We start from the raw sequence: 72,089 nt of genomic DNA, 5'->3' as shown, positions 1-72,089 counted from the left end.
ATTTCCAGACTTCTACATCACTTGCTCTTAACTACATTTGCTCAATTGCCACACATCATGGATTTCAATATGCACTGTCCATGTCTTGGTAATAAAGTAGCCTCTGATTCCATTTTCACCCTATTTTAGACATTCTAAAAAGAGAAAAGAATATAAACAAAAATTATATTTGTATGTCTTACCGAATAGTCAAGAGACAATCCATGGATATGCAATCTAGTTTGGCCTTAAAGCTAGAGAATGGTCTCTCACCTTGTTTTATTTGGGTTTGTCAACAGAGCTTGAGGTAGCAGAAGGCTAAAAGCAGTGTTGGTATACTTACTGTTGCTAATCAATTCGGTCTAAGTGGGACAATGAAAAAACAGAAACCCATTGAGAAATCCTATATACCCAGAATTTTCTCTTCTGCTTACTTATGCCTCTTTGTTTCTACCACCTGTCTCTCCATCAAGATAATCCCATTTCACAGAATAACTTCATATAGTTTGCATATATCATTAAATATTGCACAGTATATATTACTATATATTGCAGTCACAGAAAGAAGGAAAAAGTGAGTCACCATTAATACAGCAGATAAAGGAATACCCAATACTGTCAGTTGTCATTTTCAAAGCATGGATAAGCCTCAGATATAATTTGGTAATGATTCTAATTTTATTTTTATATAGGAAGAATAGTTTTTAACTCTAAGTCTTGTATATGCTGCCATTAAATGTGAAATGATTAAAATTTTCTGTTAAGATATACAAAATTATAATGCACTAAAACCTTTTTACACTGATATTCTAAAATCGTGCTCAAAGTTGATACTCAGTTTACCTATTTGCCCTGTTTAAAACAAATGCATTTCAGTATTTTCTTTCTTCAGAATGAGGACTTGGAAGTCACCACATAGCTAGAGAAAAACATCCTTTAATGTGAATGAGACTTTCTACATGAGAAGGCAGATTTTCTATGTGTTGAAGGCAGACTTTTTCTCTGATAGTAAATATTTCTGTAGTACAAAAATAAAATGGATAACTTGTTCAAAGAGCAAAGAGGTTAGGTGATGAAAAAGAACATTAGCTGTAATGGTATCCCAGATTCTGCTGTGGCACAGGAATTTATAATTTTTGTACCTAATCTCACTGACAAGATCCAAGACTTAAAAGTATGAAAATTGGGAAAAGCCAAAAAATTTATCTACAGTTTACACTTTCTGTTCTTAAAACAAGTATGAAATCACATCCAGCTAAATTGATCAGCAAGAGATGCACTTCTTGCATTGACCTGTTGCAGGATATGGTACCCACTGATGGCAGAAGCATTCAGGTGTTGGTACACGCTGTAAGAACATTCTAGTTTTAAGTGGTATTGCCACAAATCTGAAAATTTTTAAAAGTTTTTAGACAATGTTTCTATATCTCACAACAGTGTGCAAAGCAAAGTTATAAGAATTATTTAAACAGTTTTAAATGTCATTGAATTTTTTTTCTAAAACTTCATGGCTGGTAACAAATTCTACAAATTATTTTTCATTTCAAAATTTGTCATATGGAAAGCTCTTTCTGAGACATGATCCTCTAAATTACAAAAAAAGTTAGTAATGCCTGATTTATTGCTGACAGTATAACATCTTGCTTCCCCCATTCTTTCTTATGAAGGAGTTAATGATTTTATTTTATGATTTCTACAGACAATGATAAGAAAGGCTAAGTATACCCCTTGGGGAAAAGAAAGAGAAAGATAAACCTATATAAGCACAAAATGAAAATTACCTTTCACAGTTCTTTATACACTCTATATTGGTTGTGAAATCTAATATGTGACAATGGAGCAAACATATATTATTAACTGAATATTATTTATGGTCTTGCTCTAACTACCCTCTCTCAACCTCCCAGTCATTTCAGAAGATAAAAGTACTACTATGTTTATCACAAAACAGAAATAGAAGGTTTATTGAACAGTAATATTTCCCTAGCTAGGATACCTCAGCACATATTAAAATTGTACTCAAAGCAGGAATATTTTACAAGTCTTACACTTTCGTATCCTACGATTGCCTTAGTTTTCCCACAAAGACTAGATGATCAGTAATGTCTGGAGAAACTTGATTTTGAAAACTCTGAACCAAACTCTACTCCATTCCCTACTGTAATGTTATTTACCAAGTATCACACATGAAGACTTTTAGTTGTCGTGTCCATAAACCTGCCTGGGGAGAAAATCACAGCACCAAAACAACCCAATGAATTGACAAATGAGAGAAGAAGGAAGGAAGGAAGGAAGGAAGGAAGGAAGGAAGGAAGGAAGGAAGGAAGGAAGGAAGGAAGGAGCACAGCTCTGGTATACAATATTAGAATGAAGAAAAAATTATAGAAAAATGTAAACACACTGAGAACAGGAAGAGGTGTAAAATCCAACTATATAATAGCAGTTTGCAATGAATATCTGATACACCTCTAAGCTTTTTGGGTCTTTTGGTTTGCTAGGTTGGTTGGCTGGTTGGTTCATCATTTGGTTGGGGTTTTTTGTTAGGTTGGTTTGCGAGGTTTTTCTTTGTGATGCTACAATCATGTTTTTCCTTCATAATACTAGCTCCAGAGGAAGAATATCCTAATACAACAGTCATAGGTTTTCATATTGGACAGTGAATATGACATTTCTTCTTTATTTACCATCAAATATTTTCCTAATGGATGTGTTTTAAAGACCAGATGTGAGCAGAACAAACAATTCTTGCAACACCATTTTAAAAAATACACTGAAAGCAAATGTAATATACAAAGGAATCTTTAAAAAAAAAAAATTGGATTATTTTCATTTGCAATAATGCTAGATAATTCAGTTTTCTAGTATGATATCTCCACCTCTCATTTTATTCCCTAACGTTGAAAATATTCACAGCCTTTTAGAGTTAGTTACAAAGGTACATTTGGCAAATTCACCACCTTTGATAGCATATTTTTTAATCTGTTTCTGAAACCCAAGAGAATCTTTTAATAAAGAGAGTAAAGTATTGAAATTTTATCCTTCATGCTCAAGTGGACAATGTTTGACCCTGATGGCTGATTGAATGCTAAATTTTACTGCATTACCCTGGACACTAATTAAACCAGTTGGGACACTTTTCCAACAATGCAACAGTTACTATAAAAAATACTCCATATTTAGAAAAAAAAGAAAAAAAAAAAAAAAGGAGCACAGAGATATGGAACAAAAAAAAAAGCAAAAAGAAAAGAAAGACACCTACTTAATATCATCAGAAATGAAGTGGGAGATCATAACAGAATTAGATTAAAAATAAAGAGGATTATAATTTAATTAAATTGGTTTGTGGCAGAGTTAGTTAATCAGATTTTTTCTTTGTTTGTTTCTTTGTTTTTTTTAAATATCCTATTTTGAGATAAGAGAGTTTTTAAGCAGGAACAGAAGTTGTTTACAGAGATAATGCAAAACTGCATCTTTGCAGTCAACAACAGTTACTTTACTTGCAGCAGCATTAATTAACATCCACAGCCCTGAAGTAAATTCCTCTAATAAACACACTTTGATGTAAACTGACAATATCCTCCCAAATAAAGCCAAATTATTGCACCATGAGACTGTGTAAATAAATTATACTGCTTTAATGAGATCCATATTAAGATCTACATCTGATGCTTACCCAGAGTAAAAAATACGTTACAGTCCATGCTAGCATATCTAGTATCACTTCCTTTTGTGTGTATGTGAATTTCATTTGTTTTTCTGATGGAAAAACAACATCTGGCTTGGGAAAAACAAAACCAAAACCAAAAAAAAACCAAAAAAAACCCCAAAAAAACCCAAAAAACCCCCCAAAAAACCCAAACCAAAACAAAAAAACCCCAAAAAACAAAAACAAAAACAAAAAAAAACCAACCAACCAAAACCAAACCCCTATCTTGATAGTTTTCTATTGCTCTTTTCTTTCTTTAACCAGCCCTGAATTTCTTGTGTTATGCTGATAATGATGTGGTGAAACTCCTTGTTTCTAAGATTACATTTGCCCTACTTAATTATTCCAGGAAAAGTGTCCATGGATGGAGTAAGCCATGCTTAAACTATATGGTCATAGTCTTCCTGAAGTTCTGACAGTACCAGAATGGAATATTAATTTGCATCAGACCAACTGGTAGAACACCCAGCTGATCTCATGAGATGGCTACACAAGTGCAAGACCTGACACAGGACTATGTGTGAACTCATGCTTGAAAGGGAGAGGAGAGTAAAAGAGATGGATGGGCATGAGGAAGAAAAGGAGAGGGAGAATGGAACCAAAACAAATGGGTGAGCAAGGCCTTAAAGTAGTAATTCACTAATATATTGACATGCCAATCATGAAAAGGGAGGACAAGTTTCAAGGCTTCCAAATATTAAATTCTGGAAACAGTGTCGGGTTTTCAGGCTATTTGCTCTCTCGATACTAGCAAAAGACTTTGGCAACACAGTGAGCTGATGAATTCAGTACTTGAAAAACTTAAAAAATTTAATTTTAATTTTTTTTTTTTTTTTTCACTAAACACAACCTATTGCTTGTGTTTATCATCATTTATCACCAAGTTGCATTGTTATGTTTTTTCAAGGAAAGATTACAGACATGATGGCCACAGGCTTAAAGAATTCTTTTACAATGAAGTGAAGACCCCACCTACTTGAATTTCAAACAGAACTGTACATTTCTGTTGTGGTTCTATGATCAGTTTTAAGGGCCACGCCACCAATGTTGAGGATCCCATAGCTCTTTTTCTTGTTAAAATTTTTTACAGCATGTTACTTTATAGGGCTAGTATGACAAATATACCTTTGAAAATCTTCAAACAACATATTTCAATCTTTTCAAACAAATCTAAATCACTTTTAAAAAAGAAAAATTGTCCTTAAATAAAGAAAATATATTCCTTTTTTTGTCACACATACTTGTACCTTTAAATAATATGAAAAATATTCCCTTCATTTGCATCCTTATTCAAACTGTAGGCACTAAAAATTCAAATGAGCCCTAATTAAAGTTATTATCTTAAAGCTTCAGTAGAACAGCTCTCATCTATATTAAAGAAGTTTCTAGTTCAAAGGAAAACTCTTGCAGTGAAAGTCATGCCTTGTTTTTTTCTCTTGTCAGAAATCAATCATGGTTTTGTCATCATTAGAAGGAAGAGTTGGCCTTTCTTAAGAGAAAGGACAAACGTACCTGGTCATGAAATATCCCTACTTAATTACAATACCCCTACTGACAGGCTCCTATTTACAATTATAAAAAAAAATCCTCATATTTTAATGTATGTAAATAGGCAACAGAGGAAAAATTATACTTTATAAAGGAAATTTAACAGTACAAAAGTATAGATATGAATTCCCGCACATAACAAGAATTGTTGTGATGAACGTGACAGAGGAGGAAAGGTGATAATGTAGGGGAAATTTATCACTGTATAAAACATCCCACAGAAATGATCTTCCAAACTATGGTTGACAATGGATGTCCTATAATCCATGTATTAAGCTCAAGAGGTCATGCACAGAAATTTGCCTAAAAATGCTGATTTCCTAGAATCCAAATGCCTAGTGTTACTAGGTACTTTAGGAGCTCATAAAATCATAAGCTAATCTAGGCTGATCAGGTAAACTTTGGGTGGTTTCTGCAGCTCTAACCTTCTGTGCACAAGAAAGAGCATGGCTCTGTGCTCCTCATCACCTTTTTTTATCTATATATACACAAAAAAAGTGACTGTGAGGGCCTGTGTTGCTCTTGCTCAGCTTTACAATGTCTCTGTTTGCCCATTTCTCCAGGTTGGGGAATGCCCAGGACATTCAGTACAGCAGCTCTGAATCCAAGCTTGTCAACTTCTGCCTCTTGTTTGTTGTCATCCTTAGACTTGGAAAATATACCAGGGTACCTTCTGCTTCCTCCTACAGGTCACTGATAGAGAAAAGAAACAGGCCAATTCCAAGGAAACACTCCAGAGATCCTCCAGTTTTTACTGACCTACAGGCAAAGCACCAGCCACTAACTTCAGTTCGCTAACCTGATGGTCCAACCACGTTTTCATTCATTCTGTTTTGCTTCTCTCCAGACTGTTACTTCCCAAAACAGACACTGTGGGACGCCATGGCAAAGCCTTTTTAAAGTCAAAGTAAATATCTAAGTATTAATATCTAAGTATTACATATAGGCTTTTTTCCTCTTATCTAACATCAGAAGAATTAAACTTTAGACAAAACTCATTAGCTATTGTTGTACACTGACAGAACATAATAGAGAAAGCAGCTTTTCCAATAGAATATTGTTTCTAAAATATCAGCATGATATGTTGGTTTTTTTACTAGCTAAAGCAGATATCACATTCTTTTCTTCCTTTGTTTTTATTAGCTTAGGCAGATTGAAGACACCACCCATCTAAGCTTTTTCAAGCTTTCTGAAAAGGCATTTTTTCAGACTATGTTTTTAGTTGCAGTATGAAAGCCTGATAAAATTAAATGATTCACTGAAGAGTATTGAAAAAAAATTATCTGTCTAGGTTTCATATCCTTTAGACAAACAGGAGTCCACTGAGAAAACTGGGTTTCAATATAACACCAAATAATTTTACCAATGTGTTACTTAATCATATTTATCTCACAAATTCTATTTCTTGCCTCTTTCATTATCTTAATTAGTCAAATGGAAACAAAACAGAACAAAGTTTAGCAGGAGATGAAGACTTTCATGAAACTAAAGAATCCTTAGCTGTAAAGACTAAGGATCTTCCTTTGCCCATTGAAAAACTGGCTTCTTTTTTTGTCAAGTAGATGATCATGAAACTCCAGCTGTAACATATATCCAGGATTCCAATAAGCAAATTACCTGTTCCAAGCTGTAATTCAAGGTCTGAAACATTTGGCTGTGGGGTAGTTTGGGCTAATGAATTTAGTCTATGATTTTCATTAGATACAGAAAATTAGATTACTATCCAAATACTCTTGGTATCTTGCTCTGGAAAAGAATTCTGCTTCCATTTTTCAGTATCATAAATATAGTAAATGAAAGAAAAGAGCACACAGAACATACTCAGCTAGTAAGTAGAACTGCTTGGAGATAAGCAGGCAATTCCTGCTCATGTTTTAGGTAGCAGTCATCATATCATGATTTTGTGTACATCAAGCAAAGGCATCCACAAGAGAAGATATGAGAAGAGAAAAATGTACCCCAGGCTCACACAGAACCTGGGAATGGACAAAGATGTGCACTGTGTACAAAGCAGGAAGACTTCACAGCAAGCTGGGACGTGTCTCTTCTTTCTATCTACTTTTCCCTCTGAACAGGACAAAAAGGCAGGCTAAATTCAATTGAGAGGAGATAAAAGTCTAAATAAAGGAAATTATGATTTTATCCGTGACTTCTGAGGGAGTATATCATTATCTTTCTTTCTGTCTACAATCTCTAAAATTCTTTTAATTTCGAATTATCTGTTTCTTGGTGTCTGTTTCTTTGGGGGTTTGGTTTTTTTGATTGGTTGATTGTTTTTTGGGATCGTGTTTTTTCTTGGGGGAAGTATTTTGTTCTGTTTTCTTTAACTAAATTTGTGATTTAATCTTATCCAAGTCTCTCTGTTACCTCACCAAGAAAAAGACTTTTTTCATTGTAAATACTTTCTTGAACTGCACACAAAAAAATTAATTGCAGATTCTTTAGATATCAGTGATTAAATTGTCAGGCAACATTTTCACTGTGGCAGTTTTTCTGACATTCTTCAAAAGCTGGAATTAAATCTAGCATTACCAGGCTAAGAGATCTTTTTTATCTTCTCAGCCAGTGTTATCTTTGTAGCCTGCAATACAGATGCTGAATAGTCTTCCACAGCACTTTTGCACCCATTAGTCTTGTAGCCTACAATGTAACTACTGTTTAAGGCATGAAAGCATAAAGTTTCTTTGTTTTGTAAATGAAGCACAAATTTTTAAGGTTACAGTTTTTAATGACTATGGTAAAAAACACTGGGCACAGCCTAATTTCAGAAACATTTCATAAATATGTAACTCTACAAACATAATTCTAGGCTTATTCCTTGACAAAAAAGAAAATATAAACCAGAGAGACCTGTACTCCCCTAATCAATATATCACTGACAACATTTCAAATTAATTATATGTATGTATATATATATATATCCATATATGCAAAATTGTTGCAAAGAATACAGCATTTCAGGTCAATGTCTATTCTAAATAGATGCACTGAACAAGCCAAATCTTGAGGTCCAAAGGAAGAACTGTTTAACCATCACTAATCCACTGCTATAAAAGCTTGCAGTAAATGAAAATTTATATGCAAAATCATTTTACTAATTACAAAAGCAATCTTCAGGGATATGTGGAAGGGTGATATCTGCTTTTTTAAGGGTATCTTGTCAAAGGAGCCATAAACAAGAACTTAGAGAGGCAAACCAGAGTGCAAATTGATAAGGCAAGTTATGATAAGAATAAACCCAGTCAATCACACTAATTGGCGTGGAGGTGAGAAGGTTTTGTTTTTCTTCAGTATGATTGTCTGACAAATGACCTTGCAGAATTGGGATTATTAGGGAGAGAGACAGACAGAGATACAAAACCTGAACAATTAGCCTAATGAAGACAATAAGCAGAAATGCACCTGTTCATTCACATTAATTGATGGGCTACAAAGAAATTGCAGTCAACCTTTTCAACTGGTAAGGAGGCAAAGAGGATACTGCAGGTGGGGAGGGCAGGGGGACTATGCCAACTGATGAATCAATGTGCAAGGGAAGGGAATCTGGGAGGAGTAAAGGGTATTAAAGAGGTCAGCTTCACTTGTCTGTTCCTGATCAGCAGTCTGTTCCATAATGTCATTAATTCCTTCCTCACCTCTCTCACTGCATGATCTCAGTCTCTATCCCATGTGTACGTGTGCCCTGCATGCACCCCCAGGTGACCCTGAGTGTACTGGTTGTCAGGGGGGTATAGGCACCTCTGGTCTATGGTGTCAGCTACTGCAGCAAGTGAGGTCTTAGCAACAGCAAATGAATGAGCTGGGGTTTTTAACTTCCAGCTGCAGGGGCTGGAAAGGGGTGTATGCTCCCAAATCCTGCTACAGGGAGGAATTCTGTGAGTGAGTTGAGCGAGGGTTTCTGCATGGGCTGGTGGAGCAGGACAATAGGGCACAGCCTATGTGCTAGCTGCTTGGGGGCTGACAAGTGTTTGTCTCTTATCCAAACCATATGAGTGTGCACTTCTGTGTGGGCTTGAGGCTGGAGAGCTTCCTCTCAAACTTCCAGCTGGACTCCACGGCAGGTAAGGGACCCTTAGGTCTGGACCAGGGTAGTAGGTCAGCAGCAGGTCCATGTGCTGCAGAGGACTTGAGAATGTGGAGTTTATGAGAGAGAAATTTGCCAGCGAGCATCAAGCTGGACCAGCTGGTGAGTCAGGGACTGTGAAGCAGGGAAGGAACCACGATCTGGACAGGCAGACAGAGTCCATGGTGGTACTGACAGGATCTGCCTGCCTGTGTGTGCTTGTGAACTTGGAGAGTGTCAGGGAAAAGGGGGTTAGAGAGGAGGGTGGGGCTGTGCTTCTAACATCACTAAGAGCAATTAACTTGATTACTCCAAATGACACTATAATGACTGTTCCTAACATCCTGAACACACTCAAAAAAAGTTTGGAATTAGCAAATATCAGAAAAGATATACTTCCTGAAGTATATGATCCAGAGAGATCATAAAATTACCCAAGCTTTCCACACTTGAAAGTATTTTCTGCTTTTTTGAGCTCTCTTTCAGACAGGTTTTGGCAGTAACAAAACACAGTAGATAGGGGGGAAAAAAAAAATATGAGCAGCAGTATTTTCTCAGTGGTACCAAGAAAGCACTAGGCTTTTCAGAGTCTTCCTTCCTAGTTCTATGTGTAATTCAATTAATGTTTCCACTAGCTCTTGGACAACAGGAAGTGCAAGTGCCCGAGAACATTTATTTTACACATTAAACACTGTATTAGCTGCACTGTTGCACCTAAAGAAACCTTGAAATATTTTATCCTCTGGCCTTACAAACTTCTGCCACTTCATCTAATGTCTGTCTCACTGACAGTCTCTTTGAGTCATCACTCTTAGTAGTCTCCCATTTTAATGGCTTTCTCTCATTACGTAGCAGACTGTTTTCCTCTTTTTGTCGAACTATGAGCACAACCAAAGTCAGTTCATTTTTAAAAAACAACCTTTTTCAACAACACAACATGGAATTTAACTGTCTACCATTTTTCAAGTAAATAAAATCAAAAAAATCAAAACACTTTTTCATTCTCTTCTAGAAACATGGTTTTTTTTCTTCAGAGCAAGAGTTCAATCACAGCACAGTGTGTTCCTTTGCCTTTGACATTTAGCAGCATGACTGATTGATAACTTAGCATTACTTAGGTATGAGATTAATCTGCAAGTAGATCCAAGGGTAGGAAAAAAGAGACATTGAAATTCTGTCTTTATACTTGAACTGCTGTAAATTAGAAAAATAAAAATGTAATTCATCAATTTTTATGCACTGACAGGCAGTAATATTTCTTTAAAAATACTAACAGAAGGAATATTAATTCTTTAAGCCAAAACTGTGTACAAATATTTGAGTTGTATACAAAATATCTACAAAATTACTCATAATTTTTGAAAAATGCCCTGCCATCTAACGAAGAAATTAATTAGTGTATGGGAACAACCATTAGTGTCTCATGTAGTGCAGGAACTGCAGAACAAATAACAGTTATATTATCCAAAATGTATGTAGCAAATTTAAATTAATTCCACATTAAAAGAATTCTTAGCTATTGCCAGAAAAAAGCCCCAAAAGTACATTTAACAATATCAGGAAACTCTTTGAGAAGTTTTACTTGCATTTGACAGGCTGAAATGGAGAAGCTTCTGTAGGCTATGTCTGTGTCTCAAAACTGCTTCAGAAAAGCCCACACTATCACAGAGGTTATAGTAGTCATGACATGCTCTGTGCCAATCTACTGGAATAGAAAATGTTTCCTGGGATTGGAGTTAACAGGCAGTATATCAAACTTTGAACTGCATCAAGCTGTCATGAATATAGTTAAGTTTCTATTCAAATTTATTTTCTGTGTTCAAGTTCTCCTCCAGCTCCAGCAGAGGACCATGGTTGGCCACAAAGACTTTTTCTCTTCACCATTCTCATCCAGGGGACTTTGAGGGACTTATGAATTAGTGGATCGTTATTTTGTCCCTGTTTACCTCTTGGGTGATGAGACACATCCAAGAATCAGAGCAACACCGTAAATGCATACTTCTGGAACATCTCTTCTTATAAATAAAATCAGTCTTTAGATTATAAAAGGGCAACAGAATTCCATTTAAATCACAATTTAAGGACGAGTCAGTTCTTTACACAGAAGTGGGACAATGGATGAAGTATTATGTTATTCTGAAAAAAAATGTTTTCTAAATTTTATCATCCTCACAGTATAGCACTGTTAAAACCCAACAAATTAAATAATATTAAATTAAAATTAATTATAATATAATATAATATAATATAATATAATAATAATATAAGGAGAAAAACTGATTAAAGAAATTCAATTTTCTGAATAAGGCTTTAGAAAAAAAATCTAGAAGCCAAACACATCTTAGAATGAAAAGAACACAATAGGTGAATGTAATTATATTCTTCAGATGTATTACTCCATATATTAATATATTTTACACAAAGTAAACATTTTCAGACACAAGTGGTCGTTGTCTTGTCATGTAAAATTCTACCTAATAACATCCCTGTAGATGAAAATGTGCTTGCTAAGTGAGCTATCGTTTAAAAGAAAAAATCCAAAACAGCTGCATAGTTGTATCTTTTGAAAGGATGCTTCATTGTTTTGAAGCAAAGAATACTAAGTCATTGTCGTGCTTTGGCCCAGAAATGTGTTTCTGGAAAGGTCTAGGTCGGGCCAGTCGGTGGCCAGATCTGAAGCTGGCAGCTGTGCTGGCCACTGAGGATCTGGATAGGCCTCTGAGAACACGCAGGGGTTAAAAGCAGGAGATTCCCAGAGAACTTCCTCTTTGGGAATCCGGTGTTAGTGAGTGGAGTCTGGACCTCTCCCCCGCCCAGCTGCATCTGGGTGGGGGAGGGGAAGATCATGCGGCCTGTGGGGAGGAGGCCCAGGGCCCCAAAAGGTGCAGGGGTGGAGGAGAACATGCAGGGGTGGAAGAGACTTGAAAAGATATTGTAATGAATAAAGTGTTGTGTTTTTACCTCCATCCCCGAATGGGAGCCTGCTTTGTTCTGTTCCCGGGTCACATCTCACAGCAACCATTTTGGAAATATACCCTTCATGGGGGCCCTGGCACTGTGCCAGGGTCAAACCATGACAGTCATAAACCTTTAGGGTTTTTTTACCTTTACCTTTATACCTCATCTCATTTTCTTAAGTATAAATCCATTTGGAAAGTCTTGCCAAAAGGTTAGATGAGATCCACTGAATTGAGAACATATTGTATTATGTCTTTTGAGAACTGGAGTACATGTTTAGTTACTCCAAGTAATTTCCTCCTATTCCCAAACATGTAATTGAATATAATTAGAACATAGCTACTTCCTTTTTATAAGCACAAGAAAACTATATGAAAATTCATAATTAACTCTGAAAATCTGAGAGTTGGAAAACACCAGAATTACAGTCTACGTTTAAATGCTTTACGTTTTATGGTGTTTCATACCATGGATTGAATACTGTCACCAAGATACTGCCCCAATTAATTCAGTTCCTGAGATGGATGGTATTCACAGACTGTGGAGCTACTCAGTGTTGGGGTTTTGGGTTTTCTTGTTAGTGTTGAGGATTATTTTATCACTCACTGAGTGGATCAATGCATTTTAACTGCACATTATCCAAATTATATTAATTTTGTCATGGGCTTTTCTGTGGTTTTCCTATCACATCATTTATCACCACAATTCCCATCTGAGACAAAAATTACTTGAGATCATTACTGAGCAATTTAATATATCAGAGATGGACATAGATAAATTTATGTTTAAACCACGGAACATTACTGTGCTTTTGAGCCATCTGATACTTTAAAAGTTCACAAAAATTTCTCATGTTCCGAGCATGAATGCTTATATAGTTTAATTATTCATGCATTCCAGTACCCAAGTTCCATGAACAGGGATTGGAAGACATCAATGACTTGTTGCAGGCACTTTGTTTATGTAATTTTCCCACCACCATACAGCAAATTCACAGTCACAGAACCCAGGCACTGTGAGGCTGTGTGTTGTGGAAACAGGATATAAGATGAAACACACAGGACAGAAGGAGCAGGATGTGGTAGCAAATGACCAGTGCAGAGTTAAGTAAACAGAAACTCAGGTAAAGGAAAGGCAGGGATATCCATATGTGGTGAACTGTGATGTTATTGGTTAAGCAAGAAGAACAGTATGCTACCCTATAAGGCAATGTTTAAGGTCATTGGATGATTGTAATATTAAGAGGTCCTATATAAACGCCATGTTGGGCCAAATAAATCGGCTTCTGATCATCAATCACTTGTCCCCACCTCTTCCGTCCTGACAGCACTGCTCAACTCTCATGGCCAAAACAGTTTCTTAAATTCCATAAGTGACATTTCTGAACAGACTGACCAACACTCTTCCATCAGTGCCCCAATTCACTACAATCTCTGGTTTATGGAATGGGAAAACTAGTTTAATTTATTGCAAATCAAATCAGAGTAGGGTAATGAGAAATAAAACCAAATTGTAAAGAACACCGTCCCAAAACCTCTCCCTTTTTCCAGGGCTCAACTTCACCCCTGATTTTCTCAGCCTCCTCACACTAAGCTACACAAGGGGTTGCAGTCAGTTCATTGCATTTGTCTCTGACACTCCTTCTTCCTCAGAGCAAGGACTCCTCATACTCTCCTCTGCTCCTGTGTGCACTTCCTCCGAGAACATATGCAATGTGAGCCCTTCCCACAGGCTTTCACAAATTGTTCCAGCAAAGGTTCCTCTTCTGGTGGACATGAGAGAAGCTTCTGGCAGCTTCTACAAAAGCCACCCCTGTAGCAACCTGCACTCTATTACCTAGCACAATCACATATTCAGCTACGCTAGGAGATGTGGATTTGTAGGGGAACAAGTAATGTGACAGTTCCCTGCTTTTAATGTCTGTATTTGGTGACTATGAATCTGGACAGCTGGGAGGAAAAAAAGGAAAAGAAGGCTACAATCCAAGGCCTCAGTCTGCTTGCTGGATATTGCTGTGGATCACTCCTTTCAGAGTCTTTTCCAACAATCTGACTGATTGTCATAGAATACCATTTGCAAGTGGAATAACATCATAAGAAGCTTCACTCAAGGCACTCCTAGCCAGAAAAAAATGTCCATACAAGTGTACATCTAAGGCAACATTATCACAGATAATTTGAAGACTCTTTGACCCTCTGAATCAAGTAATTTGTATAACTCTTACAGGTAAAATTACTTGAAATGTCTGCACAAGTTAATTAAACACCTGAGCTTCCATCAACAAAATTGTAGCATTTATAGATCAAACACTGTATTCTGATTCTGTTGAAGATTATATAAATTGGTAAATAGCAAGATAATAGAGATACTCTAAAGAAACAGCATCTGAAATTGCATTTAAGGGAAATAGTCTTTGTTTCACAGAAAAAATATATGACTCCAGAAATTTGCCATGAAAACTGATGATTTCTTTCCATAAATGCATACAAAAATTGCAAAACTATTCTTTACTGTTTTCCTCTTAGCCACAGCATCTACTTTAGTTTTAATGTAAAAATTATAAAGTAACAATTAAATTTATCTTGTGGCCTTAGAAAAGCACAGCCTCTTTCAGGTCTGTGATGAGAGCATCTTGTATAGAAAGTATTGCTTAAAGGCCTAAATCTGTAAGATTGAGAAGCCCAATCTGCCTTTCTAACAATAGCAAATCTTGCTTAATCTTTGTTAAAACAATTTTGAAAATATTGCAAACAGATGGAATCTGAAAGAATAGGATTTAATGACCTAGAAGATTTCTCATACTGATGGACACAAAACAGTGAGGTGGTATGGAATAACCTCGAGGTTCCAGCCATGATTCCTCCTGGCTACTGCAAAAATTAAATCTGTCCTGGCCAGAACCAGGACAATGTCCAATGAATTTTTATTTTTGTTTTCTCTTTATCTTTTGCAGCCAGACTAAATAAAAACTAGATATTTATATTGACTGAGCTGGTATAACCTAGAAATCAATCTTGTATGGAATATGAAGTTCAGTTCAACCTGTTTAGTAGGGATAAAGTAATAAATGGGACTAATGCACTTTGAAAATACAGGAAGAAAAATGCAATACTGGGTTTATTTATTCAAACATAAATTTGCTGAGTGTCTGATGCAATTCCATTTGAAATGCCTGTGAGGAAATCACGTTAGATTTGTGACATCAGTATTTAGATGTGTTCTTAGGCTGTTCTACCATATCTGAACTATTTCATTGGAAGAGAAACATTACAAAGCACTGCAATATGCTAAAATGTAAGGAAAAAGGTTAGGAAAAGTACTAGAAGCTATAACAATGCTTTAGCTACAATCTACAAAGCTATAAATATATGAAAATATGTAAAAGCTAAAAATCTTTAGGTATCCTTTAAAGAATGTTTCAACAGAGCAGGAGAGATATTATGTGTCTCAATAAGTAGCTTATGTTGGTTTTCAGAGAACATGAAAAAACAAATTAAATTAGCTTGAGGTTACACAGGTTTTTTCCTTTCAGTTATTTTTGTTTGAAAGAAGTCAAGACAAAACTTTTTGCTTTACAGAAAAAAATCAAATCAGTGTTTGAAAAGTTCACCATATATTATAAAGAGATAGGGAAATAATACAACATGAAAGAGCAAAAGCTCATTAGTTACTCTAAATAAGTAGGTCATAATTTTTTTCACTATTTACAGGAGACGTTAACTCCCAGACCAAACTGTTTTATTAAAAGAGACTTTGATGTCCTAAGTTAGAAAAATATATTTGTCCACTTACATATCATGCTTGAAATGTTAGCAGTCTGAAAATTAATACTTAGGTAAGAATACACTGTTGCATTCACAAGAAAAAAGCATTGATCACAAACACAGAAAACCAGCAATTTTTACTGACAATTTACCTCAAGAACTCTAACAGCTGGAAACCTGTAAAAGTCATCACACCACAGCAATGCCACGATCATGTGTTCTGTAAACTGACTGGGGAAAACTACAATACCCAAGCCATTACACACACCTAAGAGAGGGGAGGATAATGAAAATGCTATTTCTCAGATCACACTGACAAAAGAATGGGAAAATTTGTATCCAGGCCAACAAATTCATAGAGAAAGCAGCGATGCCAAAGGCTCCAAGGGAACATTCTCAGAACTCCGAATTAAGAGCCCACATCTGAAAAGCATAGTGCTATCCCTGAGATGCTTCTGTTGGCAACATCAACCAGCACCTGGCTAAATCAGCAGCACTACCACCAGTCTGGAGTGAAAGATGCTAGCAGCCAGACTGATAAAAACAGCCAGCTGCAATAAGAGACTGAAAAACAAACCAACAAAACAATCCATCTGACTAATTGAATAAATGTAGAATACTTGGGAAGCCATTCAACACCTGCATAGTTAGGGAGAAAAAAAAATTTAAATGTTTTAGACAGCTTAGTTTCATTGCAAGGAGGAGATATGCAAATAGATCCTGATTTCGTGCCACGTGAAGTGACACTGCAATGCTTCTTTCATTTGTGAGCTGAAATGGCTAGAAGAGTCTATATCCACAGAACAGCCAGGCTCCAGGCTGGTGCCTTGAGCTGAATACCTTACAGCCTCTGATCCTGGTCCTGCCCAGCAGGCAACTGCTCTCTGGAGGACAGGGTCTCAGCTCTGACATAGGGTGGATACGTATACAGCATGCTGAATCTAAGGGTCGGGCTCCTGACTTTTAAGGATGCCCCCAAGCATGCAGGGCCTCCAATTCTGTAACAGCTTCCTGAAGGGGCATCAAAGTTGCGCGTAATATATAGGAGGAGTTTACAGCTCCAAAGAGAAAGTATCGCTCTAGGCAGGGATCTTAGTAGGAGACGTGCCTGCGACAGATGCTACAAATCAAAGTAAACCCAGATTTTTTTTATTTACTCTAGTATGGAGAGAAATGTCTCCCTCAAATTGGGATCCATGTTAACTGACTTGAAGGGTTAGCCTTGTAAAGGACATCTCCTCCTCCCTATTTTTTTTTAATAGTCCTTAAATATATATTATTCTTCAGGACTAATGCCACTATTTTATCCAAGAACTGAGCAGCTGAAAAAAGTATTGCATATCTGTTTTTAACTTCACACATTTAAAAAATCCCCTCTAAAATGCTTGAAGCAGCTCTTTAATGTTGTGCTTCTTATCAAAAGCAAAGGCTCTTTCAAGATATACTGGCTGAATTCAACTGTGAAATTTTGAACTGTCATAATTTCTCATCTTCTGAATCTATTTGAACAAAACTTCCAACCATCCAGTTCTGCACTATGTATTTACAGGGCTGTTAATGACTCTCATTTATTGTTTTTTTTTTGCCTCACGAACTCCAAAACAAATGGAAATTTATAGTTGTCTTTAATAGAATTCTTTCCAGTCCAAACAAATATGCTTGTTTTTACATCAATGTCCTGTGGCAAATGGAGCTGGAATTTATTAGCATCACCCCAAATACCTCAAAATACCTGCAATATCCTTTTAGTATGGTGTGGTTTAACACTTTCCATGAAAATATTTTATTTCATTACCTTGTGTTTTTTTGCAGAGACTTAGTTAAAAGAAAGAGAAATGAAAATCTTAAAATGGAAGGTCATTAACATCTAAGAAGGTATATAGTTATTTTCACAGCAGTCACAAGTTAAGATTCTTCTCTCATTCCTAATAAAATCTCAGTAGTTTTACTTTGGGAATTATGAAAATACATAGAATTTATCTGCAATGCACCTACTCACAAAAACCGATAGAGAACACTTTGGCCACAGCAGAACTTATATTTGTCAAGACAGTTTATTGCACATGCATGGGTAGGTTATTGGATGAGGGCATGGTGATGAGAAGACCTTATAAGACATAACACAAGTTGTTCTCTTCTTTACTTCACCTTTGGTTACACTCCTGGGGCAGTGCTGTGTCAAAGCATGAAGGAATATTAATAGGAACATGCACAATCAACAGGAATGCAAAAATTAGCTTTTATAGCATAGCACACTCTCCCATAGATTTCTCTCTTCATACCAAAGCATCAAAAGGTTATGTTCCTCCATCTTTTCTTGCTTTTCTTGTTTTCTACAGGGAGGAAGTGTGCTTGTCCAGACCATTTCAGATAGAAATGCCAGTATGATCAGTGAGCAGATGAGTTAACCAGGGATCAGTACCTATTTGAAAAGAAATTATAAGTCCACAGCTGGACAAACTATTTCCAAATAGAATCTCTCATATGTTAACTTTGGAGAAGATATCTTAAACTCAATAGACTACTCAAGCTTTTCATTGCTACCTCAGCTCTAGTACCTTTCTTCCAAGGGACAAAAATATACATTTTCTGAAGGCAGTTACTCCCTAAACAGCATAATAAACTGAACATCTGAACATCCAATTTGGCATGTTAATATACTGCTTTTGAGGATGCATTTGTAAGCACAGTAGGACAATTTCTGTATTTTCCCTTCTTTAGGTAGGGAACATTATCTGTTGCAACAGGACAGGACTGTAAACCCTATGTCTAATGTTCTTTAGTATTTTTCTAATACTTTTGAAGAAAATAGGTTTCATTCTCTCAGTTCATATTTAATGGAATTGGGCTACATCAATCTTACTTAAGTGAAATGTGCAGTTCTAAATTAAATGCACTTTTTTGAGCTCAACCAAGTCTCTAGTGAACAACAGTTTTCCCGAGAAAAGTACTGCACATAAATCATCATAATTCATTGGGAAAACAGAAACAATGATATTGAACAAGGTGTTGGTTACAGTGTGGTAATAACACCAAGGCCAATAACACCATGATTGTGGGTGTGATCCCTGTAGACACCATTGGCTTAAGAGTTGGGCTTGAGGATTTCTGGTGGTCCCTTCCAACACAATGTATTTTGTGACTCTAAATGAATTGTGAATCTGAACTTCTTTTAAACTCTAGGATATATGAACATCTCAGTATTCATGTTATGGTCAATATAATATGGGAGACTGCCTTTAAAAGGTTGTCTATTAAATTTTATAGCCCATTAAAAGCAAGAGGTATCTGGTTTGATGTTACATTCAACTTTCATTTTTCTTCCATCAAGCATATAAGCTACAGCATAAAATTTGGCTGACCTAAGAGTTTTGATATTATTTTTATTAGCATTATAGTCTAAGTATTAAATATGTTTGACTTATTTCCAGATCAGTTCAAAGCTCTGAAATTTTGTTCACAAACTCAAAACACTAGATCTCACTATATCCAGTCAACATAAAGGAATTTTTATTTTGTGGTTACTTCTGGATTCAAATAAAAATAGCCAAATTTAATAGTTGCTTATAAGACTTGGTACAGAAAATTAAAAATTATGAAATCCAGCTATTGAAAAGTGTAATTTCAAAAGGCCCTTGAATATGTAGCTAAAGACAACTGATAGCAGAATACAGACATTAAAAAACAATCAAGTGTTCTTTGCCTGACAATGTGTCCCAGTCTTTCCTGTCTTTTCCATTTCCATGTGTGCTCCTAGGTATTGTGATGAGGGCATCAAGCATACTGTGATTTCATGTAGAAATGTAAGCCTTATCCTAAAGACGAAGGGCAGAGTCCTTTCAGGTCTTCTCCTTACAGCCTTCACAGTTTCCTGCTGTGTTTATTTCTGTCCAGCTGGCCACAAACAGTTTCCCACCTGGCTAGATGTGTCAGAAGATGTATATCTGAGTTTATATGGCAAGAGGAAGTCTAAGTCACTATTAAGGCACAAGCTGGTGTTCACTACTGCATTGCTGGAAACACACACCCCTTCAGCTGTCATGGAATTCCTGCAACTTTCTTTCTGCTGGAGGTGACCCTGGTCACTGCTATAGTTTTTTGACTGTTGGCAGAAAGCTCTAATCAAGTCAATAGGCTTCTAATGCAGAATTTTAACCTAAAAAAATCTTCCTGCTGACCCAGCATGTGTTGATCTAGATGATGAAAACTGGTCTGTATAACAATATTACATAGTACTACATACCATATTAGAAAAATAAGCGCCATATTGGAATTTTCAAGTCAATAACTTCCAACTTAAGTGTGCTATGCTAAGACCTTTGCAGCAAGCTCCAACATAAAAGCTCAGACCTCAGAACTTTTGCTAATACTGTTTTTATTAAGGAGTGGAATAAAGCAATGATGTGTGCTGTTCAACACAAAGATCACAGCAGGCACAACAGTGAGGTGAGAGAATTCCCTCTCTTCCCTCATCTTTGGCTGTAAAAAAACCTAGCTGTTACCTTCAGATATGTTTTTACAAGAAATCTGGGTGTAACAGATTAATTTAGAGCAAAAAATGACTCTAATCTGGAAGGAAAGTAACTTATTAGATAGAAGTGGTAAAAGGAAATCAAAGTTGCTGACTGGAGAGGGAATGAACGTTTGTGATGGCTGCAGCTGACTGTGAGTTTAGTTGGTTCAAATAGAAACATTTGTGACCCTTTTCTCATATGAGTGATATTTTGTGCTTTATTGTAAAGGCAATTAAGCCACTCCCTTTTGAAAGAGACTGATCAGGAGCGGTCATCACACACACATTGGTCCTCATTTTTGTTGTATCTTCTGTAACCCAGAATGTCTGCACATAGATCTCTGAATTTTTTACTTTCAAAAATAATTTATAGCTTGAGAAATCTAAATAGTGATACATGGTAATAATGCATATGTGTTTGTGTGTATGTGTGCATGTATATGTTTATAAAAAGATTACTGGCACTGAATATCTGAACATTTTATATATAATAATACATATGTGTTTGTGTGTATGTGTGCATGTATATGTTTATAAAAAGATTTCTTTACTGGCACTGAATATCTGAACATTTAATATGAAAGGGAAATTTAAGGATCAGTGTTTATTGAAGTTGGTCATTGACAGATGTTTATGTCTAGATGAAGAGAAAGTTCTGTTCCATCCTCACTGCATGAAAAGGCTCATTTAGTTTCAGTGAAGTTACAGGGAAAATCCTCAGTGTGACAGCAGGGTTAAAAACATGCCATTGCAGAAGCAGTCTCAAAAAGATTCACTTGGCACAAACACCATCTCTGAAAATGTGTGTAGAACCAGAAAACCAATATAAATCAGATGGCAGAGGCTTCACAGAATGAAGAGCGGAATTTAATTAAAATCCATCTCATCTGCATTCACACTGATAGGCACCTCTGAACTCACAAAAAAACCCCTGATTTCACTATTATATTTGAAAACATTTGAAGTATGGCATGTAGTATTTTCCAGAAGAATTGTACTTGTTATCAGCATGAAATCCTTTCTGTACTTGGGGCAAATATCTCAACTGTAGATGATTTTGTATCAGAAGCAATCATTTTATTTGTGGAGCTGGTTGAGAGCATCTATGATGCTACCTTCAATTATACACAAACTTAGTTTCAATAACATGCATATGGGTTATTAAACATTTTTTAGCAGAACAACAGTTCTCCTATAATTCTTATATTTTTTTGATTGATGGTTATCTTTTATCCAAGTGTAATTATATTTCATCACTGGAGCTGACAAACATTTTGACTAACAAATATTACCAGATGCTAAAAAATGTGTCTGAAAAGGACAAAGTCCAAAACAAGGATTCCCAGTCCTGTAATGATAGCCAAATTTAAAGGAATAGAGAATTTTAATATCTATGACAACATGTATTCCAAAAAAATTTCAATTTAGTGCAATTTTTTCATATTTTCAGAGGCTAACATAGTCACTGTGGTGATTATGATTGCTGCTGGTCTCATCCCCAAGCTGGTCTGAAAATTCAATGAAATCATTAAAAAATAATAGTAATAAAAGCATTGAAAAGACAAAGGATTAGTTAGCATGTATGAGGGTTTATACAGCAAAATTCTATTCAATGAGAGATATTAAAAAAGGAGATTATTAGTTAGAAAGCCAAAAAACATCAACAGACAGCTAAAACTAAAAGCAAGACTGCTTGCCAACAAAAAACAAAACAAAATTAAAAACAAAAAAAAGAAAAAGTGAAATTTGCAACAGTAAAATGATAATTCTGCACAATTAGATTGTCTAATGCACTTTTAATATCTTTTTTATATCTTGAAATACTATAATAATAAAAACGGGCATAAGTAAGAGTTAGTAGCATTAGTTTTGTATTAAGATTATTGATCAGTCAGAATTTAGTGATATTGAACATAATTGATTATGATCAAAGAAAAATTGCAGTGGACAGCACTTTTTAAAAATCGTTTTTAAAAAACATTTCAAGATTCCCTGTGGAGTAGCAGTTCAAAGTAAATCAGACAAAAAACAAGTAAACACTGAAACTTTTAATGCAAGACATACTTCTGAGAACCCTATATTCACTGAATGAAACAAGAAAAATCTTACTAAGGGGATAATAGCAAGCTAGAGTATTCTTGACTTAATAGAATTCTAATGAACATTTTTACTTTCTCCCTAGTTTTGGACAGAAAATTATCTATTCCTCTCAAGATTTTCTTGTCTCTCAATCATTAATATAATTTTTTTAAAATTCTTCAGTACTGTTTTCTATTGTTCTGTTGTTTCTATTATTAATAGAAATAAATTTCATTGTCATAGCGATGGCTATCCATTTATTTTTTAAATAAATACATAGGATTTTCTGTATTAAGAGTGTGAATATTTAGTCACTAAAACTGCTGCTAAGTGGAGTGGCAGATTTTTCATCTCATCAATCAAAAATTCTATGACATAAAATATTAAAAGCCTGGTCCAGTTTGACTAGATGAAAATTAAAGTTCTGCAATTACTAGAGGTCATATCAACATGACAGCATGATTCTTCTTTGTCCTAAATTTGATGAAAAATTATCGAAGATGCTCTTGTTCCCCCCATAATTCAAGGACTCAATTCTTACAGTTCCACACTTGTAACTCACATGGAGTACCATCATTCAAGTTCAAATTTGGAGAAAAACTGCACTGAAAGTCTGCCTCTCTTCCCCCATTTTTTTGTAAGTATTTAAGCAATAAAAGTAATTTAGCAAATTAACACTTACAAAAACAAGACCCTAGAAGTAGTTAAGAAAGAAAATGAAGCCTCTATGTACACTCATGCACAGAATTATACATTTTATACACACAATACACCAGTGTAACAGAATCCCAAGATGGTTATGGGCTGTAAGGGACTTATGGAGATCATCTAGTCCAACTTCCCTGCCATAGCACCTAGAGCAGGTGACACAGGGACACATGCAGGTAGATTTTGCTTGTCTCTAGAGAGGGAGACTCCACAATCAGCCTGGGCAGCCTGTTCCACTACTCTGCAATCCTCAGTATGAAGTTCTTCTTCATGCTGAGGTGAAACTTCTTGTGTTTTAGTTTATGGCCATTTGCTCCTTGTCCTGTCACTGGGCAGCACTGAAAAGAGTCTGGTATCATCCTCTTGGCACCCCCCTTAAGAGATGTTTATATGCCTAAATGTAAACCCCTCTCAGACTTCTCTTCTCCAGAATAATCAGGCTCAGCTCCCTCAGTCCTGTAGACAAGAGTGGCAAAGCTAGCCTTTATCCCCCAAAAAGAAAAGAAGCCCAGAAGTTTCTCTCAACAATTAGGTGAAAAGCCACCTCATAGGACCTCAGGGACTTCACCAAAAACTTGAGGACATCTGATTTGATAGAAGCCAAAATGTCCCGCCTGGCCCATCTAGTAGAAAAGAACAAAAGAACTAAAGTGCTTTTGTGAGGTGTTTTTACAAGGAGCAGACCTCTGCACATGGCTCGAGTTTTTCTGTTTGTTACTTTGCCTTTTAATAAACCTTTTTTTTTTGTTTCTAACACTGCAGCAGAAGTCATCCTGCTTATTTTATGCCCCAAAGTAATAGCTAAGCTATCCTTGAATGTATTATGTTTCTTTTTGAGGGCTTATGAGACCTGACCTAAGAAAAAGAAACATAATACAGTCCCTCCTCATACAAGAGATATTCCAGACCCAAAATCATCTCTGTGACCCATTCTGAACCCTCTCCTGTAGCTCCTTGTGTTTCTTGTACAGAGAAGCCCAGCTGGACACAGCACTCTGGATGTGGCCTCACCAGAGCCGTTTAGAGGGGCAGGATCACCTGCCTTGACCTGATGGCCACATTCTTCCCAATGCACTCCAGGATACCAGGATTGTTTCAAATGAGAAAACTTCATATGGAAGCTATGAAAAATGTACAGCTGTGTGAATGGAATTCATACAGTTTTCTCAGGCTCATAAGAAAATGTATGTTTTCCTGTGTTCCTGTGGCTGCTTCCTCAGGGATGGAGAAATCCTGCAGTAACACAGAGCTCATTGGTACAGTTTCTATGCTCTCCCTCATCCAGAGAGGACTGTCAGGAGTGTCCAAGTGTGCAAGCAGCTGGAAGAACTGCTTGAAAATCTCTTCAACATACACCAAATAAATTTAGGGACTACTTCACACATCACTAGAAATCAGCTTCCAACAACCTCCTGATCTTCTGTATTTATTCTAAGAGCTTTCCAGCCAGACTAAGAAATGGACCCCTGAGCTATGAAACAGTTCTAGATTTTTATCAGACTTCCTAACGCAGAACAGCAGTGGTCAACTTGTGTTGAAAGACTCGTAAAAGGAGGGAGTTGAAAACCAGTTTCCTGAAAGAAAAATAATGTAAATTTTAATGAAGAAACAGGTATTTCAACTCCATAATACAGCAACTATCAAATGATTAAAGATGAATATGGGATATTTAGCATCATAAAACAAGCTATAAAATTGATGAATAGAATATTCCCAAAATACTCTCACAAATAAATCACGTAGACAGTATTGAAATAATGATTAAATTCCTGCTTAACTCACAATATCACTAAAGATTAAGTAGTATGTTTAAAATTAACTTATAAATTGAACCTGTAAAAAGGTTCAGGTTTCTTACCTTTTATTTTATTCCTTAGGGACTGCAAATGCAAAGGCTACATGGCTACATTATTTTTTATTTTTTTTTTAAGTTGAGCCTTTGTAAAAATACTTAGACATAAACATAAGATGGTCTTCCTGGAATCCATGAAAACAAGAATGAAGCCATTAACAAGATCTGTGAGTTTCAAAAATCCTCCAGTCGTGATGACAACATGGGCTTGAAGATGCAACGTTTTAACATGGAAGACTCTCAGCACCCAGAATTATTATTCTGCATTGTCGACAGTCAGAAGTGAAAAAGAGACAGAAAACATGCTCCAGGTGATTCCCTTTGTCACCAATCTAAGTTACAGTAATTTGAAGACATAAATGATAAGCCAAGTTTACACAGTACAAAGTATTTCAAGGTCATTCTGGAGTCAGTAAGATCAGTGTCAACATATCTGGGTTCAGGTTGTGGGATTATCATATCTGAGCAATACTACACTAAATTATGTAGGCATTTTACTACAAACTAATCTGGATATTTCTTCATGTTATTGTACCTTGTATATATTGTATATTATTTAATATTTTGTTTTATGCTTCTGTGTGTTTGCATTTCTAACATAAGTGCTTTAATGAATACATTTTGAACAGCAAACCAACATTCATAGTTTAAAGAAGTAACTGAACGCAGTAAAATGTATCAAATATCATGCTTGTAGTTTTTCTTTTAAATTTAGAAAATTGTTAAAATTAACTGTGTCATTAAAAAACCTTTTGGTTTGAATAAATGATACACAACAATATTACTTGGATTATAATAGATATATAAGCCTGAAGAATAGTACAGTTTTATTAAACTTAATCACCTCTTATTATTCTCATTTTTCTTATTATTTATCAAAGTTATACTCAGTGGAATATACATAACAGTAATTGGTGAGGCTTGATGAGCTTGTGTTTGCTATCTGTTCATGTGTCACAGAAATCAAGATCAAGCTTCACCTCCAAATATCAGGTCTGCTTCCATTTAGATAAATGCATCCTGCCAACTCAAATTTTAATTCACTCTACATGCATATTTGATTGAAAGATGAGTTTCAGTTGACTTCTAAGCCTTGATGAGAAGAAATAAAATTTTTAAGCACACACATCGAAACAAATATGTTATAATTATAACAGATTCCACTGAGAAGCTTTTCCTAATATACTGTTCCAGATGGCCGGTTCCTAATAAGCTTAAAAGCTTCATGGATAAAACCCTGGACATTAGAACTGATAAATAAATTGCTTTAAAACAAAGAAGAAGAAAAAATTTAAAGTTGCAGAGGTTGGTCAGTACTCTGAACCCTGAGATTTTAATCCTTTTAAAGCATACAAATAAGAGGACCATCTGCAAACTAATTCAATTTAGAGATGGCTGTGCACAACTAATTCCTTGCTAGAGGTAGAAAAATCAAACAACTTGCTTAGAGCAAATAAAATTTATTCTGAAAAACAAAACATACACAATCCCCTCCACCCTTTGTTAGTGCTTGAAGAGAGGAAGGAAAGCAGAAAATAAGTAAACAGATCACTTTTTTATTTAAAAATTAACAAATCAGTTTCATAGACAAGATAAAGACAAGGTAATAAAGGTTTTAAGTGAAGAGTAATTACAAGAACAGATAATTAAAGAAGAAAGGAATACATTTGCATTTAATTTTTTTTTACCAAATAGATATAACAAAAACCAACTACAAAAAGAGCAAGGGGTCAGAAGGAAAGTGTAGGAGGAGGTTTTCCCGCCAAATAGTCATGGATCTTTCTTCTATAATACTTTGTCATTGTCTGTCACATGTTTGAAGATAATCAGTAAAAATGCATCTATCTAATTTATCATAAAGACAATGTTCATTAAAGGTAAACCAACACAAACCAAATCCCTCTGAAGGTAATTAACAAACGTGAATGGCAACTGGACTGTTAATCTAAGAGGGTGCAGTAGCAGGTCACTTTGAACATCTCTAAAGCCATTGCTATTTCATAGGTGGATGGTGCAGGTGACAGAGTAAGGAATACACTTTGAAAGTTTTTTGACGACACTAAGATGAAAATAAGTGAAAGCAGTGTGGTGAACAAGAGCAAAATTTGAAATTCTGTTGATGAGGCTGGGATATCTCTAAAGCCAGAATGAAACTGAAGTAATTGCAGACTTCTACAGTGAATAGTGAGCCATCTTCCCTGTATCGTTATAAAAACAAACTTCTGGCAGAAATCTGCATGGAAAACAAAGTGAAAAAAAGATAGTTTACTCAGCTGGTGTTTTGGAGGGATTAGAAACCTCATACCTTCTGGGTAAGACATTTTTCAATCTCATCCAATAACATAATTCTGAGATTCACTTCAAATGAGAAATGTCTTTCTAAAGATCTATTTTCTCTGAATATATCTATTCCACAAATTTCCCTTGAAAGCCCACTGAAACACCAGCAAAACATGGAGGGAAACTGGCAGTGTCTGTTGAATAAATGAAACAGGTTGTACTGGATCCATACTCAGAAACCCCTCAACTTCCAAAAATACAGTTTCAGAAAGCTCTAGTTTATCATGCTTAAATCACATTTCTGTCTATTAGCTCTTTGCAATTAAGACTTAAAGAATTTAATTTGTATTTACTAATTTTCATGAGATTACGATTGTTTCCTTAATTATATGGTGCTTAAAAACCACATCCCCATTTATTTTGTAATCAAGATTAACATGCATACCCATAAATGATGACTACAGCAATTTCACAGATTTAATTAAGGTAGATAGGGGATTAGAAGTGTTTAAATCTTAAAGAAAATAGCATATTAATTCCAAGCATTTACCTCTTTGTAAATCTCTCTGTCCTTACCCACAACAAATAACATTTTTCTACTATAATTAGTCAAGCTTAGACTGTAAACAAATCTAAAGCACAAAGTGCCCTGAAAATCAGCTTGTCTGCTAAAATAAAATGAATCGGTAAGGAATGAGCACTTAGGAATTAAAACATGTAATTTACTTTTAAATTTTCAACAATATTAATTCAGATTAATCTTATAAATTACTTTTTTCCTTGAAAAAAATAAAAAAGAGCTAATAAAAGCATTTTTACAGCTAAAATTTCTCACAATTAACTCCAAAGAGTCCAGAATTCTGTAAAAACATAAATCTAGGTTCTGCAATTTGATAATATCAGGAAGGTTTGAAAAAGCTTAAAAAAAAATCTTAAAATATTGTGGAATCCCCAACAGTTTTTCCCTATATAGACTAAAGTAGGCAATACTCTTATCATGTGACAAAATTGTGAGGTTTAAGAAGAGAGAAGATATTTCCATATACTTGTCTCTTAGATGCTAAACGTGCACATAAAGTTCAAGCTCAAGGACTAGATGAGTCTCATTGGCTTTTACTTGAAACAAAAATAATTTTAAAGTAAAATCACAATAGCTTTAATGGAAATAAACTCCTTTTCATTTCTGCTCTGCTCCTGTGCCCCAGGTACGAGATGCACGTCATCCCTAGATTTACCAGTTGCCAAAATATGGTGCAACGCTACCTAGTGAAGTTCCAAGGTTTTTTCCAGACAATTTCAAATGTTTCTCATAAAATACAGGGTGGCTATAATATTAATTAATAGGAAAATGTTTGGAAAACAAGGTAAAATAAAGCAAATTAAGACACAAAGCACAAGGAAAAAATACATAGGTCAAATGATTCCCACAGTTTGTCATAACACCAAGATAAAGAATAAAGCTTTGGAATTCACCTGTATCACAGTAGATGTACACTACTTAGACCACAGGCTGTTTGAAATATTTTTTACCTCTTCATAGTCTTTGTTATACCAAAACTCTAAAAATAAATAAAGTTGCATAAAAATCACATTACTCATGTTCAAACTCTGACTCAAATGAAAAGCAGTAAAAATTCTCTTTTATTTGAGTAAGGCCAGAAATTCTCCCTGTGCAATTATTTTCACTGAGGAAGCACAGAAATAAAATAAAAACCGGAGTATGGTGTTGAGGCTGAGTATGTTGGGAAACAAACGAAATTTTTTTTAATCACCACCATAAACACCAAATTTGATACCACCATCACCACATTTCATTTTTCAAGATTACTGAAAAATGTCAGAGGAGCTTTATTTTATCTCAGTTGAGTCATAACTGAGATGCAAAGACAGATGGGAAAAATTATGAAACAATGAAATGCTTAACCATTTCCATTTGGTAACCCTGAGTGCAGGTTTCATGGTAAGTATTTTTCATTAAAAATGTGAAAGTTCTCAGGGGCTGGAAAGTATTCTACATATTTGCCTTTTGATTACCTCATTCAAGCAAAATCTGCAAGTTACTAGCTGTTAGTACTCACTGAATTCACAGTCTAGGGAAGCAGACTTAGCATGGAATAGTTGGCATCCACAACCAAATTTACCTCCCTGGAACATATTAGTGTACATGCAGCAAAACACATTACAGTAACCTGGGCTTCACAATGCCTAGCCTTACACACAGTGCAGTAAAAGAAATAGAAAGGTTAAGGTTTTAAACAGAAAAAAAAAAGAAAACTATTATTATATTTGAGTGGTTTTCTTTTCAATCACCGGTATGTACTGCTAGAAGAGCAATAGATTGGGCTGCTTTTCAAACCTAACCCTGTAAAAGTAATTAAGTAATAATTTGTTGGAGGTTTATCACTACAGCAAAGCAGCACAACCCTATGGACAACAGTGGAAACCTCTGTGAAACACAAAAGGTTCAGTCCATCTACCATTTCTGTTTAATCTTCATCAGGATGAAGCTGAAATGCTGTAGAATATATTTTGCTTACCTCTTTTCATAACAATTATCAAAATTTTAAAAAAATTAAATTACAAAGATTGTGCAACTCATGGGGTAGGAGGGTAAAGTACTGGAGTAATATTTCAGAGAGCTTGCAATCTACTTGATTACTATTTACACAATTTGCCTTTTTGGTATCTGAACCAGTGATTTTTCTTTTTATCAACATAATTTAATTTTTCCCTGAAGAAAATTAACAAAAATAATGATAACGTGAGAAAAATTCCAGTCTAGTTCCAATTCAGACTGTTGCTCTATAAAGCAATATTTTTCACTGGAGATAGCAGAATGTTTTTCAAATTGAAAGTCGACAAAATATTTCTCCAGCAGCAAAAACAATGAAAGCGATCTGGGCTGCAGAAATGGCAGGAAGCATCCAACCAGTGTTAAACAATAGGAAGGACTTACTGTTCAGGCAAGCAATTTTCTCTGCATGAATATAATGTGATTACAATGGGAGCTGCTGTAGGCTAATGAGCTCCTATTCACTGTTTTTATGGCATGAAACTGAGGGAAGTGTTCAGCATTTCCCCCTGCACTTTGAAGCAGATGGTACTGTGGTGAGACAGTGCCCTTCCATGATACACTGCATAATCCATGTGCTGCACAAACAGCTCAGAGGTCTCTTCCGCATGTTGATGACATTTAAGATAGACTAACAGAAACTCCAGCAAGGCAAATTGGTTTTTCTGAAGGCATTTAATTAATGGGATTTAAAATACATATTATCAAACCCAGCAGAGATTTATAACAACCATAGTTTTCTTCTGTAAGCAAAGTATTTTGGTGCTTTTTGTTTGTTTTGTTTTTGTTGGGAGGTTTTTCTCATAAGGGTCATCAGCAACACTCCAACACGGTTGGTCAGAGATAGTACTTTTATTTAAGAAGATTATCTTCAGCAAATTCTTATTAAAGAAAAAACCAAATCTTTTGTTAAAGAAAGAAGTATTTATAGCTTTTAGATGTCATTGAATTGAATTTGATATAGGAATGGAATCTTCTTTCACACTTTCTTTTCAATATATCATTCATTATTTATAGTGGCAGGCATGGAGTATGGAAGTTAGGACTAAATATCCTTAAATATTGTAGCAAAGTATTATCATAGCTTTCAAATTCAGAAATCAAACAGGGTTTGACTATGGGATTAGAGATATTTTTTTAATAAATATTTTGTTCAAACCACTTCTAAAAAATTCTAAATTTTTACGAGGTATCCAGGCAAGTGTTTTGTGATACCAAACCAAGACTGACAAAATCAGCCACAAAAAATTATTTTGAAAAGATCCATTGGACAACAGTATTCTTCCCTCACTTCTGAACTGCTTCTTAGAAAATTATGCCCCAAAAATCCATTACTATTCAAGGTCAACCTCTGAAAATATAATTTATTTTCTCAAATGATTGAAATGTAAACATGAAGTTCAAACAAAAACTTTGAACTTAATTACAGGAAGTGACTGACAAACCAAATAAAGCACAGGGTCATATGATTGATATTGCTGTACTGAAACCAGTAGAATCCTTCAATTTTAGTCAGGAGCTCAAACTGGCACAAGGCAGGTCAGACTCACTGTGATGGTATTCATTCTTTTGTACTCTTCAGATGAAGACTTAATTTCTTAAGCCTGGCCACTGTTACATTTGAGCTCAGGGACTGCAAAGGCCAGATTATCACTGAAAGTCCACATACAGAATAGTATGATGCAGTCTTTTTGCCAAATGGAAGATTTTGTTTGTATGTTTTGTTTTCCTGTGACTGCTCTTCATTCTTGAATTATATTTCCTTTGCCAGTTCCAGCAAAATAAAAGCAGACTTTGCTCTATTTCTTCTTTGACTCCAGAACTGAAGATCAATGTCCACATCTAGTTCAGTGAGAAAGTCTTATTTAATATTGAAGAACTATATTTTCTTTCATATCTCAAACCCACAGTCAAGCTCACTAGAGATGCATTTGTCTGTACGGAGCTCTTATTCAGTTTTTATTACAAATGCTGTGGGTGATCATCAAACACTATTTGAAGCTGTGTGCAGAGAAATTACACAGGAGCAGAACAGGTGTTCAGACTGGCTCAGCAACCACAGAAAGGAAAACGCCTTATCTGTCAGATTTACCCAGACTGCTGTTCTCCCAAGATGTAGTGTTATAGTAGAAAAATTAAAGGAAGATCAAAGGAAGATCAGCGCATCTTACAGATTGTGATTTTATCCTAGATTATATAGCTTTTAAAGAGAGATCCATTAGTTCTTTTAAAAATTACAGACTTCTGTGGTTTAATTAACAGTATTACGTGCAACTTGTTGCTGGGGAAATGCATATACAAGACCTCCACTCCTTAGCTTATTCTCATTCAGACAATTGTTTGGATGTAGATACCATTCTGACTTCAAGAGCATTGCACCTATATACAATGATTCCTTAGATATTAAAGCAAAAATCAGATACAACTACATTCTAGGAATTAGCAGAACTTGTCCTTGACATAACACACAGGCCAGGTAAACATGGCTTTGATCTATGAGAACAAGAGATTCTAGTACCCTGCCCTCTCAAAACTCAGAGAAGGACAATGACAAATATCTGCCGACCCTATAAATTAAATGCTCTCATGCATTCTGCTGTTATGTCCAGGACTCAAAGTAAAGGTTGAAACTTAGTCAATGAGAATATCTTTTCCCTATTTCTACCACTAAATCTCTATGTTTCCTCAGTGAACAAAATTAACACCAGTTTCAGTAATTTGTAGTTTGCTCATAATCTAAAAGGAACTCCGAGTTTTAATAAAAAATTTGCTTTCAAAAATAGGGGTTTGTGACATTAAGGACTAAAAGCACTGCAATCCCAAAGAACATTTTGTCAATGCATAGATCCACACAACACAACTGCATGTTCACACTTTCTGTTTGCTAATATTAACTCACAGTTGCCACTTCATTTTCATTTTAGCACCCTTTTCTGAGGTCCATGGCAATTCTTCTAGCCTGTCTTAAACTGCTTTCTCTGCATTCCATCATTCTTATGTCAAAAAGAACAGTATTTAGTCCATCTTAAACTCATAAGGACAGTGAAAAAGCTTCTTAAAAAATTTATTGATGCAACATCTTCTTGCTCTTCAAAATTTTAAAAAGATAGAAACATTATAAAGATGGCTTCTTATTCTCAGTGGTGTGATTTTTTCCAGATTTTTTTTCCAGCTGCTATTTTTCCAGAGCTGTAGAATTTTCTGTATCCTCCAGACTGAATTATTAGTTTTGGTTCTCAGCAGAGAGCTCTGTGTGGTAGGAATCGCAGCCTGGTCGTCACGATTTCTACACTGGCATCAAAAAAACTCCCAACTGTTTTGACTGAAGTAAAGATTGACGTGGTAATAATCTCAGCAACTGATAAGAATGCAGACATTTATTGAGCTAGTTCAATTCTCAGGTGATTGTTTAGAGAACTGTGTTAAACCTAGGAAATAAGGTACTACGTTTCAAATTTTGCAGAATGGCAGCCCTGGAGCACAAGCAACTCTTCATACAAGTGCCTCCAGGGGTTCATTCATGTTAAAGGAATAGTTAGGCATGAGAGATGATGTTCTCCTTCAGCATCAGGCAGGACTGTTGCTTAGATACAAAGACTGTCCTTTTATTTTTATTCTTCAGAGGAGATGCAACATTGCCCTTAGCCTCACTCCTATGCTAATACCATCTATAATTGCCCTGAATGGCACAATCTGTTCTTTAAAAAGAAAAAAAAAGGACTCATGAAAACCTTGGGGTTCATCTTCCTAATTGTTCCTATTAATTAATCATCATAACAAGAGTCAGAAATCTGAGAATACAGAAATGTTGTATGAGGATACTACTATATTCAATAGCTCTTTTAATGTAAACTGAGACCATGAAATTATTTGGATATATGCTTTTGAATACATTTCTATATTAAAAACAAATTCTTTATTTTCTGGTAAATAGCTGGATGGGCAAAGTAAGTACTAGTGCTCTGAGATCTCAGATTATATTGATTCTGGGGGGGGGAAAAAAATCAAAAAATCCCTCTCTTAACAAAATAAAATGTCTAAATATCCTGCTTTCCTGCTTTGACTTATACACTACCAGAAGGAATTTTAAAGTATTTGTACAAAACTAAGAGGTACTTTAATGAAAAAGATAATTCACTTTTACTCTTAAAAGAAAATACTCAAAATTAATTGAATAATAAATGCATACTCATGACATTGCTTTATTTCAGATGGGTCCTAATTTTGTTCATCTGTTTTAAAGATGCATAAAAATACTTTTATATAATAACACCTATTAACACAAATTTTCCAGAATATTTTGGAAAAAGTAACAAATGTAGTGTTATTCAGCCTCAGTATTACATTTATTTCACAATAAACATCCATTTCATTGCTGATGTGTCTGTGTGTTTTACTTTGAATTTACAAGGTTTTACAAACCCATTTATTTTTTGTTACAATTTGCAGTGTAATTCTTACCTGTTGTTGTGGACTATCGCAACCATCACTTAACACCACAAAACATGTGTTTCTTCATAAGAAATGTTTATGGATTAGAAATCAAACCTGCTCTAAGATTTTTGCACACACACACAGATGTGATGCTTGCATAAAACACATCTGTAAGATCTTTGGCCCATAATGTTTAAATTATCCTTTAAAAAACCTTCAGATATTGTCAGAGTGGTTTTTTTAGTTTCTGCTCAATATCACAAACAATATTACTAATTTCTACAAATGTACAGATATACATGCATTGCTTTTCTGCCAGTTTAACCAGAAAACAGGATTGAAGCTGTCATAGGATATGAAATTCATCCTATAAGGTGTTAAGGCGAATTTTGTCCTTCAAAACAATGTGAGTTTATCATATTACCCTGTCTTGACTTCTGCAAATTGCAAACCACACCTGGTAATCAGCCAGAATAATGGCAGCTGGCATAGGCCAAGACTAGTTAGTGCCTGTACAAAAAATAAACATTCCCAATGACTACATGACCATGCCAGTATAGTTTTCTAGTACTATAGCAGTACTTCTCCAGGACTGTGATTATAAGTAGAGTAAGAAGAGCTCATCAAAAACCACTACACTGTCTAGAACAGGTTTACTGTGACATACTAATCATGGTTTCTTGTGTAAAAGAAAATGCCGGCAAAAAAACTTCAGAATTTTAAGATAATTAAAAGAAATGGGCAAAGGCAATTCTGTTTCCTATAATACCATAAGCTCTGTATATGTATTTTTACTTTTTACTCAATCACACAATTCTGGCAAGTGACAGCTGCACTTTCGTATCATTCAATATATTAGCAATGACTCTCTGATATTAAAGTTGTAAATGCCAAAAGTTCATGGATGTTTTCCAGCTCTCTATCTCCCCTCAGAACTTGTTTTGTTTTTCTTTTGTTCCAAATACTTTTCTTCTGAAAGATGTAAACATTTTGAAGAAGGTTCTTTGAGGGTTTAAAGAGTAATAGTAGTTCATAATGTTCAGATAAGTTACTACATTTTTGTAATCCAAAATAATCATTAGTAAAATCTTTGTTCGCTTTGAAGTTTCTCAGTTGTTTCCATGGCAGCAACACCCAACAAATATAATCTTTAGTCACCAAGACCAGCCATTCAAGATCTTATTTTTTTCTGAAGTGTTTTCCAGGCAAGCTGTTATGACATAATTATGCCATTTCTTTGAAATCTAGGAAAAGTGGCCTATAGAGACATTCTTGGTGATTTAAATTTCTTTATATTTCTGAAAAATATTTCAAGTTTTCTCATCTCAGATTAAATTTATACCACTCTTTGCAACATTAATAGTAACTAAGACCCTAAATCACAGCTTTACTTATTCTGATGTCACTAATTTTTGTAATGTCAACTAAGGAGTCTTTAAATTGGTGTTAATTTGATATTTGCCAGAATAGCAGGAGCTGATGAAACTGAATGAGACCAGGATCACTCTAAAAATGGAAGTGTTCCTGGGGTGTTCTCTGGGGATTCCTGACAGCACTGATTGCTGCTGAGTAAACGCCACTGGTATCTGTTTCATGGATCATGATGCTTATCTTTTGTGCTGCAAAAAGGCTGTATTGGTTCACTATTGTCAAACTGACATTTAATTTCCTGCATTACACTAAGCAAAGAAAGCATTGTGAATTCACTTATAACAGAAATAACTGCAACACTATAGCATGGTTGTTTTAGGCATGGCTGAAGACTAATCTGATATGGGTTTTGTGATTTTTTAAACAGTCTCATTCAGTAGGAGAAATTTAGATCAAATTTTACGAAGTCACATATTCAAGATCACCTTCCCACCATCTGGATTGTTACCTCAGCAAGTGCTACCTGCAGTTTTATTCTTAGAGTTATGTCATATTGCATCCTGAGGAAATAAATGAAAACCAAATATATCTATCTTCCCAATGTCAATGTTTTTTTATGAATGACAAATGAAAAATCTTTTTGCAATGTTCTCACTGGCATCCAATTGGACTCCATCTACACAATTTTATTATTCATTATTCTGTCTGAGTAATTCTTTAGGGAGAGACTACATGAAGTCCAGAGCAATTTCTATCCAAAAGATAAGTAAGCAAATATATTCAACTCCTGCAGTCTTCAAAAGGTAAGAAATAATATAGATAAGATTTCATTACGGCCATGGTTGCAGCTGCAGTGAGGAGAATTTATTTGTAGGCTGTCACTCCTTGCACTCTGTGCCTAAGTCATCATATGTATTACCACTTGATACTGATAGACACTTTGCATTCAAGTTTACAAATTCAAGAAATGAATCACAGACAGGATATTTACTTGGGATTGATTTGCAGACTGTGAAAAAACATCTTGCCTCTACAGTGTAGTAGACACTATGGTTATGGAAGAGAGATGTGTGTATCACTGAGAATGAAGATCATGTTACAGAGTGCCTTTGGAGGAAGAGGCACTGCTCTAATCTCTGTGCTGTGGCACTGAACACATTGCCATCAGCTCTTGATCAGAGAAGCTATTTGAAAAATTCTAAAATTCTAAGACTAATTTTCTCTTACTGTGTAAAAGTGTTATAATGTTTAGGGAGCCAGTGTTAGCAAATTGTAATTATCATCTGAGTGGAGGGCTAACATTGATTTCTTCCTGCTTATGGCACATGCATGCCACAGATCTTAAGAATTCTGCTAAGGCTCTGCTTTGCTTAATGAAGAGATCCTTTGTTTGATTTAGAGTTGTATTGCCTCAAGATAGAAATTTCTGGCACGAGGATCTCAATCAAAACAATTGCCTGATAATCAAAACATTAATTTTGTTTTTATGTAATGAAAGTTATAAAAAGTGAAAAAACATGATCACTTGCTCTAATGAAAATGAATCCTATTTCTTAATTTTCTGTCTTTAGTTTAATTACCATAATAAATCCATCTGAAACTACTATATATATCCACACAGAAATGTTCTTGATCTTACAAAAACAAAAACAATTTTGTTTTCAGTCCTATGAAATCGTGCTAGTGATTTATAATAAAGGATTAATGGAACAGTTTCTAAACCAATGTTGCACTCCAATTCAAGCAATAAAAAAGCTACTAATTTTGTGTTCAGACACTTTGGAAAGCAAATAGGCAGGAAAAAAAAAAAACTAAATAAATAAGTATAAGCAACATCATCTCTCTATGATTCCCCACAGCTAACAGTCATCCTGTCAACAACAGGTCTTAGTCAAACTGAATCAACTGTGAAAAATTCATCAGAAAAAGATGCAACACAAAAGATACCCCAAATAGGGGTGCTACAGCCCAACAGACTGATGCTTCAGACATTCCCTTACATTTAAGACCTAGATAAAATTTCCTAGAAGTTTCAGCCGAAGCTATTTACTATGTGACACTGTTGCCTGGTATAAAGCATAAAACCTTTCCAGACAACATTAAGAATGACAACATAAAGTCAAATAAATCTTTAATGAAAGCTTTCAGGTGCACAAAATAGTGCTATATGCACATGTGATACAGTATTTCTACAAATTCTATAGGGTTAATTAATTAGTATATCTAGCAGATACATCCAACAGGAGATTAGTTACCCCAGGAACTCACCCCTAGGTCAGCCCCTCAGAGTGGGTCCAGAGGCTTCTTTGTCCTGTTTTCTTGTTATGTCACTAAAGTTCTAAAAGAGATGTCCTTATCAGTAATTGTCTGCTTAAGAACAAGACTTTTACAGAATTTCAGGAATATATTAATTAATGGGCATTAATAGCCCATGTTGTTGTGGCTATGGTAATTTGAGTATACATATATCCTTGTTCCCAACATCTAAGACTATTTCCAAACTTAAATACAAACCATGGGATATGAAAATGTGCTGGGTTTCCGTATAAATCACTATATCAATCAATCTCCTGAAAAATCCACATCAAAATCATGACAAAGAAACGCCTGTAGATTATTTTTTTTTGGCAATGAATTACAGTATTCATTAATGTAGCCATAGGATCTGCATTAACTACCACAGAGTGAGACATCAGGCAGGGGTTAGGAAGAGGGGAGAGGACTAGAAATCACATAATCCTTGAAATAACCACAGACGCAGGAAAAGCTAACGCTAACATGAAGAGCAGCCACCAGATTTTCTGCCACCAAATTTTTTTACAGCATCACTGTTGCTATCTTGTTGCAAAGGTTTCATACCTTCTTGGTGATTTCTCATGAGCAGCTCCTCACAGCACCGACTTCTTCTTGTTCTCTGCACAGCCAACAAACCCCATCTTACATCTCAACCAGCCAACCTGCTCTTTTATCGTACCCCTCCTAATTGGATGCAGCTGTGGCCTATTACGGGCAGGCTTGTTCTTCATTCTTGATAATTAGCACAGCTATAACTCCTTAGGGGTGAGAATACCTTCACCACCATCTCTATTCTCCTACCTTTTATCCATCCACAATTCCCCCTTTTCTTTTAATTACAAAGTTGCAGTATCTCTAGAAAGTTATGTTCAAGTAAATTGACATTATAACATATTCACATCTATTACTTAGGACGAACAGTTATATGAGTGTTCAGGCAACATATCACAGTAAGAACATATGTTTCTAAGTTGTGATTTTGTTTTGCTTTTCAGAATCTAGAACATCAACTTAAGGCTCATCACCAAAAACCCTTGTGCTTAGACTTCTATATCACAGTGAAAGTATATGTTTCTAAGTTCTAATTCAGTTTTGCTTTTTCAGAGCATAGACTTGATTCATTCTCTAAATTCACAGAGTACTTATCATCAAAATCTTCAGATCCATGCCTAATTGCCTAATCAAAGATTAAGTCACAAAAATGAGTTAAACTAACATGTGTTTACGATCTTTTGCGAGGCCCTTTGCAGAAGATAGTAAACCCAGTATAATCGTCTTTTGTGTCATTTCTGTTTAACTTTAGAATGTGTTTGTGCTGACTTTGATTCGTTACCCAAACTTACATTACATATCATCGGAAAACTTTATATTGATATTTCTAGAATATTGACAATATCAACAGCTGTACAACTTTAGAAGGTAACTCACAATAATAAGTTAAAGGCTATATATTAAGACAGCAACAAATCAACAGTCACATAAATTCATGAACAGCTATAGAACTGTGAACAACATTGATCCAGCATCTATCCAGTGTACTTATGCTTCATCAAAGATTCATAGTTGCAATTCACAGACAAAATGCACATGTTTAATTAGCAAACAAATACACTATACTAAATAAGAGAGTTACTCTTTTCCCAGCTACAACTGCTGTTTTAATAATTCTCTTCTTCCTTCTACAGTTTTTGCTGTATTAGTTGATCACTGCCAGCCTCTCTTATCTTGCTCTGTTTTCCATTCTTTTAAAGTCTTATAAGTGATTTCCAGGTGGCAGCCAAATCTGCAGCTGCCTTGCCCCCTTTTTGACACTACATTTTAGTCTTTTTTTAACTTCTTTCCATATATATATAAGAACCTGTTCTGCACTCCATACGTTATTTCCCATTGTATCCCCAGTAGTTCACCTGTACCTCAGGTGTGGAAATCTGTCAGGTCCTACCGAGGCAGCTTCCCCTGTGGCTCTCAATGCTACCCTGGGCTCCATCTCCAGCTGCACCTTACCCTACAGCTGACTCCCAATCATGTCAGGTTACTGTGGAGATAGCCACTATACAATTTTAGAGGGCTTCTCTTACATGTTATCTGTGCAGCTCTGACTCTGCCTCTCAGAGCTCCATGGTGCTTCTGTTCCAGTTCTCACATTGCAGCAACTTAGCAAACCTTCCCCCATATTCCTTGGGGGCTATGCTATTGCTGAGGCACTGCCTACTGCTGTGGCCATGCCATTTGCCACTTCTGTCACACAGCTTGTGTCCCACTGCACACACTGCCATTCAGGGGGAGCCCAGCACTGTCCTGTGTCCTTGATCCCATCAGCATCACCAATTGTTGACATCTTGTTGCAAAGGTTTCATCCCTTCTTGGAGATTTTCATGAGCAGCTCCTCACAGCACTGACTCCGTCTTCTCCTCTGCACAGCCAACAAACCCCATCTTACATCTCAACCAGCCAACCTACTCTTTTACAATACCCCTCCTAATTGGAACCAGCTGTGGCCTATTAAGGGCAGGCTTGTTCTTCATTCTTGATAATTGGCACAGCTGTAACTCCTTAGGGGTGAGATTACCTTCACCACTATCTCTATTCTCCTACCTTCTACTTATCCACACATCTCTACAGCCACAAAACACATGATCCAAATAACAGCCACCAAACCTCATAACAAATGCTGAGTTTGGCAATAAAACTGAACTTGCCTCCCAGTACAGAAATGGCACCAGAAACACAAGGTCATAACTGCTATTTGTGAAAACAACTGTCCCAGGGTGTCATAAGTCTTATAGTAAAGAGGCGAAGTCCTTAAGAAGGTTACAAGGGTTGCCTGAAAAAAAACTTCTGTGGGTGTATTGGTTTTATATTAATCATCTATTTGCATTATTTTGTAAATTTAAATGACAGCTAAATGCATCAGAAGGTCAGATATTTACTAAAAATTAGAAAAAAGAGAAACATATATTTCCTTAGACTCCCCTTCACATCTCATCACTACCTAAACCATAAACTTAAATTAAAGCCCTGGATACATCACAGCAGTCGTAATTTTCAAGACTCACATGAAGACTTTCACAAAAAGTTTTAGATTTGATCTTGGATATAAAATGAATATGAATTCAATCTTGAGCAGTTTATTTGTACTGCATACTATCAGCAGTGAATGAGTTTTTTCTTGTCTAAAACCCAATTTCTAATGCAATAGGAATGAGATATTAGATTGCAGAAGTGATTGAGTTCTGCTATAGAGAGAAACTCCATTTGAGAGTGTATTTCTGACTTAATATTGAAATTTAATGTTAAGGGGTTTTTTTAGATGAAAAAACTAATTTTATTGTATTTAAAATAAAATAAATTTTCCAGATATAAAAACAAGCTACCTTTTTTTTTTTTTCCCCTGGTATCAGAGGTTTATTCAGAATCAATCTTCCAAAGAACTTCAGAGTGTTTATTACCCACAGAAATACTGTGTGCTTAATTTTGATATACTGGTTCAACTACACTGAGTTCCAATTGCATAATCAACAATACGAGTTCTGTCATCCCTTAAGAAAATTTCAATCTTCAAGGAAAAAAACAGAAATGGGACATTATCAGATACCAAAGAGGACATTAAAAAAATTCCATAAGGCATTACATATTATAAAGAAAACTTCACTGTCTTCTAATTCAAATTCTGGAACCAAGTTGCTACTTTTTTATTTATTTTTTTTAATACCAAAGAACAAATTCAAGTCAGGTAGAGAAAAAGATAATTTCTTTGCAGTCTTAAAAAAAACCCTTTAATATATAATGTTAATATGAATGGAAGAATACAATTACAAAATTAAATACAGTTGTATATAGTACTTCTAATAATATATACATAATCATAAGTTATATTAATACTTTTTTTTACCTTTCTGTTCTTAAATACAGTTTGAAAGTACTGAGATAAAACATAAGACTAAAAAGGTAAAATGTCAATATTGTCCTTGAAACAATATAATATTTTTTTCATATAATATAGGACTTACTTAAGCATGTAAATTTCTCTGACTGCAATGGTATTTCTGTTTGGTAGTAAATCAAGTCTGAGTCTGTCATCCAAGAATATCCTCTGATAAAGAAAGACACTAAGGAAATTTGCACTTCTAAAACCCCAATGTTATGCTTTCTCACTACTCTGAAATGCAAATCAGTAACATTTCGCAGCTTTTATAATGCTTACTAAATTTAAACCAATCCAATAAAGGAATGTGGACCTGAAAAAAGCACCTTCATTATTATTCTGCATAATTGGAATACTCTCTAACTGTGACGTACTATATTAATCACTTTCATTGCACAAGTGCCTTCTGATGGGACTGAAGTCCCATTATGCAAACACAGGATTTTCTCAGAGTTTACAAGGTACATAACACAAGTTGAAAAAAGAGACATTACACATGGCAATGTTAGAGCCCCAAATATTGTGTTGGCTCATGTTTATTCATTTTCTAAAGCTACTTCAAAAAAGGCAATGAAATACTTAAGAGGTAGAAGGGTAAAAAGGAGCTGGGCAGGTGTTAGGAGCCACTTCTGAGGCAGGGTAACTGAGGTTCTTGATAGCAGATCCCTTGGGGTTGATTAGTATGAAACAACATGGTGGTCTTTGTTTGACTGGTGATATGCGTAGGAGGAGTTGCTTCCTTTCACACAGTTTTCCACAGTGGGAATTTTTGTCCATATGTGTTAACCAGGATGTGCTTACCAGGTCTCGCCCCATCAGGCCAGGAATCAGCAATTTCCTGTTGCAAATTCCTCCCTTCTGTGCTCATCTCAAGTTCCCATTCTGGTGATTTATCTTATGGCAAATCCCTTCTATGGCTTTGGCAGTGTTTGAGACAGGCAACGGTGTTCTCACAGCAGGATATACAGGAAACCAAGAGACAAAAGTAATGCGACAGAAAGTCATGCAGGTAGGCATGAAGCTGAGGTCCACATTGAAAGCAAATTAAATATTAAAGAAAGAGTAAAAATAATTAGAAATATGGAGTTCTGGAGCACACATCAGCTCCTAAGCAAGGCTAAAAAACTTCCTGGAGAAGTGTAAGCTGGGTCTATTGAAATCAATTCTACCATCTTACCATCAACAACTGAGTCCAGAAAGGCTCCCCAGGATTGTTTAATTTACTTGCACAGACCCTGAATGCTCATATATCTGTGATTTATCAACTTACATTCCATTATCCTCAGATTTCAGCCTGGCTACATGGCAGCAAGGGAGGAAGGCATCACCTTTATCATAATTTCGCTTTACATGATGTGTGTGCCGTTTCTGTATCCCGGGGCATGGGAGGATTGATACAACACCCCACTAGATCTGCTCTGTCTAATGCACCAGCTCACTTTCTATTTCCTCATACACATGCTACTGCTGATATCTGTGCAGTAGCAAATGAGAAACGTGACAAACTTGCTGTATTTAACTTAGCTGGACAGTGTGGTGCATTGGCCTCGGCTGGCTACCAGGTGCCCATCGAAGCTGCTCTATCACTGCCCCTCTGCTTCAGGATATGGGGAGAAAATAAGATTAAAAGGTTCTGAGTAATCAAATGAGTGTATATATCTCATTTCACCCACTGACAGAACCTTTATAGTGTGAGTTTATATAAATTCATTTTTTCCTTAGATGAAAGAACAAACACGAAACACAGAGAAGTGGGAAACACGCTTCAACTGAACTCTGTTGCTGGTAGTCAAAAATTCCATATTTGCCCAAAGTCTAAATTTAAATATCTTTAATTAATAATTTCAGTGTTAGAAGTCTAGAGTCTGCTGAGGGACATTGCGGTTCTTTCTTCACCCTGAGACAAGAACTCACTGCCAAGGATATTAAGATAGAGAACAGTCAGAAGACTACTTAATCATTTTTGTGGTAGAAACCAGCACACCTTCTCAGCAGGTGCCTCACTAACACAGGAAGGGCTCCAGTCACTAACAGCTGAGAAAACTGTTCTTTAAATCATGTAGATATATGAACTTTTAATTCACATCTTTAATAGCCCCTCATTGATCGCAGCTTTTATTGAATGTTAAGGGAGAGAAAATGTTTGATTGGAAATTTTTATTCAAGGAAAAAAACACACAAAACAGACTTTGAACATATTTAAAATTAATAATTATGTGTGTCACCAGAAAAGTTCACAATTTTTTCACTGTTTTTTATACAATATTATGATCCCTTTGATGCCCTAAATAAATAAATTGGTGAAAGCCATAAATGCCTGAGAAAGCCTCAATTGCAGCAGCTTATGAACTGCAGAAAATTTAATCATGGTGCTGTTGACTTCCATTAGGAAAAATTAGGCAAATAAGACTTTTCAAGCTCTAATATCTGTTAGCTACTAGATAGATAATAATAAAATTTCAAACCACAATTTTCACCAGCAGGTTAAAAGAAAATAAGTGTTGAACGTGTTGAACGTACATATATTGAATGTTAATTAGTGGTGATCTAGAGATTACTTGATAGTATACAAGAGAAGATACTGCATGTAAACATAAATGGAGCAAAAATGTAAAATTTTAGTAAATTTTCCACCTTTATTGTAGTCAGAAATTCTGAAGAAAACACATTCTAGCCCAATAAAAGACTATTACAGAAGCCTTACATGGAAACAAAATGTCACTCATAATACGCTATCATAAACAGCAAAACTCTATATACCCTTATTTCCATGCCCTTCTTGTAAGGGTGAAGAGACTGATTCATACTTTCATTCAGAAATTAATTCATACTTTTAAATAAATGAAGAAAGTAAAGCATAGGTTCTATTGCAAGAATAGTAATTAAAAAATAATAATGACCAATTGCATGACAGCAATACAAAACCCTGCAGAAAGTTCTTATTTGAAAATAGAGTCAGCAGCAAGAATGAAGTTACTATCAAAAATACATTGACCTCACTATCAAAGATTTATTTGAATGAAGTTCCTGGCAAATGATCCAAGAAAGTAGTAACCACAAAGCTTATACTGAGATGTAAATACAGTAGCACAACATTGTAGCCTCAGAGAATTCAGTGATCAACAAAACAAGACTGCATTTTTTGGCAGCAGCAAACTCAGCAAGTCAGCCCAGAGAGCTAATTTGCTTTGAAGTGGAAAAAATAAACTTAGAAATAAAACAGCAGAGACAGACTACAACATGCTTCATAAAATGCAGTCAATAAACACAACTATCCAGAGAATATGAGCTCATTCAATGAGAAAAGACAGTCATGCCAGCAAAATTACAGATGTATGGTAAATCCAAAGTGCAACTGGAAAACTAAGGGGAAAAGTCAGGCTAAAATCAAAGAAAATTAAAAAAAAATTACCCCTAGTTCAGATCCCCCCAAATAAGATCAAAGTCTTGAGGGAAGCAAGGGAGCATACAGACAATTCTCGTAAACAAAAAACCACTTAAAGTTAACTTTCACAAAAATGAAAAATAAAATATTAGACATATAACAGTCCAAATTTTTAATTTCAAAATATTTGTGAAATCCCCAATTTTTCCCTTCAGATTTTAAAAAACATTTATACATTACATTTAAAAATGAATTTTTATTTTTTATTAATGAGATGAGCAATTGGACTACCCTATAAATGTCAAGAGCTTCTGTAGCCTTATTCAACCAAGAAATTATACTGTTATTAGATTGAAATAAAATTTTACTATTTGCAATTTTCTTCATTACTGCTATTTGTGTTGTATTAGGATCACTTATAAATCATAATTCATAGTTTGTAAACCAATATTTTACTGCACTATTTAAAATGGCATTTGAAATCATGACTATCATGACTGTAAAAAATCTGGTTTGGAAGTTGTTTTCAAGTAAAGTATTAATTTTTAAAAGGGTACTGCACTTCTGCCTTATTCAAAACTGCTAAGAATAATATAAGATGCAAAATACATTTCTGATCTTCAGTGTTTACACTCAGATAAAGCAAAAAGGGAATGTCTGTTCCTTGTCTCTGTTACAGATCTAATCTGCTTATTTCTGGTACCTGGTTTTAGTGACAAAAGAAGGAATAAGAGGGGAAGAGGATTGGTCAAGAGTCCACATGACCATCTGCCATTTCTGGTAGAATAATAATTCCTATGTCTATAGGATAAATCAATAAACACAATGAGTCAATTAGAGAATGATTTTTTCATTTGCATATTATTTATCTTAAACATTGATCATTAGCTTCAGTTAATGAAATATACAAAATGAACTCAATATCATCGTGTTAGAGACTCAATATCATAGTGTTTGAATCAAAAATTGCTGTTCTTGGGCAGTGACTTTGGGAAGGGAAAAAGAAAGGGATTGCTTTTGGTTCATGAATGTGGTCTAATTATAAACAGTAACTGCATTTTCAAAGGAATGGAAAAAATTGTGACAAAACATATTTAAAAAGAAGATCCACATTGAGGAGTTCTGGAATGAATGTAACAAGCAAATAAAAGATTTAGCTTTTGAAGTTAGAAGAAATAGAAATATGAATTAGATAGGGCAAAATTCTCAATATATAACAGACTAAAATAAACCCTACCTGCTTAATAAAACAGCTATGGTACTGCCTTTAAAGCAAGAGTAACATGGAGGTATGACCATCTTCAATGAAGAGCTGATTAAAGTTTTGGAAAGGCAATATATTTTTAGAAGGACAAATAGAAGGACTGGAATTTCTCCCTAAGCTTCAAAGCTCAATCTACAATCAAATAAAGTATCTTAATCTTACATATTCTTTTTAAACAAGGATAAGAATGCATAGCCTTTACTACGATCTGGAAATTTTTAGATTTGCTCTCTTGAGCATCTAAACATAAAGAGTGAAAAACTGGTTTTCAGGAAGCTTCTGTAAAATAAATTTGCATTGATCCCTAGAATAATCCATTGCCGACACTCATTTTTCACCTCCTAAAATTTCAGGTGTGTCAGAAGTTCTAGGCAACTTCGTTGATTTTGGCTGGGATAGAGCTGCTTTACTTCACAGCAGCTGATACAGAGCTGTGATTTAGATCTTCTGCTGGAAGCTGGGTTGATAACCCAGGGATGTTTTAGTTATCACTGAGCACTTCTCACACAGAACCAAGGCCTTTTCTCCCACACTCCACCCCACCAGAGAGGAAGCTGGGAGTGCACAAGGATTGGTGAGGGGACACAGCCAGGACTATGTCCAACTGACAAAGGATTATTCTGTGCAATATGGCATCATGCTCAGCATATAGAGCCAGGGGAAGCAGGAGGAGGAGTGGGAACATTTGGAATGATGGTATTTGTCTTCCCAAGTCATCATTAAGGGTTATAGAACCATGTTTTTCTGGAGGTGGCTGAACATCTGCCTGGCCATGGGAAGTGGTGAATTAATTCCTTGTTTTCCTTCGCTCATGTGAGCTTTTGCTTTACCTGTTAAATTTCTATGTCTCAGCTCATAGATTTTCTCACTTTTACTGTTCAAATTCTCTTCTCCATCCCTCCAGGGGAAAGTGAACAAGCAGCTGTGTGGTGCTTGGTTACTGTCTGGGGTTAAACCACAACACCCATCATGTTCAGAGTGTCCAGAGTGCTTGTTTTGAAGTTATGATGATTATAACCCAAAATCCTAGAAAACTAGACCTAAAAAAATACTTTCTAAATGTATTGGTATGTTCAAGGTCATATATAAATTTAAGAGCCTGAAAGAATTGATATTTCAAAGTTTTCCTAATCCATCTACTCTAGCATTAGAAGCTTTTTTCCTGCACAATCAAGAAATCATTCTTCATTGTCATTTAAACCCTGTCATTTTGTATTATAAAGACAACACAAAGAACAGCTTATTTCCTATCTTGAAAAATTTTCTGTGTATATAAAAAAGTATCTGGTTGTTTTTTCAAATATCTCTTCCCTAGACATCCTCAGTTACTTCACTTTCTCTTCCTGGATAATTCCAGATTTTCTGTCATTCTTATTTGGCTCACAGGGGCTCCAATTGATCCAGATTTTTCTTGGGATACCAGTGTCTTATATTGGTCACAATATTACAGGCAAGCATTGTCATTATGGATTCAAGAGTAAGATAATTTTCATGTGTGTGTAAAAAATACACCTATTTATACAGCTCAGAAGAGTGTTTGTCTCTTTAGCAATAGCATCATTATTGTTATATACCAGTGGCTAAGATAAAATTTATTAAATACTTTGCCCATTATGTTATTTTCCAGAGCTGCACCTAGGTCAGATCTGTCTCACCTTTCAACTTACATTTCAGGTTATCCCTACCTGCAGGCAGGACTGTACATTATTCTTCTAACCCATCTAATTGAGTAATAAGTTATCCAGTGTGTTTATCAGCCAGTAAGGTTGCTGCTCTTCCTCACTTGCATCAACATTTCAGGCAGTGTCTTCTATTCAATCAGAAAACATAAAATGAATTAAAATACCAATAATTAAAAAAAAAAAAAAAAAAAAAAAGAAAGAAAACTACCAGACACGACTGCAAAGAATCACAGGTGGTTATATAATGCTGGTCTTCATTTTGACAGCAAATCAATCATTACTTCTCTCCTGGTGCAGTTTTCCAACTGCTTGTGAATTTATTTTGCAACATTCTTTTCGTAGACTATGTTCCCCCTAACTGGAAATCAAGACAGAGTATAAAGAAGCTAAGTCAAAACACTGCATTTTCTGTCAGTCTTTAATCCATAAGCCCTTCTCCTTCTCATGGAAGGAAATTAGATTAATTTGCCACTGCCTGATTTCTTCTCTATCTATAACATACCTGTGTATGCACTCACACACGCACAGTTTTACCACCATCCCACCAGCGGGACCTACTGTTACAGAACCTGGGGTCTTTTTTTTGTTTTATTGCTTTTTTTATTAACAGGAGCTAGGTTTCTGTCTGCGATAAATCTACAACTCCAATTGCTGCTGTTGTCATACGCAACTAGTGGAGTTTTAGCACATTGCTGTTGATTCAAGACTGAGAATTCTCTAGAGCAAATCATGCACAACAACTCAAAGCAATACTTAAAAAGGAGCAGAAATTTCAAATAGAATGCAGTGCAGGGAACTAAATGCAGGTGCTTTGAGAGTATTTACTGCAAAGGAGAAAAAATCATATTCACACAATCAGAGTCACAGAATGGGTCAGGTTGAAAGGAGCCATAGTCATCTGGTCCAACTTTCCTGCTCAAGCAGGGTCATTCTGGAGTACACTGAACAAGATTGTGTCCAGATAATTCTTAAATTTATCTCCGGTGGGGGAGGCTCCCTTTCTGGACAGTCTGTTCCAGTGTGGGGTCACCCACACAGTAAAGAAGTTCTTCCTCATATTCAGGTGGAATATCCTGTGAATTAGTTTCTGCCCGTTACCTCTTGTCTTACTTCTTAATACTTACTATTCTGTCATGTACTCTGAAAATGCTTTATAAAATTTTATAATATTTTAAATCATCATAATACTTTTCTCACATTTATTGCAAGGACACAGTGAGAGAAAAATTGTTAATCAGCAATAGTAGAGAATCAGGTAAATGTTTATTTATATACTGTGGCAAGACTTCTTCCTTTTTGTCATATTCATCCTTCACAAAATATTATTCAGTGTCAAAAGCCACAGCTGATTACGCGAATCTAAACAAAGCTAATAAAAAAAAATCTATTTAGCTTTTCCTTTTAGAAAAAAAACTCAGAGGAAAAAGAACTCTTCAAGAAGCTGGAACATCCGAATCCTCTTTTTCAGTTGCATGAGCAAAGGTGGATAATGTACCTTTCACTAGCTATTCTTACCATTGGTCAAGGAGTTGACCTGTGCTTGATAAGAGAGAAAGAGTGAAGATGTACAGAATGCATTGAATGAAATTAGGTCACAGTTCTCTTACTAATTCTAAGGAAAAGTGGATTTTCGCTTCTTGGAGAATTGCCAAACAGCTCACTTTATGCTGTAGGAAGGCTCTCTTCTCCTTGACCCATAAAACAGACTATCACATGGTAAGATTCAGGTAACGTTTCTAAGACTCAGAATTGTCCTTGGTGGTTTACTTTTAGAATTACTTAAAAGGTGGATGAAAAGTAAAAAAAATCTGCGTTATTTATTCCAGGAATAACAATTTGCTTTTGCCTTGTTTATATCTTCCAATATCAGATGCAGGCAGTAGAGTCTTTTTCCATTCCTCTAACCAAATACTCATAAATATTCTCAAGACCCTACAAAGACAAAATCCTTCTTAACTGTTATGATTCATTGGGCTACAAGCTACACACGGACTAAGTGAAGCCAAGGTCGATATCTCCCATGAGGTCCAATATATCTCAGTATTGATTGAAGCACTGAAATCAATGAAATTATAATTGGACAGAACTTGTAGGTAACTAGAAGCTCTACTGAAAACTTTGAGGGCTTAACAAATGTCAAAGGGAAATCTTTGGAATTAACATATCTAGAGAAAATATTGCCACTGATTTTTGACTCAGCCATAGATATTTTTGAAGTCTTGAACAACACTCTTTAGTGCCTGTCTGGCACTCAAATAGCCATTTTAAAAGATGGGCCAGGGCAAGGGTAAACAAAGAGTCTACTATAACAGAGGTCGCTGTGATAACGTTAATGTATTTCCCCTACATGTTTCAGTATATACAAAATCCTTTTTCAACAATCTGGTTCCTTTTGGGTACTAATATTCCATTAATAGATCTCCTGTGATGTAGCACAGGTTTCTGGTTACTCCATAAAAACTTTGCTCAGTTAATGCATTTCAGGACAACTGATCGTTATCCCAACTCTTATTGAAATATGACTGCTGAATTACAGTAAGAGTCTTGGTTGTATGCCATCCTTGAAAGCAGCAGTCCTAAAATGTTTTTGAGAAGATTTTGAGACAAGCTGCTTTTTTACTGTCTTAGTGGTCTTTGCAGAGTTTTTCCACCATAGTCAAAATATCATTGAAATAAAGCTTATAATTTTCTCTACTTTTCATGAAATCAAGCAGATTTTCACGTACAATATTTTTGAGGAAAAACATACAGCTAAAAACACATACAAATTTAAAAGTATGTATATTTTACCTATTTTTTCAATATTTGTATACATAATATTGCATTCTCATGCATTCTCATCCATGAAAGCATTCCATATGTAAAGAGAAAATATGCTCTCAAAATGCAGTGAAAGTAAATTAAATCAGTGACAGACAGCAAGATACTCAGCTAATATAAATCACCTTGGTCTACCAATTTCAGAGGAGTTACATGATCCATTTGGTTTTGAATATGACTCTAGACACAATCAATTTACTGTTTGTTTGGTGTATGATAATATTTTTCCTGTAGTGATACCTTTAACTAAATTTCTTATAACCCACCTTAAAGCATTAAGAGCACAGTAAGCAAACACCTGGTAACTTCTCAACCACTGTAGAAGAACTGGTAAATTATACCCCTCGTATGGAAACTTTTACATTATTTCCAAGCAGTCAACTATATGAAATGCATTCACACAGAATCTTTCAGCAGAGCTTCAGAGCTAAGGAAAGAACTACAGGGAATTTTTTTTTCTTCTTGAAGCACAAAAAAGCATCATAGATACACAAAAGCCTAATTTACACTCTGAAATGCTGCATAGTGTGACAAAGGTTATAAATGCTTTCAGCATGTAAGGCAGGTGATAAGCTCCATATTTTACCTGGCAGAACCAAACTCATCTCATAGTGGGTTAAATGGGGATGGTGTATGAAGCTGAAGGCAAGACAATCATCACTTCAGTGTCTACTCTACCAAACTCATTGCAATTCTAGAAAAGAAGTGGAGTCTTGCATACACAAGTGGCTCATATATGTGCAATCTACACTACTCTGAAAGAAGGGTTAAGAATGGTGTAAGGCAACTTGCAAGACTGAGTAATGTGATAATAGCATTGAGCTGAATAGATTCATAAGGAATAAGTAAAAAAGAAAACTTTAATAATCAAAATAATTGAACAACAACAAAAAAAAGACCTTAGGTTAAGAATTTACTTCTATCCTTATTTCTGAGAAATACAGATCTATAATCAAAGGTCTGTATTTCCTTTTTCATCTCTCCTGGATAGATGTTCAGTGCAGTAAGCTCATTTTTCACATTAGTATCTATTATTCTGCACATCTCTTTCAGCTGCCTAAAACTTTTGCTATGCAATTCATCTGCAAAAGAAGAAAGGCGGTGAGCAACTTGCCAAAAAAGATTAATAATTAGAGTTGATGGTATATGATTGTACCAATCAGTGAGCCTAAGCTTGAGAGTCACACAGTAAGGTCACATGAGCACTACCCAGAAAAGGGTAAGCAGAATCAGCATGAACAACATCCTAGTGAAGCAAAACTTTTAATTCAAATTTTTACATTTGGCGTACATAATAAGTGATATCTTTTCCCTAGTAGGCTTTCCTAGTTTCTTTTCAGAACTAATTTGTGAAAAAGAAGGGGAAATTCTGTATAGTGTACCTTCTCTTCTTTAGCTCCAAGAATATTCTTATCTTGTGTATGATGTGGTAAGTAAGTAACATGCCAGCTATCAAACTGTGGGTAGTCATCCCATAGCCCTTCTGGTCATTTTTGTTGACAGTTCATTAGTGCAGCTGCAAAAGAAAACTTATTGTGTAAAGTTTCCATTGCCTATCATCATTACAATGTCCTTCTGATTTCTGCCTTATCTTTTAGTTCTGTGCATCCAAACTTGCAATCTTTCCTTTGCCTGCCTATACAGAGGAGATGGAATACTAGAAAATCAGATGGGTGCACAATTTATGTAATAAATGGTCTTCTAATAATTTTTTTTTTCGTTTGGGGGGATGGGTGCAAAGGGGGATTTTGAACTGGTTGAGTTTTCCCTGCATTTTAGTTGTGACTACACACATTGAAGATGTTCTTTTGGTTTTGGATGTTATATATTCAAGTAGACGAAGCTATTTAATATAGTGCAGAACCATGTACTTCAGTGATGAGGGTGGTTGTAAACCTCAGGCAAACATCTTTTTTTTTTTTGCTTTGTTTTGTTTGGTTTTTTTTTTTTTTTTGTTTTGTTTTGTTTGGGGGTTTTTTTGGATTTTTTTTTTTTTTTTAGGAAAAGGTGATATCTTTAAAAAACTGCAGTAAATTTTTAAAATTTAATTTTAAACTAATGTTGTGGAATTCTAAAACCACAGGAAAAAATAAAATCCCAAGCGAGTGAGAGGGTGAAGGAAAAATTAATATAAAAGTAATTATAGAAAGTACTCGTGTCTAATTCTCTGATTGTTACAAGTTGCAGATTTCTTAAATTGCATCCTGTTCATTGACCAAAACCCAAATGATTATAATATGTAATTACAGTATATTGCACTATTAACTAAATACTGACTTTTCTTAGTCACATGTAGTGGCTGATAAGAGGACTTTACTATAATTTCCATAAGTTAGCAATTAATATTATGCATGTACTTACATCTAGGATAGATATATTTCATCCATTAATTGTATAATAATGAGTATTATTATACAATTAGTATATTAGCACATTAGTAAAGGTAATAATGATAAAATTCATGTGATTAAGAAAAATTCCTCTATTTACAGCAGAAGGAAAAAATATCTGGAATTAATCTGTTTCAACAGGAAATCCAACATAAGTGTAGTGGGAAAATTTAGACTTTAGAAAATCAATGAAATTTTTTGTCATTTTTTAATCTAACTCAAAAAATGTTTGAGAGAATGTAAAGGTGCATAACATACTGAATGGAACACAATATGACCACACATGAAAAATTCTTGCATCTTTTTTAAAATCTTCATACACTCAAAAAAAATCTGTCTTTCTTCATTAAAAAAATAAAAAATAAAAACTGGACAGTAACTTCAAATTATCAGAAAGTGCTTTTTCATGTTTTCCTCATTCTTTGCACAATTTTCTAGATAAGAATGGCAGTCATCTAAAGTAAAATCATCTTCTGTTTGACATTAAAATATTATATATTTATAGCTGTAAATTTATTTTCTTTTCAAAATAAAGACCTGCTTTGCCTTCTTCTGGCAGCAGGAATTGATTTCCTAAAAAACCCTCATCCATTTTCAAAAATTAATCATTGGAAAGCTTAAAATGTCATATCATCCAGATTATGTTTGTAAGTTTTTACTTTTAGGCAGATTCTTCACCTGCAGAGAGTAATTTTCATCACAACTCTTTTTTCTGAGAAACTTAAAGAAAACTGATTCTTGTAATCTACATAAGCTTTGCCACTGGGAGAATAAAACAAAAGATCTGTCAGACATACAAGCTCCCAGCTCCCAGAGAATATAAAGCAGTATAAGTGAGTAAACCTACATAAGATATTAATATGTGAAGACTGTTAAATAACAGAGGAAAAAATTCTCTCTGTCATCATTACAAGTTCCAATCTTGTTATTACAAACCCAGCTGCTAAAAAAACCCAAATAACTTTTTAATTGTTCAATATTTTCCTGATTTCTCTTGGCTGTTAGATTAGCAGGTGCTCTACTATCAAAATGTCTGGCTACTTGTAGGGAAACATCATGGCACTTCCCCATTTTCTTCTGAAGATTAGGTAGAAAGTATTTTCTTAAATGTCTCAAGAGAGATTCTTTCTGTTGGGAAAACTCTCTTGTAGGAAAGGCATAATGGGAAAAGGACTTTGTAGGAGGTAAGATATGATGTAAATTAGGTGATTGTCAGTGCCTGTGAATAAACTATAATCCTATGTCAACTATGAATAAAATTATTTTAGGATTTCAATCTTCATATATGCAAATAATAAAGAACCCCACTCTTTTATGAGGGAACTTTGTTTTGGTCATCCTCTAAGTCAGGTATTTAATTTGAAGAATTGTTAATGACTTTGTATTACTACAACTACTACTACTAATACTACTACTACTTATAACAAATCCCACAAACAGGCATCAACACCTCAAAATAAACCAATTATGTGCAAGCTTTGATTTTTTTTTTCTCAACATATAATACATTTTTTGCACAAAATCAAGTCTCAAAACCCAATTTCAGCTTTTCTATTTGTTTTGGACAGTCAAGGGCAAAATACAGCACTTCCTTTTTGCTACAGAAACAGTAATAGTTTATTTCAGTGTTTTACTGCAGTGGAGGACATGCTATTAGATTAGTAAGGAAAGTGAAAGAGATATTTAAAACAGGAATAGGTTGAATTCCTGACCATACAGTGGTTAGAATGGATCAATGAGAGCACATATCAAGGGTGGTTCATTTTCCCAGACAATGCAAATCCAAAGGTCATTTCACCTGAAAAAGTCAAATTCTTAATGCACTATATCTTGAAGGAAAAATGCGCAATTTAAACGGTATATGAGATCACTAAACTTCAGAAAATGAAACAAAGAAGGGGTTTTAAAAGTTTGAAAGCAATTCAAATTTAATTTGAAATGGACTGAGGAGCCTTTTAAATTTTATCTTTACATGTTCTTTTAACTTGTAAGAATCCCTTTGAGGACTGGTTTAATCTGCATAAGTACATTATGTGCTTTCACAAGTCTTTCATAATTTGCACTCCAAATACTTCAGAATCCTGGTTTCAAGGGTCTTTTTGGGTGAGTTTTTAGGGTTGTGGTTTTTTTTAAATCCATGTTACAGTTATGAAATGTAATGAAGAAAATTCTCCTGGGAAAGTGATGAAGGGCAATTAGAACATCAGAAATTGAATCAGTATAGGAAGTTAAATGTCAAAGGCCTAGAGTTCAAAAATGCATTAGAAAATAGTTAAGTTCCAAATACATTTAAAATTATATTTATAATTATAAAATGCTTAGAGATTCATATTGTCCTCTATCAATGTCACTGTTGAGGCAATCATATCCACAATATCTGGTGTAATTTCAATTTTATCTTGCGTTCTGCTAACACAAAGTGCTAGCTCTATTACTTCAAGCACAGTGATTTAGACCAGTTTCATATACATTCTACAGTAACATAAACTGTCTCTAAGAGAAGGAGAAGCAATTATGAAATATTTTCTCATTTGTTTTTCTCCTTATAGAAAGCTCCCAGACAATTTATAGGAATGTAGGATGATGGCATCTCACAGTGTATCAGCTGCTCCACTGGTCATGCCAGTATGATTCAAGACTTTTGGTGTCAAACCCATCAATTCAACTTGGGTAATTAACTTTGCTCCCACAGATGTTTAAGGTGCCTATGGGTTAATTAACTTGGGGTAGCATTCATCAGGTTAACACCCACAAAGTGTAATCTGCCTACACTGACATTCACTAAGTATTATTGTGACACTTCTAAGAGACTGTGAAAAGAGCTTCTTGAAACTGTTGGAAAAGGCATTCTTTCTAAATACAGATTTGTTAATTAAAATTTAAAAAATCAGATTATGCAATGTTTTTTTCTTAGTGTTATTGATGGAAATCAGGCAAATTTCACTCAACAATGAGAGTTTTGGTCCAAATACCCCAAATTACAGAGTAACCTGAATCACTAGACCCCAAACTGCCTCAGCTACAGCACCCATGCAGGATGGTGTTCAAATGTTACCTGCAAGGCTGAGTAGATTAAAACTATCTTTTTTAAAACACAAATTTAGATCTGTTTTAATGTTTATGCTTGGAGATAATAAAATCTTTTTCAAACTCCCCTCTCTCAACCCATTATGAAGTCTATAGACCAAGATGTTGGCAATGACTCCACTGTGCATATTTTCTAACTACTGGAATTCAAAACATCTTGGAGATGACTAGGGACTTGTGAGAACATGCACTGTTTGCTCCCTAGGAGCAGCAAAGACACAATGCAGCCATTAATTGTATTTTACAATCCCAGAGGGAAAAAAGAAAAACAGGCACTAAGAAAGATTGACATGTACAGTGGGATTTGCTTGGACTATTTTCCCCATCTTAAAAAGTACTGAGTTATTGATGCTATGCTGTTAAAAAAATCAATTTCACTGTAAAAGTCTACCCCTTACCAAGGATGACTGAATGAAAAAAATTGTGGAGTAAAACACCAAACAATTGACTGGTACTCAAGTACTCACTGAGTTCATTTATGTCTTTTCATTTCTAAGAGCTACTTAATTTCCTAACCCTAAGCAAAGAACTCTTCTAGAAAACAGGAATAATCCCAACCAATACGCATTTTCTCCAAGAGATATTTTGAAAGGTATTCCACCTCTCCTTTGTCTTTGAAGAGCTTCTTTCAAGTACATTAGACTGCATGATTTCCTATTAAGGCTTCTAAGAAAACTTTACAGATGTATTTAGTCCTATTGATTTTTTTTTTGCAACATTAAAAAACGTAGACAGTGTGAATCACACTGTCAGACAGAATCACTGACTGTGATTCAAAAGCACTGAAAGTTTTTTTCAGGCCAACAAGTGATAGTAAACATAAGTAAAAAATAATAGATGAAGATGCTTAAATTTATTTCTCTTTCTGCCTGCACTGGTAGACATATCTTAAGGCATCTCAAGAGTCAATTTAGTAGTGAAAGAGTTACAAACTTGACAACAGCTTATAAATCCATATAAATCTCACAATGTGGTTTTGAGTGATGTGGCTACCAGGTTGAAGAGCTTTTCCCACTGCGTGTAACAACAAAGCGTGTAACAACACTAGAATTATGAGAGATTTCTTTGGAGCATTTCTGCAATGATCTCCATCAAGATTGCCTTAAGGCTGAGAGGAGGCTGTGGCTTCCCCAGGCTCTGGTTCACTCTCATCCTTGCTATGGCACAAGCAAACACACCAGGTGTACTCAAGGTGCAATAGGCTGACATCTGTCTGCTGTCCAACCTGTTTGGCTGAGTTCCTCTGAACTGTCTTGAACCTGGCAGAGCTGTTGCACACACACCAGATGCAATTTGATCATTTGATGAGGTCACAGCTGAACCATTCAGCACAGAACACAGGAAGAAAATCTGGTGTTCACGCTAGTTTGGGGACAGCTTCAACAAATGCTACAGGCACATTTGCTATGTCTAATCACCCCTAGGAAATTAGCTGGCAGTTAAGCAAACTAATGCAGTGTCCTTTGTTTGATCTTAACTTTCTGGAGATACAGAAAATCAATTGAGTTGCAGTGCAGCAATTGTAAGCCTGAGCATAACTGTTCCTTGGCATAAGAGAAATCACTCATCAAGCACACTTCTTTGTTTCAGCATGCTGCAACAATGCATTGTCAAGTATTTAATGCAATTTTACTTCATTCACATCAAGAAATTGCCACATCAGACAAAGGGAGCTGCTCTCCATTCCGATCTTCATGACACCCTCTCTGAATACATGTGAAAAGTATCAGGATCATAAGTTAAACATTCAGAGTGGTTCATCTTAAGCCACCTCTGCTAACATCCATTGTTGTAGTCATTTAAATAATTCACAGTGTGTTTTCAGAAAAAAAAATGCACTCAGCCTGTCAGCATCAACATGTCATTTTCTCTGAGACCATACAGTATAGATATGTATGTGTGTTTCAAGGCAACCTTACAAAAAGTAAATCACACATACACAACTTGGAAAAGTTTAGAGACAGCATGGATCCCAAATTCAATGGATGAGATCTTCACAAAGCAATTCAAATCCTTGCTGTGAATCGTGGAGCAAGAATAAACACTAAAAGCTCCCATATACCATGGACCTGCACTGCCCATCCCATCCTGTAGTGTGTTAGCTACTGAGCTGAAACACAGAAGGGAGAATACCAAGATTACATTGTCCACTTTATAAGCAGAACCTAACATAAAAAAAGAAATGGATTTTGAAAAACTCCAAAACAAGTGGATTCAACACATAGGATTTCTACACCCTCTCCAAATCATAACATATCCAGCTGAAACTGAATACTCTTTAAGCAGTTTGATATGCAAACTCTTTTTTGGTGGTGAAATAAAATAGGCACTTAAAAGCAATAGATCCAAAACAACCCAGTTGCAGTCCAAACAAATAAAGAAAGCCATAACTATTGAAACCATAGAAGTCTGTCTTCTCTAGTTATTTAAATATTGTTTGGAGAAGATTTTGCATGAGCAGGGCAGAATCTAATAGTAATATTTAACACTAAATTTCACAAGCATTTAGGGATTCATTGTGTCTATAGAATTCTCACCATCAAAGAAAATCCAATATAAAATTTTTCAGACTCTTCAAAGACTGTAAATAGCATGATTCATTTTTGTTGCTGCAATTTTGCTGTCAAGTCTCTTTGGGTTTTAGTCTCTAAAAGTCAGTATCTGAAATTTTAAACCCCTCAAGCTTCAATTGCATTGTGGCTTTTCATACAGAATTGATATCAACCTTGACTTAAGTATTAGAAAATTACAGCATCTTTCAATCACAGTGTAATTAAAAAAAGTTTTCAAATAAATTGAACATCAATTCAGAGCAAATCTCTATTTTCACTGTAAACACAGTGCCAGAATTCTTCACACTAAAAAGTGGTCTAAAAGCAACTGTTAAAGGGATTTTAATGGAACCTAGTGTCATCTACAATTCAATTTACAAAATGAGCTACATTTTAGAAAACAACCCTTTAGACAAGCAATATCGTTGCAGCAATTTTGAGTCAAAGTTCTAATCAAGTCTAATTTATTTCAAAGGGTTTATAGTTATAAATACAGATTTACAATATTTTAATATCTTAGTATATGTATCTGACTGAATTAATATTTCTTGCACAACACAAACCTACCATTTAAAGCACAAGTTCCAGAAGTTGCACAGTTCTTAGTGTTTCTGCATAGTCTCCTTTGGAAACAGATTTGATAATAATTTATGAATTATTATATAGTGTGGTTCCATGGTTTAACCCCAGCCAGCAACCAAGCCCCACTCATTCCCCCACCAGCAGGACTGGGGAGAGAACTGCAAGAGTAAAAGCAGGAAAAGTCAAGAGTTGATATAAAGGCAGCTTAAAAGGGAAAGCAAATTTGTACACAGAAGCAAAGCAGAACACGTAATTGAGTCACCACTTTTCAAGAGCAGACAGGTGTTCAGCCATTTCCAGGAGAGCAGGGTCCCATCACATATGACAGTGACTTGTGAAGACAAATGTTACCACTCCAAACATCTCTCTCTTTCTCCTTTTCTCCACGTTATATACTGAGCGTGATGCCACATGGAATAGGCTTTTTGGTCAGTTTGGGTCACCTGTCCCAGCTTCTGTCTTCTCCCAAAGCAGCATGGCACACAAAAAGCAGAAAAGCCTTGGCTCTGTGCAATCCCTGCTCAGCAGTAACAAAAACATTTCTGTATTATCAGGCCTGTGTTCAGCACAAATCCAAAACACAGGTCCATATCAGCCACTGGGAAGAAAATTAACTCTGCCCCAGCTGAAAACAGTGCATGTGGTTAGATTTATATGAGGAGATCCATCTAGGATTGATCCAATCTTTGGTAGAAGTCTCAGTTTTTCAGGGTGTTTAAGGAGGGTGCAAACAAAAACAGCAGAACTGTAACACTTTTCTAAGCAGAGAGTATTCTACATTCCAGTGGATTTAGAGATATACCCTTAACACATTAAAAATAAGAAGAAAATGGTCTTCCAGACTCTACAGTGATATAAAACAATTCCAAATCAACAGGTGGTAGTCCTTATTCTGGTTTTGCAAAGCTCATAGCAGATATTGTATTTCAAGACTTAGTACACTAATTAAATTATTATACCCACTAAAAAAAGTGTAAATTTCTTTAGTATAAATAACAAAGAACAGTATAAAAAAATTGTTGCATGTATTTCCTTTTTTGGTTTGATATTGTAGCCACTGATGTAAATGTTATAAAATGAAAATGAGACATTCCAGGCAATGTAGGGATAATAATTTTTAAAATCAATCATAAAAAACATTTTCCACGCCATCTAAGGAGTTATACAACAAAATTGGTGTAGGGAAAAAAACGGTTTTTGTTAGTTTTGTTTGTTTGCTTGTTTTTAAATCAGGTCATTATTTGTTATCTGCACAGAGGCAGGATGACTTCCTTCCTCTGTAAGATCTTTTGATCTTTATGTTTTCCTTAGCAAACATCTGAATTTTTTCATCTTCCAAATGTAGTTCTTGAAAGCATGAAGAATGGGTCTATTTCTCAGAACATTTATCCTAAGGTGAGCAACTCTGTTTCAAATCTGTTTTCACCTGAGATGCTTCATGCCTTTGACAACAGTTCCCTAAACATCATCTAATTTGAGCAACAGTCACGCTCCACTGCCCTTGGGGAAATGAAGAAACTGTGAAGAAAAGAGCACAAGCTTCAGTGCATCATGGAAAAAGAAGGATGGCTGTGAAGACATAGGAGCTGAGTAGTTAATGCTGATACCCCATTCACCGAGGAGTAAAGTTGGTGACTCCAGAACTTTCGCTTATTCTGAACAATTTCCCTGATCTACCAGTGGCTTAAGAAACAAGCAGCTGCCACTTTCAAAATGTGAGAGCTCTTTAAACAAGATGTTAGGATTTTATCTTATAGGACTTGAGGGGAGCGGGGGTGGGGAAAGGAATGTTTTTTGCTCTTTCCTCCCCCATTTAAAAGGATTTATTGGGAATTTGGAGTGGTCCCAGTTGACTGGGAACTGAATAACATCCCAATTTTCAAAAAGGCAAGAAGGATGACCCTGGAAACTACAGGCCTGTCAGTCTTACTTCAGTGGCTGGTTAAGTCATGGAGAAGATTATTCTGGGAGATATTGAGAAACATCTGAAGGAAAACACAGCCAGTACAGCTTCACAAGGAGAAAGTCCTGCTTGTCAAATTTGATTTACTTTTCTGAAAAGGTAAGCCACCTAGTTGACCAAAGGAAGCCAGTTGATGCAATCTGTTGGGAATCCAAGAAAGCTTTTGGTACCATTTCTCACAGGATATTTCAGAACAAAATATCCAGGCCATAGCTGGACAAACACAGCATGTGTTAATGGGTGAGCAAGTGGATTATGGTCAGGCATGAAGGTTATAGTGAATGGTGCGACATCAGACAGGGACCTGTCACTTTTGAGGCTCTGCAGGGCTCCATCCTCAGCCCCATGCTCTTCAACATCTTCATTAACAACTCGGACACAGGACTCCAAGGAATACAAAGCAAGATTTCAGATGACAAAAAACTGGGGACTGTTGAGTCCCTTGAAGGCAGAGAGGTCATCCAGAGAAACCTCAACAAAGCAGAGGGCTAGGCCATTCCCAGGTGTATTAAGTTTAACAAGGGCAAGTGCCCAATACTACACTTGGGATGGGGCAACTCTGGATGTATGGACAGACTGGGGAACAAGATGCTGGAGAGCAGTGCGACAGAAAGGGACCGGGGGGTCCTGGCCGATGGCAAGTTTAACATGATTCAGCAGAGCCCTGGAGTCAGCCAGGAGGGCCAAGCCTGTCCTGGGGAACAGCACCAGGCACAGCACATCACCACCCAGACAAGAGAGGGGATTGTCCCATTCTGCTCGGAGCTGGGACAGCCTCACCTCCAGTGCTGGGGGCAGTTTTGGGTGCCACAATATATGAAAAACATTAAACTATTAGAGAGCATCCAAAAGAAGATAACAAAGACGCTGAAGGGCTTTGATGGGAAACTTTATGAGTGGCTGACGTAGCTTGGTCTTTTCAACCTGGAGAAGAGGAGATTTAGGGGAGACTTCATTGCAGTATACAACTTCTTTGTGAGGGGAAGAGGAGAGGAGATATTGATCTCTCTGAAAATCATTGATAGGACCCGAGGTGAGACTTCATTGCAGTATACAACTTCTTTGTGAGGGGAAGAGGAGGGGAGATATTGATCTCTCTGACAATCATTGATAGGACCCGAGGGAATACCCTGAACTTTCATCAGAAGAGATTTAGGTTGGATATTAGGAAAAGGTTCTTTCCCCAGAGGATGTTTGGGTGCTGGAACAGTCTCCCCAGTGAAGTAGCCACAGCACCAAGCCTGCCAAGAAGTATTTGGACAATGTTCTAGGAACATGGTGTGACCCCTGGGGTGTTCCTCTGCAGGAACAGGAGGTAGACTTGATTCTTGTGAGCGACTTTGATCTCAGAATATTCCGTGATTCTGTGAATTGAAGCTGTTTGGTCTTGACAATAATTGAAGTTTCCAAGTTTTATGTGAGTAGAATTAAGAAAAAATAAAACACAAACAAACAAACAAAAAATTGCAATATAAATTTTTCATGAAAAACTGAGGTGTTAAAAAATAGTGTTGAGTCACTCCTTCATATTATTACCATAAACAAAGCTTTCATTTGCTCGGACTATTATGTTTAACAGAAAAATAAGCAGAATGGAGAATTGTTACTGCTGTCATTTTTCTATTAAACTAAACAGCACAGTTTCTATATTATTGGGGTACAATTTCATACATACATCAATATTTGTATTGCCTGTGCAGAGCACTTATAGTTCATTTCTGGCCAGTCATTCTTCTACATTGCAGGAGTCCATTGTATCACTTTTCTGCAAAATAAGATAAATCAGACTGTTGTTGAAAAGACCACATGCAATGCAGTGTTTTGTACTGGATCAAAAAGTGTCAACTAATAGGTACAAACCAGGAAGACATCACTCATTTGTCTTATTAAGGGAAGTTAAAAATAACTATTCATCATCATAGCTATAAGTTCAGCTGTATCCTAGTGCATTATATATCTAGTTCCTGACTGTGCTAACAGAACCTCAGTGCAATCAACAAGACATATGGAGGAAAGACTGAACAGTGCTTCAGCCATCCATCATGATTCTGCAGGTCGTGCTGAATCACAAAAAGCAAAGAGCTCAGAATCTTGAGCACCCAGGGTTGTTGGAGGACAAAAGTGCTTTCACTGAAAGTGCTGTTTTCTGTTAGAAAAAGGAAGGTGTTCACAGGCTACCATGTTCCTTTCTAAATACAGAAGAAGATTCTGGAATAGTATGATACTTTTGGTGTTGGACTTCAAATGGTCAGAAGAAGTAAAAAGATATTCTTACAGTCAATTATGAACAGGACACTGCATAGTATATGCTGTCCCTCACTTACATATAAGTAAAAACAGAATCTTCAAATATAAAAGAATTAGGGATGCAAATAACCAGATGCAGAATCTCTTTTTCTTGAAAACAAAATTAAAATTTAAAAAAAGGTGTTATTTGTCACAAATGAACAAATACCCCTCCTATGATTTTGTTTGCCAGATAATAGCATCAGTTATAGTGTGTAAACCTGTATAAGACCCCAACATCCTAAGAAGCATGTCTAGGACTGAAAAACCAAGCAACAAAACAAAAATACTTTTAGGCAGAATTCCATCTGCCACCTCACCTACAATTGCACTGCTTTTATGGATCTTTCTTGGAGAAGCAGCATATCTCATGGTTTTGGGGAAAATCATAACCCTTACAATGTACACAGCTGCAGTGCAGCACATACTGTGATGCTAATTAGAAACTTTCTGAATGCCAAGAAGAAAAAGATTCTAAATATAGACAGCTCTGCAGATTATACAGAATTTCTTTTGTCTCTGAAAACCTGCATAGGCCAGGACAGTGTGTTATCTTGGCAGGACATCTCGGACTGGTATGTGCAGCCTCATGATAGTGATAACATTTTAAATAAAGCAACATTAAGAAATCAAAGGAAAACAACAATATCCTACAAAGTTGTTAATATGCTTAATGCCTAATACTCATTGGAACCTATAATTTGATTGGTCTTCAGAACTTGGTGTCCTGGGATATATCTCCCCATCCCTGAAAAAAGTAGTAAGACTCCCCAGTGCAGCCATAGAGACATTCATAACCTTCTACATTACTGAAAACAATCAAATTTATTATTTAGGGCCTCACAACAGTTTCAACATGCTAATAGGACTGCACCAGAGCCCAAGGAATTCATAGCTTAGCTTAATTAAGCATTTTTGTGACTCAGACCACACAAGTACAGAGATGACACACTGTTCTTGCAAACTACTAAGGAAAAGAGAAAGCTTGAATCCACCAGAGAATTTCTTTTTTCAAAAATTGATCCAGCAATTACCTCACAGTGGTAAAATGGAAAATTATCTCAGGAAGTAGGTTACTGAGTGTAGGAAGTATTCAGAAAAGTCCCCATCTATGATAATACAGCCAAGTCTTACTGGTACTAAGTATTGACATCAAGAAATGTTTTCCTGAGAAGAAAATGTTTTCACACTTTTTCTTTCTCTAGTCCTGTACTTCCTGAAGAATTCTCCAGTAAGTCAAATAAGTAAAAGGAAAAAACAGGAGTTGAATTATTCTTTTGCATTTATGATGATGTCTAAGAAAGAAGGAGCTGCACTGTACTATGTGTCCCTTTAAGAACTTGCAGGGCTAGTGACTGGAAACATTAATGTTTAGGGAGGATTTGATTACAAAAGTGACAATAAAAATTTGCAGCTGTCTGGTTTTCAGTGTTCTCCAGCAAATAATTACTCTGCAAAAGGTTTTTAAGTATTTTCTTGATTGCTAAAGTACGTGCTTCTACTGGTAGTTTGCATACATAAATATTTGGTCAGAATTTCGGTTTTCAGGCACAAGTGTCACTAGCACACTTTGTTTCCTGATAAAGTAGAAGTCTTTTTCAGAGTATTATCATGCATTACTATTATGATATCACCAATTTAAGGGAAATGTAGAAATAAATTCCAGAGCAAGACAAAAATTTTAGAAAAAGCAAGTCTATTAAAATGAGAATTTCTTTGAGATTTTAAGGGACATAGGTCTTATTAGCATGGCAGACATTTGGTAAATCATAAAGCCAACAGGGTTCTTCTGTGTCTGAAAGGAAAAAGCAGCCTGATAGAAGTCATGCTGTCATCATCCTTAGAAGTGGCACACAAGCTCTGGCTAGGATAATTTTATTCCTAGCAGTGAGTACAGTGATACATTTTGGAGTTAGGATGAGAATCATTCTAATTACTGCTGAGCAGTGCTCACACAGAGGTTTTTTCTGTTCCTCACCCCACCAATGAGATGGGTCAAGCTGCACACAAGGTTGGGAGGGGACACAGCCAGGGCAGCTGACCCCGACTGACTATGACCACATGGACATTCCTTACTATAGGGTATCGTGCTCAGCAGATAGAGCTGGGGAGGAGGCAGAAAGGAAGGGTGTTCAGAGGGTGGTGTGATGGGTGATGGAACCCTGCTTTCCAGGGAATGGCTGAACACCTGCCTGTCATGGGATGTGCTGAATGAATTTCTTATTTTTCTTTCCTTGTGTGTGGCCTTTGCTTTCCCAATTAAATTGCCTTGATCTCAAGCCACAAACTTTCTCACTTTTACTCTTGTAATTCTCTCATTGGCATGGATAGGTTGTTTTCTAATAAATTCTTCCATGTGGGAAGTCTGAAAAGTCAAAGGATCTTGCCTTTTTTTACACAGGGAAACAAATATTTTCTTCAAGTTTAACAAATAATTATAGCTACATCTGTGGTAGGAACATGTTATTGTTATTTTATGAGTAGGCAAGCTCAATCATTACTGCCACTGCACTTTGCAAAAAAACCGTATCAACTTTTATACTCAACTACAATTTTTTTTATGGATCCTCTTCCTTAAAACAGATTTCCAAAGTCACTAATAATTAATATTTGAGCATACTTATAGCAAATGTATTGCAACTAAAAATAACAGCATTTGAATTGTGTAATTCTTAGGAAAATTAGTAATATATATATAAGTAATTGTAAGCTAATATTTGAAGGTGAGAAGTATACACCACCCTTCTAAGCAAATGAAATTCTGAATTCAGATACTGACAGGTGACCAAATCAAGAAATGAAGAAAATATGTTATAGTCTCAGTTGTTAGTTTTAGATTGTTTCAAATTTTTTTTCTTTATAGAATTAAAAAATAAGACAAAATATTTAAAAGCAAAAAATCTGCATCTTAAAATATCAATAAAAGTTTGGGGGATTTTTGTTTTCCTTGTCTGGTGCTTTTTGATTGATTGGTTTTCTCTGTTGTTGGTTTGGGTTTTTTCCTCCATCTACTTTGCTTTAAATACATCTGCAGAATCACTCTACTGAGTAAGAGAGAAGACTCATGTGCTATTTTTTAATATTCTTTAAGGGACATTTTAATTCCAGATTTCTTTTCCTATCACTACCCATTTATGAGGTGTTTTTCCATTCACTCACAAACTGCAGAAAAGAGGTTGTTTTTCTGCAACAAGAAATGAAGTGGATGTTGATAACAAAGCTAGGAATACTGTAAAATTTCCAAGATTTGGGTAGAAATAGGAGAAAGAAAGAAAAAAAGAAAAAGCAGTTGAACAAAAACTCTGAACAGGAACACTGAGTTAGGGAAAAGATGCACACACATAAAAATCTCCTCAGGCAAAACTACTTGTAAATATAAAGATGCACTGCAGGCCCTCAATGGGGACATTTGTTAAATTAAATGAGATATAGATACCACTTTACCAATTTCAATGCTTCACCCAGTGGCTCTGGGTCAAGATTTAGATTCTTTCCAAAAATTCATAGCTTAGAGAGGAAAGTACTTCTGACATTATATTTACTGTGACTTTGTTTGACTTTAAGAATTATAATTTTTTTCCCAGTTTGAAAATTATTAATCAAAACCATTTCTTTATATTCAGCTATCATTGACACTGATGTGATTTCACAAATAAAGAAGTGAATGAAAAAATCCATGTTAAACAAGTTTAATGAGGCACAGCTAGAGAAAATGGGTATTGCCTCGCTAGTTTCCATAATATTTCCTGACATCAGTGGATGCCTAAGAATAGACATTTTCAGCCAATCTGGTTGTGGTGGGGGTTTTTAAGCAGATATGTTAGCTGTCCAGAAATAATGAAAAGGAAAAGAAAAATGTTATCTAATCAGTGCAGAAGAAATATGTCATGCATTAAAACAGGAGTAATGAAAGGCATGAAAAAAATAAATTAGAAATGAGCAGAAATTGTTGGCTGAATAGAGTACAGAAAGCTTTTCATGTAAAATATAAATCATGTATAAATTAGAAATTTCATTGATGGACCTGTAAGAATCTGTATATTCAATAACCTGCATTGGAGCTGTTTAAACAGTAACTTTCTCCTATTTCTCTCTCAGATCTGAATCCCAGGAAAGTGAGGAAAAAAATGAAAAAGCAAAACTGAGAGTAAGTAAACACCCAAGGAAAACAACAATCAGACCATAAAATGGTTAGTACACAACAATTGATCAGATGGTTACATATAACTTTCATAAGTTCATTAGAGATCAAAAGAATTTCAATGAAGACATGGATTTCAAAACGCAACATGCTGTATTGAAGGTAATTCATAAAACCAAGCATTACAACCACTATGCAAGAAAGAAATAATGCTACTTACAATTTTTTTTAAACCAACACTTAGTTTAGGATCAAATTCCTTTGCAGTAGGATATCCATGAGGAAACTGAATGAAACTGTATCAGAGAAAGTTCAGAATGGGAATTAGGAAAAGGTTCTTCACTGAAAAGTTGCTCAGCCACTGGAATCCACTCCCTAGGAATGTGGTTGTGGCATCAAGTCTGTCAGAATTCAAGGAGCATCCAAATTATGTTCTTAGCCCTATGGTTTAGTTTTACACAGTCCTGTGAGGACAGGACTGGAAGTCGAATTGATAATTGGACTTAATGATCCTTATGCGTCATTTTCAAAGAGAGAAATTCTATGATTCGGTGACAGTGACATTGTGAAAATGGCTCCAGAGAGAGAAAGGTAGGAAGAGTCAAATATTTTGAAGGGCATTTTTTTTTTTGCCATTTTCATAAGACAATGTGTGAATTGTCATACTACAGTGCATTTGATCAAAATATTTTGCAACATACCAGTTATTGATAGGAATTATTTGGCCTTTATTTAAAAGGACATGAATTTTCTATGCAATACACAGTTGAAGAGAAACTGTCCACAAAATGCTCTCAGCCACATTTCCATGCTAGTGTCAAGGTCCTGGCAGCTCTCTGCAACAAACACTGTGCAGCACGTGGGACAGTCAACTTGAAAAAAAATAACTTGAAAAACTGCACTCAGAAGGAAGCAGCCAGAACAGGTTGTACAAAGGAAAATACTCTTTATTTAGATATTTAGATTATCCTTGGTTAGCCTAAAGCTACATATGGCATCTTCTTTAGCTATATTTTATGCAGCTCTCTCTGCTAAATCTTCCTACCAATACATCTTATTTGCAAAGCAAATAGACCTGCACATTAATTACCCAATCTTCTATTCAGGTTTCTGGAAAGAGAGTGGAAACAGAGGCAGTTAGGAAGAAGGAACAGTAAGAAGACTACAGACTTCTTTTACTGGTGGTCTGTGGGGTGCAGATAAAGTCCAGATGCTCTTAATGAATCAAGCCAAAAGCTGACCAAATTCAACTTCCTCCCTGGTAGGATTTCTGGACCATGTAAAAAACACTGCCAGAGAACAAGTTGTATGACAGGAACTGATGGAGGCCATTCCCACTCAAGAGACGAGCACAGAACATGTTAATATCATAATCCTGCACTCCTCTGAGATGCTGAAAATGCTTTGCATGCTGAAAGTTGTGTAGTTATATTAGCATAGTGCCTTACCTGAACAACACACTTAACGAGTCAGCAAGCTAATGAGCCAGGCAGAATGCCACACTAGCGTGACCAGACTGCTCCTGATACTGAAACAAACTGGCTCCAAGCTTGTTATGCTGTCTCCAGATGGCACTGCCTTGTGATGTGTAGTTGGACTTGAATGGCATGAAGGATTAAAATAAAATTTACAAAACATATCATCTCCTGTTTATGTTTCAGGTATCTGAACTAGGCAAAGATTGCCTGCCAAACTATGTAAAAATATTTTGAAAAAGTGAAACCACAAGTGTAAAGATAAACAATATTACAAAGGTTAAAACAAATTATAATACAATGTTGAAAAAGCAAAATTATTAGCATTGTTGGCAACAAAAACCCAGTCTTTCTTAGACTTTTGACTTTTATTCTTTACCCTCTTGTGCTACCCATCTTTACTTTTACCCCTCTCAGTCAGATCAAGGGAGGGGGTTATTATTATAATTGCAGGAGAGAGAACAATGCTTTTCAATTTTGCTGCAGCAATCATTCACTGAAACATTTATTGATTGAAAAAGACCCATGAGAATTCTGATTATCCTAACATTTTCTCTGGAAGTGAAAAGAACGGGCTTGCTTATTTCATTTTATGCAAAATTACAGTAATTGGTATCTGACCTTTTTGGAATAGACTGTTAAGCTTTATACTGCTGGATTTTTTTTCATCGATTCAATTATTTAAATTATGGCTATCTCAAAAGAAGCAACAGGGTGCAAACAAGAATAGAATATTTAAATGAAACTGAAAACTGATTCTCCACCACTACCCCATTAGTAAAAACATGCTATCAGCTGAAAATCCAACCTCTAGAGGCTTCTAACACTTGGATTAAAATTTAGTTTTTAAATAATCAAAATAAACCAGCACAAACAAGGACAAATGAAATTTCTGAGAATTAATAAAAAAAGGCTAAATGAAAATACAAGGATAGAAAAAATAAAAAGCTTAATTAATATCTGAAAATGTATATTGGAGAAATAAGTCATTCATGAATGGTCTAAGTTAAGTTACTCATTCTGAGCACATATCTTTATAAAAAATAAAGATAGAAAAAGAGAGAGCTGCTTAGTAAATCATCTGCAAAGTCAAATGCTTTCCAGAACAATCACCACTAAAAAGTCACCATTCCCAACTGGTATAATAGAAACAGTATGCTTCTTTCCTACCCAAGACAGGAGAAAGGGTACTGGCTTGTCATTAACATGGTAAATTGGTCCAAAACAAACATGAGCACAATTTTATAGAAATTACTTTAAGGAAAACTGAGATTAAACCACTGCTGAAAACTATATCTTCTGACACCAAATGGTTAAAAAAAAATAGGAGGCAAATATATAATTTTCAGAAATAAAGATATGCTAGATTCAGCACAGGATAATTTAAAAATTATCTAGTGGAAGATAGACAGTCATCATAAATTAGTACTTTCAGTCCCTTCAGACAGTCTCTTCTGGTTTGAAGTATTGTCGTGGAGTTTCTAGTCATATCTGGCAAGACTTTCACTCCCTCAAATAAGCCCTTCTTCAATTTCAATGTGAGAGCCACCACTACATCAGGAGGTGCTGAAAAGGCAACCATCCCCCTTGGGAAAGGACATGTAACCAGTCAGCTTCCTGAAAATAAAGTATAACTAATGCACTGAAGGAGTCTTTAGGGAAAATACCCCTAAGACAGCACTCATGTTGCCATCAATCTGCATTGCAGGGCTTGACATAGTTATTTTCTAAAGTCAGGAACAATTTGGCTTCCCAGCTCCTGAGAGTGTTTCCCATTTCCATTAGGATCCAATACACGAGTTCTTAGTTTCCCAAAAATAAATCTGCACCTTCCTTAGAAAAATGGTGTACAAACATGTGATTTCCCCTCAAACTTAAGCACGTCTTCAGGAGAAAATGTGCTTTTATTAAGATTTTAATGTCATTAACTGCAATTTCTCCAACCAGAAGTACCACCCTTCCACCTTTACTATTTTCACACTTCCCTCCTGCCCCGCAAGTAGGCTGTGTGTCAGCAAGAGATTTGGAGGGAGCACAAACATGACCTGAACTGAATAAAGGGATATTCCACACATCATGCTCAGGAATAGAAAAAGAAAAAAGAAAAAGAAAAAAGAAAAAAGAAAGAAAAAAGAAAAAGAAAGAAAAAGAAAAAGAAAAAGAAGATAAAAAAAGGAGATAAAAAAAGGAGATAAAGAAGATAAGGCAGGGATTGTCTCCCAAAGTGGCTACCACTTAGACTGTCTGGGCATTGGTCTGCTTGTAGGAGATGGACAGGGATTGCCTTTGTATCAGTTATCCTTTTTCATTCCTATTTGGATTCAACTGTCCTTGCCCTCACCCAAAAAGTTTCTTGGTTTTGTTCTTCCTATTGTCTCCTCCATCCCAGTCTCTGAGGGTCTGAGTGCACAGGTG

At 35.5% G+C, this 72,089-nt stretch overlaps 1 long non-coding RNA gene across 2 annotated transcripts; it reads right to left on the bottom strand.

The window, feature by feature from the left end:
• Nucleotides 1-26,667: 26,667 nt before the first annotated feature.
• Nucleotides 26,668-68,499, bottom strand: LOC120503034. 2 transcript variants are annotated; one of them, XR_005627644.1, is made up of 4 exons: nucleotides 68,420-68,499; nucleotides 63,448-63,537; nucleotides 38,096-38,165; nucleotides 26,668-27,403 (listed from the first exon to the last, which is right to left on the bottom strand). It is a non-coding gene; the product is annotated as an uncharacterized LOC120503034 (long non-coding RNA). The 2 variants fall into 2 exon arrangements; XR_005627643.1 differs by lacking the exon at nucleotides 38,096-38,165.
• Nucleotides 68,500-72,089: the final 3,590 nt, after the last annotated feature.

Source organism: Passer montanus, unplaced genomic scaffold (assembly GCF_014805655.1).
Source record: "Passer montanus isolate IOZ18808 unplaced genomic scaffold, ASM1480565v1 scaffold24, whole genome shotgun sequence".
Classification (NCBI taxonomy): Eukaryota; Metazoa; Chordata; class Aves; order Passeriformes; family Passeridae; genus Passer; species Passer montanus.
Note: the sequence above shows the minus strand (reverse complement) of the source record. Positions and strands in the feature narration are given on the sequence as shown.